Source organism: Mercurialis annua, linkage group LG3 (genome assembly GCF_937616625.2).
Source record: "Mercurialis annua linkage group LG3, ddMerAnnu1.2, whole genome shotgun sequence".
Taxonomy (NCBI): Eukaryota; Viridiplantae; Streptophyta; class Magnoliopsida; order Malpighiales; family Euphorbiaceae; genus Mercurialis; species Mercurialis annua.
In genome coordinates this window covers 11,517,736-11,589,824 of record NC_065572.1, presented here as the reverse complement: position 1 = coordinate 11,589,824, position 72,089 = coordinate 11,517,736, and the positions used below count along the sequence as shown (strand labels likewise).

At 33.8% G+C, this 72,089-nt stretch overlaps 3 protein-coding genes and 1 pseudogene across 3 annotated transcripts; 2 read left to right on the top strand and 2 right to left on the bottom strand.

Annotated features, from left to right (window-relative positions):
• The first annotated feature begins 18,618 nt into the window (after positions 1-18,618).
• LOC126671824 (alpha-dioxygenase PIOX-like) lies at positions 18,619-30,446 on the top strand (annotated as a pseudogene).
• Positions 30,447-41,282: 10,836 nt separating this feature from the next.
• LOC126675217 (uncharacterized) lies at positions 41,283-42,390 on the top strand. The gene has a single exon (XM_050369826.1). It carries the CDS (start codon positions 41,611-41,613, stop codon positions 42,163-42,165), a length of 555 nt encoding a protein of 184 aa, XP_050225783.1. The 5' UTR covers positions 41,283-41,610; the 3' UTR covers positions 42,166-42,390.
• A 1,907-nt stretch (positions 42,391-44,297) lies between these two features.
• LOC126675216 (xyloglucan O-acetyltransferase 4) lies at positions 44,298-47,377 on the bottom strand. Its single transcript, XM_050369825.2, has 3 exons — positions 47,151-47,377; positions 46,766-47,052; positions 44,298-45,212 (listed from the first exon to the last, which is right to left on the bottom strand). Exons 1-3 carry the CDS (start codon positions 47,302-47,304, stop codon positions 44,454-44,456), a joined length of 1,200 nt encoding a protein of 399 aa, XP_050225782.1. The 5' UTR covers positions 47,305-47,377; the 3' UTR covers positions 44,298-44,453.
• A 13,672-nt stretch (positions 47,378-61,049) lies between these two features.
• On the bottom strand, positions 61,050-67,624 carry LOC126674724 (subtilisin-like protease SBT5.3). The gene is made up of 11 exons (XM_050369217.2): positions 67,492-67,624; positions 67,293-67,402; positions 66,717-66,814; positions 66,459-66,623; positions 66,107-66,209; positions 64,320-64,842; positions 63,946-64,043; positions 63,627-63,869; positions 63,305-63,416; positions 62,063-62,276; positions 61,050-61,645 (listed from the first exon to the last, which is right to left on the bottom strand). The coding sequence occupies exons 1-11, from the start codon at positions 67,567-67,569 to the stop codon at positions 61,086-61,088; spliced, it is 2,304 nt and encodes a 767-aa protein (XP_050225174.1). The 5' UTR covers positions 67,570-67,624; the 3' UTR covers positions 61,050-61,085.
• Between the last annotated feature and the right edge of the window lie 4,465 nt (positions 67,625-72,089).

Sequence of the window (72,089 nt, the reverse complement as noted above, 5' to 3'; positions counted from 1 at the left end):
CGTAGATCAAGTGTCAAAAATGAGCAAATAACTCTCCTCTCCAAAGTCGTTTGGCTGATGTGGTCCTTATGGAAAGCGAGGAATGCCCTCATCTTCAGAGACGAGTTTCTAGATCCTACAGATGTGGTGCGTACAGCCTCGAAGGAACAATCTGAGTTTAACAGTGTTAGTACCCTCGGTCTTGGAATTAGAGCTAGAGGAAGGTTGCCAAGGGAGAACAGTGAGGACGACAGATGGACCCCGCCAGACGAGGGGGTCTTCAAGATAAACTTTGATGGTGCTCTACACCTAGGGAGTTTATCGGGTGTGGGAGCGAGTGTGGTTAGGAATAGTGTGGGAAAGATCATCAACTCCATGGCCCAGCGGTACAATCAGGTCTCGTCCCCAGCACTGGTAGAGGCAATGGCCTTACGAGATGCAATTGGTTTGGCAAAGAGACTACAGTTACCAAACGTAATTTTCGAAGGGGATGCGCAAGGAATCATAGACGCTATGCAGCTTGGTACGGGAGTTGATATTAACTGCGACATCATTATACAAGACTGTAAGGCATTGACACAAAATATCGTATCGCATTCCTTTCATTTTGTTAGACGCAATTGTAATTGGGTGGCCCATATGTTGGCCAAGAAAGCCCTTAGAGATCATGGTTTCTGTTGTAATCAACTAGCGCAATTGGTGTGGCTAGACTCGAGACTTTCATAGTCGTTTTTCAATCAATGAAACACTCATTTTCGACAAAAAAAAAAATATTAAACATTTTTTAAATAGACACACTGTCCGTGAGTATTGCGGATCGAACTTCAACCTCATACACATATCATTAGAGTTTGGCCAACTTGATCAAGTCTTCAAATGTTAGAAACTGATTCAATATAGTTTTTTTAAATGAAGATTGTTGAATTGTTAGTAAATAATAATGATAATATATTATTTGTTTCACATAATAAAGAAATAAACGTGCCAAAGAGATGCTTTGCCACTGCTAGAATGACCGTGCTGCCCCTTCATAAAGGTTCAGTAAATCTATGTTAATCACATTCATATTAAAACACATTTATAATTAGATAAGACCAGCAATTATAATGATTATAATTTATTGCTGCCATTGAAGCATCCAACTTCAAAGAATCAAATTGGCAGCAATTGTTTTAATTATAGTGGCAGTAAAAAGTAAAATTAATATAAAAAAAATCACAAACTTTCCACGTTTTCTCATTTTAATCATATAGTTTAAATTGTTTTCATTTTCATGCACGAACTAACACTTTTTCTTAAATTCATGCACGGTGCTGAGGTGGCACTTATTCATTGGTGTAAAATGACCTCAACCGCGGCGAATTATATCAATGGAGCTGTGACAATTCAGCACCGTACATGAATTTGAAAAAAAGTGGTAGTTCGTGTATGAAAATGAGAAAATTTAAATTACGTGATTAAAATGAGAAAACATATAAAATTAGTTAATTTTTATGACATTAACCCTAAAAAATAACATTACCTAAAAATTAAAAAACTTTAACAAATTTAGGTGTAAGAAAATCTGTTAATCCATCAACTCAAAATAAATTATTTAAAATAAAAATTAGTGGTAATTTTCTAATAATAATAAAGTTTAAAAGAAACAATTAAAAATTAAAATAAATAATATATATAAATTAAAATTTAATTAGAATGTTATGGTGATCTATTTAATTATTTAAATATTTTTATTAATTGGTTTAAATTGAATTTAATTTTTTTTAGTTTGAATAACTTACATAAAATTCTTATATTAGACAAATGAGTGTGTTCGTGTGAATGTTCAAATTTAAAATCTATACAAAATTCAGTTTCTGATTATCCAAGAAACATAATACTTTAGCTCAACCCTTTGTTTTATGTAAATTATGAAAAAATCTCATGAAGCGCTGTGTTATTGTGGGCAGCCGAGTACATCAAGTCCACCAGGACAAGGTGTGGAATAAATTAAAATCAATTATTCTCCTGGGCTGCAATTAGAATGAGAAAATTAGGGAAAACACTCTCTTTTTGAAAATAATTGTAAAGATTACCTCACCAAAAAAAAGATATGGAAAATACTTCCCGTTTTTTTTATTTCTGTTTTTACTCTAACGTGGTTTTTTTTAATATAACTACTTTGTTTATTTATGTTTTTACTCCCTCTCTTTTATAACTTATTTCTATACTCTCAGAACAGTTACTTCTTCTTCTTCTTCTTCTTCTTCTTCTTTTTCTTTTTCTTCTTCTTCTTCTCTTTTTCTTCTTCTTCTTCTCTATCTTTTTTTTTGTCGTTCACCAATCCTTCACCGATCTGCCGTCGTTTCGCCGCCAATCCGCCGCTCTTCTATATTAAATTTTAGCAATTTTTTTCTTAACTCGTGGTGATTATTACGAGTTATTTTAATGCTCAGATCTGAAAAAATTGCTCTTTAATTTTTTCTGTTTTAGATCTAAAAAATCTGCATAAATAATAATTTTATGATGAAAAAAATAATTTTCTGCAGAAATAACGATTTTTTTGCAGAAAACACCGTCTGATTATCATATCGTTAACACTATGACGTTATCATATCATTATCATAACACTGCAGGGAAAAACGATTTTTTATTAAGAAAAGTGCTTGATTATCATTTCGGTATCACTAACGTTAGCATATCTATATCATTAACGTTATCATATCAATATCATAATATTATACGGTTATGATAATAATATGATAAGATTATGATAATAGTATGATAAAGTTATGATATAGTTATGGTAAAGTACGTCATGATAATGTTATGATAATATTTTTTGATACTGTTATGATAAAGTATATTGTGATAATGTTATAATAAGTTTATGATAAAAAATTACGATATAGTTATGATAAAAGTACGTCATGATAATATTATGATAATAGTATGATATAGTTATGATAAAAGATAAATATTGTTATGATAACAGTATGATAAATTTGATGATAATAATATGATACCGTTTGATAATAATATGATAAGGTATAATAAAATGTTATAATAAAATACGTTATGATAATGTTATGATAATATACTATTTATGATAAAGTAGGTCATGATAATGTTATGATAATATACTGTTATGATAAAGTGGGTCATTGATAGGAGTAGAATTACTCCTATTTCGGAGGGTCGTTAATATTGGTTTATACGCTTTTAGTGCGAAATTTGATCTTGTTTTGGTACTTAATGGTATGTTTGAGTATTTCAGGTACTTGTGCATAAAACGGTGTATTTCAGGATTGAATAAACCATTTTGGACATAGGAAGCCCTTGGGTAATCTCAGAGCATGTTTGAAAGCAGTTTGGAGGTGAAATGGAAGACTCACGACGTGCATATGGATTCTCACGACGTGCATCAAGAAGGATGAAAAGAAGAGATGACCAGAAGAAATGCACGAGCTGAGCACGATGAGGTGCACGTCGCGAAAAAAATGGCGCACGTCGCGAAAGAGGAGTTGCACGTCGTGCAACAGTGAAGAAGGAAAAGAAAAATTGACAGATTATTTGCACGATCAACGTACGATGAAACGCACGACGTGAGTCCTAGGAAAATTGTGCACGTCGTGCATTATGAAACGCACGTCGCGAAGCCCAGATTCCAGCAATCTGAATTTATTACAAGTTTGCCACTGCGAGCTGTGTTTTAAAGATTGAAATCCAGGGGCATATTAGACACTTCAAAGAGCTACAAATCAGGATTAGACCCTAATTACACATGGGTATAAATAGTCAACAACACATCTTGTAAAGGGTTCGACGAATTTACCGTTTTCTAGACATAAACCCTAGTTTCATAGATTATAGTTTTTATCGCTTTGTTCTTGGAATAATTTCATTATTGATTCGCCGATTATTATTAGTTTACATTCGAGCAAGGTACGATTGATCTTAATTCTATATTCAGTATTGATTTTTATTACAGAATGACTTCTTTAATTATTTCTTTAAGTCTTTTTATTATTATGTCTAGCTAAACCCTTCATTGGGGATTATTAATCTAAATTATGTCTGTTTAATTGAATTGAATTTATGGGTTTTTGTTCTTGATGGGTTTTAATTATTGCGCTTAATGCTTAGCCTAAATTGATCACTTAGTCTATGCCGTTTGTTTTAGTTTTAGCTCGAGAGGGTAAAATTGGAATAGAACAATATAATTAAGAACGCAGGAGTTAATTGTGCGAGAGTGAATTAACGAGTGCGGGTTCATTGAATTTGCTTAACAACCATTAAATTGATTTATACATAGGTTAATCATTGTGCGAGAGTGAATAATTAATCTAGTATTAGTGAGTTTAATGCTTTTGCCTGTAATTGCTTGAGAGAGAATTTTAGGTGCTCTAGATTAGTTCGAACATCATCAGAACAATACAATCCATAACCCAAATCAAGTAAACAGCATAACGAAGATTAATAATCCCTGCCTTTCCCATTATTGTTAAAACACCGTTTGAATTACAGCTTTAGTTATTTTAAATTACAACTGTTAATTTCTATCTTTTAATTACAAAACAAACATTATTTGTCTTTTCGGCTATTCAAATCGAGTCTTTCAACTGGTTGTCTTTAGAACTTTCCTTGTGGGTACGATATCCGGACTTCACAGTCTGTATTACAAGTTGGCATACGTACGCTTGCGTATTTTTACCAACAAGTTTTTGGCGCCGTTGCCGGGGAGAGTTTTTCTTTAACAACTAAGTAGAGATTGCTTGGCTTGTTTAGTCTTTATTTTTCTTGTTTTACGCGTGTGGTTTGTTGATTTTGTTGTTTCAGGTACCCTTCTCTTAGTGTATGCATAATACACGACGCAAGGGACTACCGTTAGAACCGTTTCAACAAGACCTCACTACCTTTGAGCGCAGTGTCAGAAAAGCAACACACTCAACTCAAAGGCACCTCGACATGGAGAACGACAACGATGCCCCTCCTGGATTCAACAATGCGGGTGATAATCGAGTGATCCCGCAGAATCAAAATCAGCAGAATCCGCAGAATGCTCAAGGACAGAACAATGAAGGACCTCGAGTGAAAACACTGATGGAGATATTTCAGCCGAATGTGGGAAACAACACCCATGGCTATTTTGCACATCCTGTGCCGACTACCCATTATGAGATCAAAACGAGTGTCATTCAGCTGTTGAAGGATAACTGCCAGTTCTATGGGCTGCCCAGGGAAGATCCTAACGCACATCTTGCAAACTTCTTGGAAGTATGTAGCACATTCAAGATGAACAACATGACTGACGACGAGGTATGGCTTCGCCTGTTCCCATTTTCTCTGAGGGATAAGGCGAAACAATGGCTTCACGCTCTACCTAGCGCAGGCATTAACACTTGGTCTGATTTGGCGAAAGCGTTCTTGCACAAGTATTTCTCCATGGCAAAGACTGCAAAGCTGACCAGGGATATTATGCTCTATCAGCAACTTGATGGGGAATCGGTTCATGAAGCTTGGGAGCGTTATAAGGAGATGCAGAGGCAAGTTCCGCATCATAACATCACTCGGGAGAATCTGATCCAAACCTTCTATAATGGAGCAACTGAACTGGGGAGAAGCACGATTGACGCAGGCGCAGGAGGGTCTCTGATGAGAAAAACGGCGGATGAAGCATTCGATCTGTTAGATGAGATGGCAGTAAATGGCTGTTTTTGGCCATCTGAAAGAGCGAAGGCACCTGCGCAGAGAGGAGTTATGTCAGTTACTGCTGATTCTGCAATGGAGGCTTTAAAATCGAAGACTGCAGCATTGCAAAATCAAGTGGATTTTCTTACACGGCAGGCTGCAGGAGTTAATATTAACAGTGTAGCTGCCATTCAGAGTAACTGCGAGGTATGTGGGGAGCATGGTCATATGTCGAATGAATGTTCTGTATGGGGTCAGCCTAACAATGAACAAGTTAATTTTGTGGGAGGGCAAAGACAGGGCAATGATCCATACGCTTCCACTTACAACCCAGGATGGAGGAATCACCCGAACTTCTCATGGAAGGATAATGGGGGTAATGCCAACAATCAGGCAGGTCCGAGCTTTCAGGGCGGACAGAGGCCACAACACAATCAGGGCAACTACCAGAATCAAGGGAACTTCCAGAATCAAGGGAATTTCCAACATCAGAACAACCGACCGCAGCATCCTCCTGGCTTCCAACAAAGAGAGCAAGGCGAGTCTCTCCACAGCAAGTTTGATAAATTAATGGAGATGATGATGAAGAAGGATGCCGAGACGCAGCAAACATTTAAAAATCATGCTGCCACAATTCATAACCTTGAGGTGCAGAATCAGCAGATGGCTAAAGCACTGCAAAGCAGAAGTCAGGGGGGTTTACCATCCACTACTGAGGAAAACCCCAGAGAGCATCTCAAGGCTATTGAGTTGAGAAGTGGGAAAGCACTGGATGATCCATATGAAGGACGTGCTACAGTTGGGGCGGAAAAGGAACAGTGTGAGGGTGGTGAGCCTGAAAAGGTAGTTGCTAAACCACCTCCACCACCTCCTTTTGTGCCAAAGGTGCCATTCCCACACAGAGTGAAGAAGCCGCAGGACACTTGGAAGTTTCACAAATTTCTTGAAACTTTCAAGAAGCTACAGATTAACATCAGTCTGGCAGACGCATTGAGAGAGATGCCGCACTATGCAAAGTTTCTCAAGGAGATCATCACCAACAAGCGGAGTTGGGATGCAGAGGGACCAGTACCGATGACAGAAAACTGCAGCTCAATCATATTGAGCAGTCTACCGACCAAGCTTAAGGATCCAGGAAGTTTCACTATCCCTTGTACTATCGGTAACATGCAGTCTGTTAATTGCCTTTGCGATTTAGGTGCTAGTATTAATTTGATGCCCTTATCCCTTTTTCGTAGTATGTTTGGTGATCAACAGGTACAGGCTACGCCGATGATGTTGCAGCTAGCGGATCACTCTCTCAAAAAGCCACATGGGATTGTGGAAGATGTCCTAGTGAAGGTCAACAAATTCATATTCCCTGTGGATTTTGTTGTCCTTGACTACGCAGCGGACAAGGAGTGCCCGATGATATTGGGGCGGCCATTCATGAACACTGGCAGAGCTCTTATCGATGTTCATGATGGAAAGCTGACTCTGAGAATTGGGGATGAGAGAGTTGAGTTTGACATGAGAAAGATCACACGCCATCCCAATTCTGGAGGTGAATGCATGCGGGTAGACATGGTGGATGAGTTAGTGGAAGAACAACTGGCAGAAAACAATGCCATCCTGCAGTCTATACCGAATGAAAGGGAGGAATACTTAGAGGAACCAGACCTCGAACCGCTGTTGAAGAGCAAGCACATCACTCCTCCCTCCTCTGAGAAGCCACCAAAAGTGGAACTCAAGACTTTGCCTGCACACTTACGATATACCTTCTTGGGAGCTGATGGCACTTTGCCTATTATCATCAGCAACAAGCTCACCAAGAAGCAAGAGCAGAGGGTCATTGATGTGGTCAAGGGACGTATCTTGGCTATTGGGTGGCAGATTTCAGATATCAGAGGGATCAGCCCTTCAGTAGTGATGCATCGGATTCATTTGGAGGATGAGTCTAAGGCATCTGCGCAGAGACAGAGACGGCTGAACCCTAACATGAAAGAGGTGGTTCACAAGGAGATTGTGAAGCTACTTGATGCGGGCATCATCTATCCCATTTCTGATAGTTCATGGGTGAGCCCAATTCAGTGTGTGCCGAAGAAAGGCGGGATGACAGTTGTAGAGAATGAGAAAGGGGAACAGATTTCTACTCGCACGGTTACTGGGTGGCGAGTGTGCATTGACTACAGGAAGCTAAATGCCGAAACTAGGAAGGATCACTTCCCGCTTCCTTTCATTGATCAGATGCTAGAACGAGTGGCCGGGCATGCTTTTTACTGTTTTCTGGATGGTTACTCTGGGTACAATCAGATCATTATCTTCCCAGAGGACCAAGAGAAGACTACCTTTACTTGTCCATATGGCACTTTCGCTTACCGCCGCATGCCGTTCGGTCTTTGCAATGCGCCTGCTACGTTTCAGAGGTGCATGACTTCGATCTTTAATGATATGATTGAAGACATCATGGAAGTGTTCATGGACGACTTTTCAGTCTTTGGAGACTCCTTCGAGTGTTGTCTTCGTAATTTAGACCGGGTCCTGCAGAGATGCGAGGAGACAAATCTAGTGCTGAACTGGGAAAAATGCCACTTCATGGTTGAGGAGGGCATTGTTCTGGGGCACAAGATATCCAGAGAGGGTATCGAGGTTGACAGGGCAAAGACAGAGGTGATTGAAAAGCTTCCACCTCCAATCACAGTGAAGGGAGTCCGTGCCTTCCTCGGGCACGCAGGTTTTTATCGCAGGTTCATCAAGGATTTTTCTTCCATAGCGCGTCCTTTGACTACCTTACTTGTCAAGGACGCGCCCTTTTTGTTTACTGATGCCTGTTTAGCTTCTTTTCTCAGGTTAAAGGAAGCACTGGTCACTGCCCCAGTCATCTCTAGTCCGGATTGGGATCTGCCCTTTGAGATCATGTGCGATGCGAGCGATCAGGCGCTGGGAAGCATTCTGGGGCAGAGGAAGGACAAGAAGCTGCATGTCATCTATTATGCGAGTCGCACTTTAACAGGAGCTCAGCTGAACTACACTACCACGGAGAAGGAAATGCTAGCGGTAGTGTTTTCACTGGATAAATTTAGGCAGTATCTACTTGGCTCAAAGGTTATCATTTATACTGATCATGCTGCGCTGCGATACCTTTTTGCCAAGCAAGATGCAAAGCCTAGGTTGATTCGGTGGGTCTTGCTCCTGCAAGAGTTTGATCTGGAGATCAGAGACAAGAAGGGCACGGAGAATGTGGTAGCAGACCACTTGTCGCGGTTAGAGGTTCCCGAGCCAGTGATAGAAGGCGAAGTCATCAACGAAAGGTTTCCTGATGAGGCTCTCATGCTCATTAAGGAGACGATGAATCCATGGTATGCAGACTTCGCCAACTATCTATCAGCTGACATTATGCCTCCTGACATGAGCAGTCACCAGCGCAAGAAGTTCCTCTCTGATGTTAAGCGCTATCTGTGGGATGAGCCATATCTATTTCGAGTGTGTGCAGATGAGATGATCCGGAGATGTGTTGCAGAGGAAGAAATGTTGGCCATTATGACTCAGTGCCATTCTTCAGATTATGGGGGTCACTATGCTTCGGGTAGGACAGCAGCACGAGTACTAGAGAGTGGGTTCTACTGGCCTACACTGCACAGGGATGTGAGAGATTTTGTGCAGCACTGCGACAGATGCCAGCGCACTGGCAATATATCAAGGCGTGATGAGATGCCTCTTTCCTCTATTCAGGAGGTTGAGATTTTTGATGTCTGGGGTATAGACTTCATGGGACCATTTCCTGTGTCGTGTGGGAATTTATACATCTTGGTGTGCGTCGACTATGTGTCGAAATGGGTGGAAGCAGCTGCTTTGCCCACTAATGATGGAAAAGTAGTCCTGAAGTTCCTGAAGAAGTTGATCAATAGATTTGGTGTGCCACGGGCGATCATCAGCGATGGAGGGTCACACTTTTGTAATCAGCAATTTTCCGCCCTGATGAGGAAATACCATGTGTATCACAGAGTGGCGACTCCATATCACCCTCAGACTAGTGGACAGGTTGAAGTGTCCAATAGAGAGTTGAAGCGCATTCTTGAAAAGACAGTGAATAGCTCGCGCAAAGACTGGTCTCAGAAACTGGATGATGCGTTGTGGGCATATCGGACAGCATTCAAAACGCCAACTGGTATGTCACCTTACAGACTGGTCTATGGGAAAGCTTGTCACTTACCTTTGGAGTTAGAGCATCGCGCATATTGGGCCATCAAAGAGTTAAATTTTGACCCTCGACTCTCGAAGCAGAAGCGCCTCCTGCAACTGAATGAACTTGATGAGTTTCGCTTGTCGGCATATGAGAATGCCAAGTTGTACAAGGAAAAGACCAAGAAATGGCACGATGCTCATATAGTGCCTAAGCAGTTTACAGAAGGCAGTCATGTGCTACTGTACAACTCTCGCTTGCGTCTATTCCCTGGAAAGCTTAAATCGAGATGGAGCGGACCTTTCAAGGTGCGACATGTAGCTGAGCATGGCGCAATTGAGCTCGAAAATGCGAGTGGGGAGACTTTCAAAGTCAATGGACAGCGGTGCAAGCCGTATTTAGGTCCTTTGACAGACGAAGGAAGAGAGTGCTATACTCTCGATGCTCCAAACTAAATCAGGTACTATACAGTCAACGCTAGCGACCTAAAACAAGCGATCTTTGGATTAAATTCCAAAGCATTTATGTTTTACTAAAGTTTTATTTTATCTTCTGCATCAGTTAAGTTTAAGCTATTAATTTGATTTTTTTTTTTATTATGATTTGTCTATTTTATTTGAATTTTTTTTTTTTTTTTAGTTTTTATAGTGGTTTAGTTTGTCACTTTTCGTTTGTTTAGTTCAGTATGACCCCGGTATTTGGTTGGTGTTCCTGTGCAGGTACAAAGAGCAAGTTTAGAAATTTCATTGCAGGTGCAGACTGGCGCACGACGTGCAGGACCTGGTGCACGTCGTGCGATGAAGGACGCACGTCGCGAAAATCTGGTTTCGCGACGTGCAGACGGGAAATTCAGATTAAAACCTCTAGCTTCCCTCTTTTCACTCATTTGTTCTAAAATCAAATCCCTACCCAGTTACCCCTCCCTCAATCCGAAAATCACCCAAAAATCACCCTACCCAAATTCACTCTCCATATCACAAAATTTAACATCAATCACTACTTCCTAATCCTACCTCACTATCCCATCTCTCCTTTTCACCATTTTCTGGCCAAAAATTCCACAAGATGACTTTTAGGTCGAAAAATCCAAGTTTTGGGGAGGCTGTCGCTGATTTTCCTGAAGATGCGTCCGTAGAGGTGGCTCCCGAATCTCCACCGCTCCGGAGAGGACGTTCAAGCGCTGCCGCTGCTCACACTAGTGCAGCCGCTGCTCACATCAATGCCGCCACCACCGCCGCTGCCGCTGCTAGGCGTCCTCCACGCGCTCAACCTCGGAGAGACATTTCAGATAGGTACGATGCTCCTTTTCCTATCTATACTACTGCGGAGGGGAAGCGATTTAAGGTGATTGTGAAGCGGAAAGTATTAGGTTGTCGACGTGTAGAGGAGCAAACTATGGAAACTTTGGGCATTATGGAGGAGTTTGATGATCATATGCTACGGTGGGGTTGTTCTGACTTGAGTAGTAGCAGCCATATTGTTTTTGTTGATTTGACTCGTGAGTTCTTCACGACGCTAGCTAGAGGGTCTTCTGTTGAGCCAGAGTATACGTTCAGACTGAGAGGAGTTGAATACAAGATAGATATGGCTTGGGTGCGAACTAGTTTTCAGATGCACAGTGGAGGAATCCGGATACTACCCCCGCATATTGACAAGCACAAAATGTGGCGGCAGTTGTCTGGCGAGCATAAATTTGTGAAAGATTCCAAGGCCAGTCTGATCAAGGATGTGTCAGTTCTGTTGGCGTTTAAATGGTACAAATATAACATCTGTGGAATTGAAGAGGCTAACAAAGTAGGGGTGAAAGATCTGATTTATCTCTGCTCCTTGCTACACCCTGAAGACAGAGATTTGAAAGTTAACATGTCCTACAGAATTTTGGATTTACTTCTGGGCATGCAAGAACAGAAGAAGGCGTCTAGTCCACTGGGGATGGGTCTGATTGTGTCTGCCATTGCAGAAATTCTACATGTCTACACAGACGATGAGCTGAAGGAATTAGAGCAAGTTCCGGTCAAGTATATGGATTTAGACTACCTCAGGAAGTGCAATGTTGTCGACAATGATGATGTTATCATTCCCTTTCAGAGGAGATCTGCATGGGTGAAGAAATATGGATCAGGTCACCAGGATGCACAGGTTGAGCACGGAGAGAACTCCGTGGATCAGCAGGGCGAAGCATCTGAGGCTCAGGAGGAACACCACGAGATTCCTAGTACAGAGCTGCCACCTGGGTTTGATCAGCCAGCTGCTGATTACGGTTGGACTCAGTTGGGTCAGCAGATGCGGGATATGGAGAGGCAGATGGCAGAGCAGAGGACAGACTCACAAGCCATGCAGCGACAGTTGGATCAGATGTGGGCTATGCAGCAGCAAATGTGGGGTTCTCAGCAGTATCACGAGCAGATGATGAGGGGCTATCTGAGAGGCACAGGCACGGGAGAGTATCCTTCTCCGCCACCACCACCACCGGCCGATCAATAGAGTTCTTTTTCCTTTTCACCCTCATTTATGTTTTATTTTCAGTTTTCTTTGTTTTTTTTCAGTTTTCTTTTATTTTGTTGTGATACTTCATTGCATTGGGGACAATGCATGAACTAGTGTGAGGGTGGAGGACAGAAAACTTCCTTAGGATTAGATTTATGTTATGTCTTTATCGCTTTTGTGTGTTTTTGATTTGTAGGATTTGATGTAGCGAACTTCTTTGCAGATGTTTTTAGTTGTTATGTGTTTGACATGTTCGCACTTCATTTAAATTGGGTTGTCCTCATTTTTTTTTTTTTTTTTTTTACTTATGTCCATGTCTTATTTCTTGCCAATGTCAGAAGTGTGAAATTTTAGTGTTTACATTCCCCCTATTTAATGAGTTGGTTAATTATTGTCTTTGTGTGTGAACAACATTGTGAGAATGGCAGTTAAATAACTTTTGCCTAATTAGTCAGCATGAATTAATAGGACTGAGGTGAAATTTTACACTTTGAAAAACATGGTATTTCTTTTGAATATTGTGAAATTTGGCATGAAAATCTTGACACGAGCACTTGTGTAAATTCTGAAATTTTGAGCAATTAAACAGGTTTGTATTTTAAATCACCTTGTGTTTACCCAGTTTTGTGAGATTTTTGAGCCTTATCGAGCATACTTTTTATGTCTCATTTTATTGTGGTGTGAGTCGATACATGTTGATGTTCTAGAACTTGCCTTGCGCCCATAGTAAAATTGCATTGTAGGTTGAATAATTTGAAAGTGATAAATGGCAATTAGGATAACCCATTCTTTAGACCACTTTAAACAGCCTACCCATTTTCCCTTAGTTTAACCAATTTGAGCCTTAGCCGTATTTTTGTTATTTACACACATTTTACACACTTTACCTTTTCTTATCTTCCTCTTTTCTACCTTATTTTGACTTGACAGATTGATGGATATGCAGGAAACTAGTGTGAGGATGTATAACATCCTCAGCTCATGATATTAGATTGATTGTCTCTTGTTTGATATGATTGGTGTTGCCTTTTGAAGTTCAGGAAAAGAGCGAAAAATAAAAGAGAATTTGAAGAAAAGAAAGCAAAAAAAAAAAAAAAAAAAAAAAAAAAGAGAAAAGTTGAGCTTAAAAGATATAAATCTGAAAATAAGAACTCAAGGCATGAAAAGTACAAAAATAAAATAAAATAGAGATTGATATAAAGAAAGAGCTAAAGTTTTATTTACATGGTTTCTAGTTTGTGTTTGTTGATTTGTCAAGTCATTTTTCATCCTGTTATTTACCTTTTCCCACACCCTAACCTAGACCCCATTACAACCCTTTAAAAGTCCATTTTGATTTTTTTTGTTTGACCTAACTTAGCAGTGGAATTGTGGACTACAGGCAAGCTTATGGCAAGATTACATGTATTGATGTGAGAGCTTAATTTTTATACCCTTTACACTTGTGTGCGAGAGACTACCGTGTGAGGAATTACTTGGTGATTTCATTATACATGCTTGTGATTTTGCTCATTTGCTCGAATTTCATGTGTTGTTTTTGGAATTGATTGGATTGCTTTTATGATCAATATGATTTCGAAATCATGTTTTAATAAGTGTAACTGTGTAGTCTCGGTGTTATTGATTCATGATTTGACATTAGGCATTGTTATTTAGTGTTATTCTTTCATTGTTGTTTAGCTCAAAGGTTTAGATTTGATCGATTCATTATTTAGGGGGGGTGAAAGTGCTTTAATTTTCATTATCTAACTTGGTAGTGTGAGATTGGCATGGGACATTATTCTTTATTTGCTTGAGGACAATCAAAATGTTAGTGTGAGGATGTTTGATAGGAGTAGAATTACTCCTATTTCGGAGGGTCGTTAATATTGGTTTATACGCTTTTAGTGCGAAATTTGATCTTGTTTTGGTACTTAATGGTATGTTTGAGTATTTCAGGTACTTGTGCATAAAACGGTGTATTTCAGGATTGAATAAACCATTTTGGACATAGGAAGCCCTTGGGTAATCTCAGAGCATGTTTGAAAGCAGTTTGGAGGTGAAATGGAAGACTCACGACGTGCATATGGATTCTCACGACGTGCATCAAGAAGGATGAAAAGAAGAGATGACCAGAAGAAATGCACGAGCTGAGCACGATGAGGTGCACGTCGCGAAAAAAATGGCGCACGTCGCGAAAGAGGAGTTGCACGTCGTGCAACAGTGAAGAAGGAAAAGAAAAATTGACAGATTATTTGCACGATCAACGTACGATGAAACGCACGACGTGAGTCCTAGGAAAATTGTGCACGTCGTGCATTATGAAACGCACGTCGCGAAGCCCAGATTCCAGCAATCTGAATTTATTACAAGTTTGCCACTGCGAGCTGTGTTTTAAAGATTGAAATCCAGGGGCATATTAGACACTTCAAAGAGCTACAAATCAGGATTAGACCCTAATTACACATGGGTATAAATAGTCAACAACACATCTTGTAAAGGGTTCGACGAATTTACCGTTTTCTAGACATAAACCCTAGTTTCATAGATTATAGTTTTTATCGCTTTGTTCTTGGAATAATTTCATTATTGATTCGCCGATTATTATTAGTTTACATTCGAGCAAGGTACGATTGATCTTAATTCTATATTCAGTATTGATTTTTATTACAGAATGACTTCTTTAATTATTTCTTTAAGTCTTTTTATTATTATGTCTAGCTAAACCCTTCATTGGGGATTATTAATCTAAATTATGTCTGTTTAATTGAATTGAATTTATGGGTTTTTGTTCTTGATGGGTTTTAATTATTGCGCTTAATGCTTAGCCTAAATTGATCACTTAGTCTATGCCGTTTGTTTTAGTTTTAGCTCGAGAGGGTAAAATTGGAATAGAACAATATAATTAAGAACGCAGGAGTTAATTGTGCGAGAGTGAATTAACGAGTGCGGGTTCATTGAATTTGCTTAACAACCATTAAATTGATTTATACATAGGTTAATCATTGTGCGAGAGTGAATAATTAATCTAGTATTAGTGAGTTTAATGCTTTTGCCTGTAATTGCTTGAGAGAGAATTTTAGGTGCTCTAGATTAGTTCGAACATCATCAGAACAATACAATCCATAACCCAAATCAAGTAAACAGCATAACGAAGATTAATAATCCCTGCCTTTCCCATTATTGTTAAAACACCGTTTGAATTACAGCTTTAGTTATTTTAAATTACAACTGTTAATTTCTATCTTTTAATTACAAAACAAACATTATTTGTCTTTTCGGCTATTCAAATCGAGTCTTTCAACTGGTTGTCTTTAGAACTTTCCTTGTGGGTACGATATCCGGACTTCACAGTCTGTATTACAAGTTGGCATACGTACGCTTGCGTATTTTTACCAACAGTCATGATAATGTTATGATAATATAGTGTTATGACAAAGTACGTCATGATAATGTTATGATAGCAGTATGATAATCAAACATTATTTTCCATAACTTTTTTTATTTTCTGCAGTATGATAACAACGTGATAATGTAGTGATAATGATATGATAATCTGACACTGTTTTTCCACAGAAAATCGTTTTTTTGCAGAAAATTATTTTTTCAGATGAAAATCGTTTTTTTCTACAGATTTTTAGATCTGAAAACTGAAAAATTGTAAGATCGATATTTTTTAGGTCTGTAAGTTAAAATAAACCATAAAAATTACAGAATCGATAATTTAAGCCTCAAATAACAGTGGAACGACGGCGAAGGCGATGGCGGAGCGATGATGGAGCGATGTCGGAGGTGATGGCGGAGACGATAGCGGAGGCGATGGCGGAGAAATAATGAAGAAGGAGAGAATAAAAATGGAGAAAAGAGAACCAGAGAGAAAGAGAGAAACAGAGAGAGAGAGAGAGAGGAGAGAGGAGAGAGGCTGTCAGTTATATGAGAGTAAAATTCTGAATATTTTTACACGGAGAGTATAAAAATAATTAGACAAAAATCATGAGGTATTTTTAATATCTTTTCCACACTGAGGTAATATTTTCTATTATTTTCTTATTTTAGGTAAACACCTAATAAGCCCAATTAGAATGCTTGAATGAGGAATAGTCCAAACTTTTTTTTTTTTTGAATAATGAAAATTTCATTAATAGGGAAATAAAAATACAACTTGATTAAATATTGAACAAATCAATACATTCAAGAAGTACAATAATAGAACATCAGTAAAATAACAGAAAATCATATCTAATTTCTTCAATCGCATTGACGGAACTCTTTGAATATGCAACTCGGCGATTCGCCCGCTCCACTCGAAGGTTATTTTAAACCAGAAATCGACTCTTTGGTCTTTGAATGAGTCCGATTGAGAGAATATTAGAAATAAGATTTCTACTGATAGCACTTCAGATCTACGCTTCATAGATAATTCCATCAAGGAAATAGCAGAACCCATAAAGGGTAGGAGGCAGAACTCCACAAAGGAAGACAAAACATCCATAAAGGAAGAAATAAAAAATACCAACAGATCTCAGATCTGTGATTATTAACGCAAAATAAACTAAATACGAGATTTGAACAGAAAAATGAGAAGGTAGGGAGGTAATTTTGAACCAAAAAATGGCCAAAATCACCTCCCTCTTGTTGCGGCTAGGGTTTCTGAAAAGAAAAGGAGAGTTTAGAGAGATGAGAAAGAAAAATGAGTTTTTTTGAAATATTAGAGTTTGAATAGTCCAAACTTAAAATGACCTTGGAGGACTCTCCCCACTGTTTCATCATTCTCCTTTACTGTTTGAATAATTGATTTTTTTGGATACCCAAACTATCGTTTTATTTTATTGTGGTGACCAAACTTTGACTTGTTTTAATTTGGTTACTAAACTTTAATCTAATTTCAACAGAGGTCTTCCGGCCGAAACGATGACATGACAACTGGATTTTTCCACTTGGCAATCATTATTTGCTCGTATTTTTCTAAAAACTTGTAATTTATACATAATTTAAAATCAACGGAGAATGTTTCGGCCAAATTATGCATCCATGTCAAGGTTTTAGGCAAAAAAGAAGCCGTCTGCCGCATATGCATTATTTGCCAGAAATTTTTCGTCGAAATAAAATTAAAATTTAGTAACCAAATTGAAAATTAATTAGAATTTGGCTACCACCAGAATCAATTGCTCGTTAATTTACGAAAACAATATATGATTACGACCTTACATATAAAATAAGATGTTTATGCTACAAATAAAAACACCTTAACCACAAATCGGCTTTTTTTGAAAAACAAAACTTCCGCTTAGAATTCAATTTTTCTTATGGCTATTGGCTCATGATAGAATTTCTTCGTACTCGGCTTTGGTTCGGAGGGGCATTATTCTTTAAAAAAAAGAGTGATTGTTTATTATGTATGCAAGAAGAGACGGCTGTTCATATCTTTCTTCATTCCCATTTTGTTTGGCGTGTTTGGTCTCATCTATTATACTTGAACAATCACATATGGGTTTTGCTTAATTATATTGATCACTTCTTCTTTTATTGGTCTAACCTGTCAAAGAAAAGATACAGGGTTCTTTGAAATTTGATTTGATTCTTCACTATTTGGGCTATTTGGAAAGAGAAAACAGACGAGTTTTCAAGTTCAAGACGACTAAGATTGATAATCTTATTTTTAGTAGCGTTACTCAGGCGGTTTTGTTTTACAAATCGTTTCATCCGGTTTTTTCTTTTTCTATCTTAGATGTTTTCAGCTGTTTGGATGTATTTTTTATCCATATTTAATTGTATTAGTCTCTTTCTACTATTGTGGTTGAGTTAATTAATGTAAATGTTTTTTATAAAAAAAAAATTAGAAATTACATAACTGTATTTGAACTATATCAAATTTTTTAATTCATCAAAACCTCCACTGTGCAGGTCAAATCATCGCAAAAAATTGTTAAACCAATAAAAATCTGAAACAAACAAGATTAAACTATCAATTTTTTTAAAATGAAATAAAAACCACCAGATTAACTCATATATCTCAATATTCGGTTTTGGTTCGATGAAAAGAATCGGTTTCGGCAGGTTTCTGAACACCTCTAGGTGTATCATGTATGTCCTATTTATTATTATTTCAAGGACCATTCTTGGCAGGCTGCCATTTTTTTATTCTAATTTTCTTTAATTTTTTGTTTTGGAACTTTGTAGCTATGCAGCCCAATTTCATTAATCTATATGCAATTAATTTTGTTTTTTCTAATATGGTCGTCACATCTCAGGCCACATGTTCCATGAAATAAAATATATATATCTTATAGTTTTTCTTGAATTACTTTATCTATAAATACCTAAAGAGTTTATAAAGGAGTCTCATCATCAAGACTCTTAAAAAATAACAAAAATGTCATTGATAATATCCTCTTTGCAATCTCTCATAAGTTCGCAATTCAAGCTCTTCATTCATGAAGATTTTCATGAAATTGTTGATAGGATGACCATCATAGACAAATTTATTTTCCTTGTAATTAAATTTACAAGTTTTCATTTTATTTTATGTACATGGTTATTTCAATTTTTCTCATAATCTTATTTTTCATTTTCATGCAGATTGTGCACTCTATTGATAAGCTGGGGATATGGCATAAGTTACCGGTGTTTTTAGGCTTGATTTATCTCTCCCTACGCCGCCATCTTCATCAAGAATATAACCTAGTCAATGTCGGTACAATATCTATCGGAGTTCGGTCCAATCCGTTTGATTATCCTTACAGGAGAGACGATAGAAAATATAACGATCCTTTCAATGAAGTTGCGATGGAACCTTTTTTGGCCGGAATATGGCCCCTTTTGATCAGAAAGAGAAGGTTTAATTATATTTTCCGTTAAATGTTATATGAAACCTAATTGGAATACATCTTTTTTAAATGTTAGTAAAATAATAGTAGTGAATAGTACTTTAGGTAGTGATTATTTGCAATAATAATACATAATGTTTTCTTTTGATAATAGAATGAGAGTTATAGTTTTAATTTTTTAGAATTAAATATAATATAAATACCATTAAGCTAATTACATGTTTAAATTTGTGATTAATATATATAGTTGAAGAGGCCAGATCCTATGGTGGTAGCTACAAAACTACTAGCAAGGAGGAACTTCATAGACACAGATAAGCAATTCAACATAATTGCAGCTTCTTGGATTCAGTTTATGATTCATGATTGGATCGATCACATGGAGGACGAAGACCAGGTTTGTGGATATATTCATTACCATAATTTTAAAATTAATTAAATAAAATTAATCCTATTTTAATATTTTATATTTAATAAATAAAGATAAAATATATATTTTAAAACTTATAGTCCACTTATATTAACAATAAATGTACTGAGTTTGGAGTAAATAATCTTGTTATTAGGTCTAATAATGATCCAAAAAAATTAAATATTCGTTGCTTTTACTAATAATAACTAAAATTTTAATTTTATTGATTGTAATCTAGTAAAATAATTTGTTTCAACTGTACACAAATTTTTCTTGTAATTTTTTTGAGATTAAATTATGGGTTTGATAACTGAATCAGTAAAATACACACAAGACAGTCATTCACTAACTCTAATTCTTATGGCCAGTTTTAATCTCGTAAATTATAAATTGATTATTATGATTAAAATTTATATAAATTAATTGATATATATTGCGGTCTGAATTCAAATTTAAAATTTCATAGATATTTACAGACAATATCAATATTAATTAAAATATTAGATAGGATGGAAAGTATCTTAGAAATAAAAACACGATAATGTTGCATAAGAACAATTTTGTTTAAGAATAGCCTATTTTCAGCTTCTTAAACTATACATGTTTTGTTCATCCGGTTCTTAAATTATTTTTTATTCTTATCTAATCCTTCAAATTAGCGAAAAATCATTTTTGAGTCCTTCATTGACAAAAACGACGCCGTTTAGGATAACAAATTGCATTTTCAAAAATAACGAAACAACGTCGTTTTTATCGTTTAAGGACTTGAAAATGATTTTTCGCTAAATTGAAGGACCAGATAAAAAAAAAATTAAGGACCGGATGAATAAAATAGGTATAATTTAGGAACTAAAAATGATTTATTCCTTTTTTTTTAAGAGCCATAAGAATGATTTACTAATTACTTTTATATGTTTTTTTTTTTGTAATAATTCAAAATGCAAATAGATCATTGAGCTGAAAGCACCAGCAGAAGTAGAAAGCCAGTGTCCCCTTAAATCATTCAAATTCTACAAGACAAAGGAAGTTCCCACTGGCTTTTACAAGATTAAGACTGGCCATAAGAACATTCGCACTCCTTGGTGGTAAGAACTTTTTTAATCTTTCTTCTTTTTATGAGTTGTCGCTTGAAAATTAACATAAAGAATTCTTTTTATAATAAATTATAAATGAATAGAAATTTTTTTATAAGGTTAATTTTAGATAAAAAAAGATATGTAGTATTAAACATAGTTCATATATAAATATATTAGAAGCTCTAGAAAGATATATAATTAAGATTATAGGGAGTAAGTAATTAATATAAAGCATAATTAATGTGTATATATGTATGAATTGTGAAGGGATGGAAGCGTAATTTATGGAAGCAACGCAGAATGGGTGAATAAAGTAAGAACATTCAAAGATGGGAAGCTGAAAATATCAGACGATGGGCTTCTTTTGCATGACGAAAATGGCGTTGCTATATCTGGAGATGTTCACAATAGTTGGGCTGGCGTCTCGATTTTGCAGGCTCTCTTTATTACGGAGCATAACGCTGTCTGTGATGCCCTCAAGGTATTCATTTCGCTATATAAACATGAAGTAGCGTAAGTAACGATAGATATATCATTCTGTCGATTAAAATATTAATGCTAGCAAACAGCTTCTAAAACCTATTGATTCGAATGAATAATATGAGTTAGACATCTAAATAATCGTTGATTCAACTGAATATCAAAATTGGAGATAAATATTTCATTTTATTTTATTTTACTAAATACGTTCTAATGTCTAATTAAATATTGTAATTTTGTAATATTTCAGAGGGAATATCCAGATCTAGTTGATGACGACTTATACAGACATGCAAGATTAGTGACTGCTGCTGTTATTGCAAAGATTCATACCATTGATTGGACTGTAGAACTTTTGAAGACTGATACTTTATTAGCAGGAATGCGTGCCAATTGGTAATTTAACCTCTTTATATTCAGCAATTAAATGGAGTCACCGAGTTACTCGAAATTCATTCGCAAAATACTCGAAAATGATAGGGTGCTAATCAAGTCGAATTTGAAGTTGAGCTACTTGAGTCAACTATAGGTCAAGCTCGATCGAATAATAAGATATTTGATTTGATAAGCTCATAAACTTAATCGGGTTTTAATTAATTTCCTTTTTTTATATTCTACAATTCGATATATATGATACTTTAATTTTATACATAAATTTAATTCTGAATTTTTATATAAATAATCGAATTAACGAGAATCAAGTATAAGTTTTAAATATTCTATCGATTTTGAATTTTAGGTTGAACTCTCAAAATAAAACAAATTGAGTCGAGTTTTAAATTTTAAATATGAGTGTTAAGTTAACGTCGAATTTGGTAATATTTCATTTGGGGATTGGAATTCCCTCAAGTTCATTTTCAACTTGAGGAAGTCATGTTCACGATCTACACCGTCCATTACAAAATGAATGATGTAGATCAAAAAAGCACAATTTTAATCAAATTAATCTACACCGTCCATTTTGTAATGAACGGTGTAGATCATGAACATGACCCCCTCAAATTCAAATGAACTTGAGGGAATTCCAATCCTTCATTTGGAGTTGGTTGGATTATAGGTTGATGATATATTAGGATTTGAACTTCTCAATTTGTGCATTATACATTTCATAATTGGGAAAAAAATTTATAGACCTGACCAATTAAATATTAGTAAATGAGAAATGGGAGAAATAGGATACTAAACTTTGTACATCACTAATCTTTTCTTAAATTACAAAAAAATCACTAAACAAATTTTTTTTACAAAATCACTGAATTATATATTTTGTTACAAAAATGTTTTCGTTGTTACAAAAAGATCACTAAGTTTTTTGTGAATTACAAAAAAGTCATTGAGTTATATCTTTTATTATAAAAAGGTCATGATAGGAGTAGAAATACTCCTATATTTTATGTGTTTTATATGTCATATATGTGCATTTGACGTTTGGTTTTGAGCTTCTTTGTACTCATTTTTGTGTTTGAGCATTTCAGGAATAATTGGGAGTTTGTCATGATATTCAAGCTAATTGGAAGCCATTTGGATCATAATTGAAGGTTAAAGGAAAGTTGTTCGAAGATCCGATGAAAATAGGCGCCGAGAGCACAAGTTTCTACTTGTGAAATTGACCCCTCTTCATTGATTGACGATTTTGGATTACTTAGAGACTTCAATTGACTTTGTGTTCTTGATAAGAAACAAAGTAGACCTCCTAAGCTTTCCATAGAATCAAGAATCGACTCATTCCGACATTTCTACACCGAGTTATGACCTTTTGAAGTTGACAGTGTGCAGCAGAGTGGAAGTGTGCGAACGCACACTAAAGTGCAAAGCAGTGTGCGAGCGAAACAGCCTTTCCAGTGAGTTTTGAAGCAAAATTTGGGCTAAGTACATGAGTGTGCGATCGCACACTCTAGTGTGCGAACGCACACCCCTAGAAGCTCAAAAAAGTGTGCGAACGCACACTCAAGTGTGCGAACGCACACCCGACGATTTTTGGGTTAAAAAAGGTCGTTTTGACCTTGCCACATCACCCGAATTCACTTAAACTTGAGGGCAACTTCGAAAATACACATGGGTACGAGTCAAAACCCTTCTTTGAGCTGAAAGACGTATAAATACCGCACTAAACAACAAATCAAAGGGTTCGCTTAGTTCGCTTAATTCGCCACATTAGACATTAGTTTTACATTAGTTTAGTTTAGCTTTCGATTACCGTTCATCGTTTTAGCTTGTATTCTGGATTTTCTTCATCATTGTTTTGGGATTATTGTCGATTAAGGTACGATAACTATTAAGAGATTAATTATTATTGTTTCTTATTCAGCCATGAATTCTTATTACATTATTGTTGAATTCTCTATGAATATGTGTAGCTAAACCTTCATTAGGGATTATTAATGGGATTTATGTCTGTTTAAACGAATTGGATTTGTGGATTGTTGTTATTACTATGTTTTAATTATTGTTCTTCACGCTTGGATTTATTTGGCCAATTTATTCATTGTCCGGTGTTTTGGTTTTAGCTCGAGAGAGTAAAACTGGAATAGACCAACATAATTAAGAACGTAGGAGTTAATTGCGCGAGAGTGAATTGACGAGTACGTGTTCTTAGGGTTTACTTCATAAACATTAATTGATTAGTAATTTAGGTTAATAATTGTGCGAGAGTGAGTAATTAGCCTGTTACTAGTTTGTTATCTGTTTTTGCCTGCAATTGCTCGAGAGAGAATTTTAGGTGCTCACGATTAGCCTGAACCTTAGTAGAACAACCAAATCCATATTCCAATCTGATTAAACAACACAATGAAAGTTAATAATCCATGTTCTTCCCATCATTGTTAAAAACCTTATTTTCATTATAGCTTTAGTTAATTTTATCCATAATTGTTATTTTACTTTATTTAGTTCTTATAACTCAATCAAAATATCTTTTCGGCTATACAAATTGAGTTTCCTAACTGGTTGTCTTTAGAAGCTTTCTCTGTGGGTACGATATCCGGACTTCACAGTCTGTATTACAAGTTGGCATACGTACGCTTGCGTATTTTTACCAACAAGTTTTTGGCGCCGTTGCCGGGGAAAGCGTATCTTTAACAACTAAGTTGGGATAGCTCGGCTTGATTTAGTTTTTTTTATTTTCTTGTTTTACGCCGTGGGTATTTGTCAATTTATATTCAGGTACCTTTTCCATGGTGTACTTTTTTTAAAGAAGCGTAATGGATTGGAATCATAATTGCGTGGTTTGTGGGAGTTTCTATCACACCGAGGCTGAATGTCCAATACTTTATCCAAATTCAAATGAACATGTCAACTTTGTGGGTGGTCAATGTCAATCTAGTGATCCCTATTCCAACACGTACAATCTGGGGTGGGACAACCATCAAAATTATTGTTGGAACAACAATTGGGGGAACTTCCATACATATCAAGACCAATGTAACTCTAATTTCAACTCTGGCGATGAACTGGAGTATTCATATGAGACTGAACAACACCAGAGAGCTCTAGAAGAGTCACTTTCTCGCAAGATGGATATGCTCCTTGATATGATGGAAAAGAGTGATGATGAGTTCCAAAAGATGTCCAAGATTCAGTCTGAATCTATTCACAATATTGAGGTACAATGTACTCAAATTGCTAGTGCTTTACAAGTTGAAAACCAAAACGGGTTACTAGTAACAATGGAAGCTACTCCAAAAGAACAAGCCATGGACATGGAGTTGGATTTGGAAAGCGACAAGGCATTAGTGGAATGCCATTCCACAAAGGTGTCTGCAGAGGGTGAGAAAGGACAGTGTGAGGGTAGTAATCTTGAAACTTCAGTTCCTGACCCACTTACTTTTTCCATGAGCTTCAATGATGAAAGTAGGGAGGAATTTGGTATTACAGTACTCTATGAGGAAATCGACAAAACCTTTGATTACAAGGATCCATTCTTAGAAGGGTTTGATTCCAAGTATGATGGAAATAATATCAAATATATAAATATCCTTAACACTCCTCCTGTCCTTTATTATAGAGACAATGCATACTCTGTATCACCTGAGTTTTACTTGAAGGAGCCAACAAAGGAAAAGAGGGAGAAGATGCTACCAAGACGGCTTCCTCATGTTAGGTTGTATTTTTAACAACCTTACGCGAAGAGTCTAGCTTTGGACTCTAACTAAAGCGCGCTTGGGAGGCAATCCCAAGGGTATCTTTCCTTTCACCCTTTACACTTTTATGTTTCATTTATGCTTTATTTTTTCTATTTCATTGCATTGGGGACAATGCATGAACTAGTGTGAGGGTGGGGAAAACATTATGTTTTATGTTTTTAGTTTAGTTTTTGTTTTTGGTTTTTGTTTTTTGTTCATGTTTGGTATGTAGGATGATTTGTGGCGAACCTCTTTATAGATATTTTTGTATGTCTTTTGCTTAGTTTGTTCATGCCTTGCTTGTTTGGTTTGTCCTCTATATCATGCCTATGCCGTATTTCTTGCCAATGTCAGAATTTTGAAATTTTAGTGTTTATGTCCCCCCTATTTAATGAGTTAGTTAAATTGTGTTTTTGTGATTGAACAACATGTTTAGAATGATAGTCAAATAACTGTGTCTTTTAGCCGACATGATCTAATAGGACTGAGGTGAAAATTTGTACTTCACAAATGCATAATTTATGTTGAAAGTCATTTTTAGGGCATATGAACTTGACAAGAACATTGTTGAAAAAAACTGAATTTCTGAGCTTTTGAACAAGATGTATAGCAAATCGTAGAGTATTACTCCAATTTGTGAGAGGTTTTGAGCCATATCGAGCATATTATTTTTATGTCTCATTTGTTGTGGTGTGAGTCAATGCATGTTAATTCTCTAGAATTTGCCATGTGTCCGTAGTAAAATTGCATGATTAGTTAAATAAATTGAAAATGATAAATGGCATATAGGAATACCCATTTCTTTAGACCATTTAAAATAGCCTACCCGATTTCCCCTAGATAACCCAAGTTGAGCCTTAGCCTTATTTTTGTTACACCTACGTTTACACATTTACCTATTCTCATTTACCTCTTTCTACCCTTTGACTTGATAAATTGAATAAGTATTAAAGGAACTAGTGTGAGGATGGTAAACATCCTAAGCTCGTGTTGTTTAACGATTATCTCTTGTGCTATATGATTAGTATGCCTTGTGAAGTTCAAAAAAAAAAAGTAAGAAAAAGAAGAAAAAAAAAACGAATAAAAAGTAGAAAAATCGAGCTTAAAAGAAAGAAAGAAAAAGAAATATAATTGTGAACTTAAGGCATGAAAAGTAAAGAAAAAGAGATTAAAAGTTTGTTCGAGCTTGAAACTTTAAATGTTTGTTCCTTGTGATATTTGTTAAGTTTGTCAAGTCATATTACCCATATTTGCTTACCCGTATCATACCTTAACCCAAACCCCATTACAACCCATTGAAAAGTCCATTTTGATTCTTTTTATTTGATTTAATTAGTAGTGGAATTGTGGACTACTGGCAAACCTATGGTCGAATTGCATGTTTTGGCATGAGAGTTTCAGTGATTACCCTTAAACACTTGTGTGTGCGAGAGTACCTTGTGAGATATATACTTCTTATTTGCTATAAATGTTGTTTTTCCGCTCAGAATATGATTTTCATCTTTGTTTTGAGATTGTTTAAACTGCCTTAGAGATTGAATTGATTTATAAGTTATGTAGGAGTGAGAACACTTGAGTAGTCTCGGTGTTATTGGTTCATGTGTGAGCATTTGACATTGTTATTAGTTGTTTTTCTCTCTATGTTGTTCTTCTCTAAGCATGATTTGATTGATTCATTACTTGGGGGGGGGGGTGAAAGTGCTTTAATTTCTTATGTTCTGACATGGGTGTGTGATTGACATTTGGGCATTGTTCTTTATTTGCTTGAGGACAAGCAAAAGGTAAGTGTGAGGATTTTGATAGGAGTAGAAATACTCCTATATTTTATGTGTTTTATATGTCATATATGTGCATTTGACGTTTGGTTTTGAGCTTCTTTGTACTCATTTTTGTGTTTGAGCATTTCAGGAATAATTGGGAGTTTGTCATGATATTCAAGCTAATTGGAAGCCATTTGGATCATAATTGAAGGTTAAAGGAAAGTTGTTCGAAGATCCGATGAAAATAGGCGCCGAGAGCACAAGTTTCTACTTGTGAAATTGACCCCTCTTCATTGATTGACGATTTTGGATTACTTAGAGACTTCAATTGACTTTGTGTTCTTGATAAGAAACAAAGTAGACCTCCTAAGCTTTCCATAGAATCAAGAATCGACTCATTCCGACATTTCTACACCGAGTTATGACCTTTTGAAGTTGACAGTGTGCAGCAGAGTGGAAGTGTGCGAACGCACACTAAAGTGCAAAGCAGTGTGCGAGCGAAACAGCCTTTCCAGTGAGTTTTGAAGCAAAATTTTGGCTAAGTACATGAGTGTGCGATCGCACACTCTAGTGTGCGAACGCACACCCCTAGAAGCTCAAAAAAGTGTGCGAACGCACACTCAAGTGTGCGAACGCACACCCGACGATTTTTGGGTTAAAAAAGGTCGTTTTGACCTTGCCACATCACCCGAATTCACTTAAACTTGAGGGCAACTTCGAAAATACACATGGGTACGAGTCAAAACCCTTCTTTGAGCTGAAAGACGTATAAATACCGCACTAAACAACAAATCAAAGGGTTCGCTTAGTTCGCTTAATTCGCCACATTAGACATTAGTTTTACATTAGTTTAGTTTAGCTTTCGATTACCGTTCATCGTTTTAGCTTGTATTCTGGATTTTCTTCATCATTGTTTTGGGATTATTGTCGATTAAGGTACGATAACTATTAAGAGATTAATTATTATTGTTTCTTATTCAGCCATGAATTCTTATTACATTATTGTTGAATTCTCTATGAATATGTGTAGCTAAACCTTCATTAGGGATTATTAATGGGATTTATGTCTGTTTAAACGAATTGGATTTGTGGATTGTTGTTATTACTATGTTTTAATTATTGTTCTTCACGCTTGGATTTATTTGGCCAATTTATTCATTGTCCGGTGTTTTGGTTTTAGCTCGAGAGAGTAAAACTGGAATAGACCAACATAATTAAGAACGTAGGAGTTAATTGCGCGAGAGTGAATTGACGAGTACGTGTTCTTAGGGTTTACTTCATAAACATTAATTGATTAGTAATTTAGGTTAATAATTGTGCGAGAGTGAGTAATTAGCCTGTTACTAGTTTGTTATCTGTTTTTGCCTGCAATTGCTCGAGAGAGAATTTTAGGTGCTCACGATTAGCCTGAACCTTAGTAGAACAACCAAATCCATATTCCAATCTGATTAAACAACACAATGAAAGTTAATAATCCATGTTCTTCCCATCATTGTTAAAAACCTTATTTTCATTATAGCTTTAGTTAATTTTATCCATAATTGTTATTTTACTTTATTTAGTTCTTATAACTCAATCAAAATATCTTTTCGGCTATACAAATTGAGTTTCCTAACTGGTTGTCTTTAGAAGCTTTCTCTGTGGGTACGATATCCGGACTTCACAGTCTGTATTACAAGTTGGCATACGTACGCTTGCGTATTTTTACCAACAGGTCACTAAACTATGTTTTTTTTTTATAATTTTGGCTTGCCACGTAAGCACAAATATTGCGTTTTTGCGTGAAAACGGTCCGTTTTTGAAACGTGTACTTTTTTGTAATAAAAAGTATAGTTCAATGACCATTTTATAAGGAAAGTTGGTTTAGTGACCTTTCTGTAATTTAAGAAAAGTTTGGTAACCTACATAGTTTAATATCCGGAGAAATATGTTATTGGTGTTATGTTATCTATGCATTTCTTAGGGACTGGTCTAGGTAAAAATTTATCTTCTTACTCGATCATATATTTATTATCAATTTCGGAAACGACGATACAAATTGATAATTTTTGGATTTTAAATATGATTTTCAGGTATGGACTATTAGGAAAGAAATTTAAGGACAAATATGGGCACTTGGGAAACCTTATATTGAGCGGTATTGTGGGTCTAAACAAACCCAACAATCACGGTGTTCCGTATTCTCTAACCGAAGAATTTACGAGTGTTTACAGAATGCATGCACTTCTACCTGATACTCTTGCCCTGAGAGATGTTTCAGCGGAGCCTGGTATCAATAAATCTCCACCGTTGGTTGAAGAGTAAGGCTACATATCACCACTAATACTTCAACTAGATGATGTTTATTCATAATCCTAACAATTCTTAATAATTAATTTGCAGAGTTCCTATGGAAAGACTGATAGGACTAGAAGGAGAGGAGACTCTATCAAAAATTGGATTCTCTGCACAAATGGTGTCAATGGGTCATCAAGCTTGTGGAGCCTTAGAGCTGTGGAACTATCCTATATGGTTTAGAAATATTATCCCACATAATCTTGATGGCACTGAAAGATCTGAACCTATCGACCTTGCAGCTCTTGAAGGTTATATATACTATAGATTCTTTTATCTATTTTTATTCGTTTCTTCAATATAATCCACTCAAAACGTAAGTTAATTAGGTACGAAAGTTAATTTGAACCGATTGAATTCGGAATGTTATAGAATCAAACTATTAAATTTTTATTTTATGATGTATTTATCAATTTTATCATAGCGTGTGTGTGTGTGTATATATATATATATTTATGTTTTAATTAAATTTCATGCATAACCCAATCAATAAATTCGGTTTGAAATTATTAAAAAGAATTCGTCTTTGTTTGATTTTTTTATTTTAAACAAAATTCAATAACTTGATACAAATCAAACCAAAAAATTGACAAACCCGATTGATTTAGTTTGTTGTTGATTAACGCAGTTTATAGGGACAGGGAGAGAAATATTGCACGGTACAATGATTTCAGGAGGTCGCTATTGCTGATCCCAATTTCCAAATGGGAAGATCTTACGGATGATCAAGGAGCTATCAAAGAACTGAGTGAGGTATATAATAATGATATTGAAGAACTTGATCTTCTAGTGGGTCTCATGGCAGAGAAGAAGATCCCTGGTTTTGCTATTAGTGAAACTGCATTCGTCATATTCCTTCTCATGGCGACAAGGTAATATTTTATCCGAAAAGCTTTTTAGTTTTTAGTTTCTAGTTGGTTTATAATTTTAAAAAATTTTGATTATGTGAAATCTGGCTCATTATATTTGATTATTTGTGCAGGAGGTTAGAAGCAGACAAGTTTTTCACAAGCCATTTCAACGAAGAGACGTACACAAAGAAGGGACTAGAGTGGGTGAATACTACAGAGAGTCTAAAAGATGTGCTTGATCGTCATTACCCGGAAATGACAACGAAATAGATGAATTCGGAAAGTGCTTTTTCTGTTTGGGACTCATCTTCTTCTAAGCCTAACCCAATCCCTCTCTTTCTTCGTGTTCCGAAGTGACCGAACACGATCCTCTAAGAACTTAATTTTGTAATTTTTATCAAATAATAATGTCGGTTGTGTTAATTAATTTGTTTGTTGTTAACACAACTATATATGTATTTCTTCTCGTTTTGATCAAGGTTCAAAGCTTCCTTCAGCAACAAGTACCGGCTGCTAAAAGCGTTTACCACAACTAATGTTAGATGAACCGAGTCAACATCACACACACAAGATGCATAAGATAAGCTAAGCTAATAATGTAGCTTGATGTGCGTAGGAAGTTATTTATTTGGTTTTGCATTGTAATCCGTTTTCAGTTCTAAATTCAATAAAACTTTGTTTTTGTTATGGTAATAGAGAATTAATCTGTTTCTTTTTAGCAGTTATTATTTTTCTGGGGAATCAATCACTCTTTTTCTTAGCAAATAAACACTTTATCTTTTTTTAAATGGAAAATGTCGTGCATGAACCTGGTGAATGTCTATCTAGTCCCTATTTCTTACATTTAGTGAGATTCCTTCACAATATTAATGTCACGACCCATTTTTATGAATCGCGATCGGCATTAGAGTATGGGTATGGTTGACCGAAACTCGTAGAAAACCTTGCGGAAAACATATTTTAATCTCTTAAAACATTGTACCTGCATAAAATCAAATGCTCGGGTGCAACCGAGACTCCAACCTAGTCTAGCAGTTTATATATACAACATATTAATAATAAATGCTCGATCAACTCCGAATCTCTAACATGACATAAATATTAAGTAACCAAAATTAATATAATAATACCAATCAACAAATAATCTAATTGAATTAACCCGACAACAAAGTAAGACTTCTAATTACTACTGCGGTATAAGAATAAAATCAGTTCGACAGTTTTAATAAAAATAAGGTAAAACCCATTCTAAGACCCCTCTACTTTTCCATTTTGACTCAGTAAGCTCCTACCCCAAAGTTCGTCACTGATGGGTCCCTTTACTTCCATATTGACATGTTCAGGCCCTTACGTGGATGGAAAATGGGAAGTGTAATTCACTCGCCAAATTTAGTGACGGATTAGCGACGGATATCCGTCGCTAATGTTTTCTTGGTGTATTTTGCGACATTTTATTAAATGGTCGCTATATCCGTCGCAAATGTGGCTGATTAGCGACAGATTTAGCGTCCGTCGCAAAAATCCGTCGCTAATCAGCTGTATTCTAGTAGTGGAAAACCGAGTTGTTCTTGATGCTTTCAGTAATAATTTTTCTGGGTCATTGCCAGCTTAAAATGGAGTTTGTGGCTTAAATGGTAGAGACAAATGCCCAACTGAGTTATGAAGAAGGTGATGGAAAAATGATAATTTTTCCATCATAGTTATTGCACTTTACCATTTTTCATTAAATTATAATTTTGTATAAAATAGATCCTTAAATTATGATGCCACGTGAGCATCAATAAATAGGAAAAAACGTCACGTCATTTTTTTTGTTAATTAATGAAGAGTGAATTACACTTACCATTTTCCATCTACGTAAGGGTCTGAACATGTCAATAATGAAAGTAAAGGGACCCATCAGTGACGAACTTCGAGGTAGGGATTTACTGAGTCAAAATGGTAAAGTAGAGGGGGCTTAGGATGAATTTTGCCTAAAAATAAAGTAAAACTTCCGAGGAAATAAAGAATCGGAGACCAGGTGACTCGCTAAAATCATAACCCTGGGAAAAAATTGGGAAAACAACGAGATCAGATATACTGAGATGAGTTCATACAACTATTTTTTATTAAGTGAAAATCTTTAAAAACCTTCAAACATTTGTAAAGAAATTTATCATTATGGATAAGTATTGAAACCCTAAACCAAAAATATTCTAAATTCAGCTGTCCTGTCGGTGAGACGTATCTCCATAACCGATTTCCGACAGTCACTCAAATAAAAACGTGAGTCCCAGGAGACGTATCTTCCACCGGCGCCCTCACTAGGTAAGACGTATCTCTAACCTACCTCAAATACTATATGATCATATACCAGTGCGCACGCAGTCTCGATGATGCTCATCGAGTAGCCCGTTCCGATTAAGATCCATAATGGCGAAAACAGTTCGGAAGCTGTTTATACAATATATATATATATATGCAAAAATACAATTTATTTAATAAAGTGGTAGATAGCGATATAAACTCACTGCTTGCTAATCCACGTGAAAACTCCTGGCAAGCAACCTAAACTCGGTTCGCCTCAAAAGCATGAACGGTCGACGAGTCTGAACAAATACAAATAATTATTAAACGGACTCTAACTCTAGAGAGTACTAGACACCACATAGGACTAGCTGATTTAATACTATATGATCAATAATGCCTTATTATGTGCGTGAGCGTTTCAGGAACGACATAATAATTATGGAGTGATTTGAGCGTAAGAGATTATGTGTCACGACCCAAAATATTGAGCCGCAACCGGCGCTAGGGAACGGGAGTGGTAGCTCCGGAACCCGTAGCAAGCCTTAAATCACTATTAATTTTTCAAAGATAATAAACAATTAACATAAAGCAACAAAAGCAAGTATACATAACATGTATACACAAACATTTACACTAAATGTTCAAAAACCTCGCGGGCTCTAGTTACCGTACCTTGTACGAACTGGCCTCGCGGTACTGTATCCATCAGTTAGTGTATCCAACATATCACCGGCATCTGGTGCCGTGCACAACATATAAAACACGTAGCCTACAAAAACCTATAAACAGGACAACAAGGATATGTAATAATAAAAATACACTGTTGTCTAGGCTACGACTCTGTCAACGCGGGACTACTACTGCAGCATTCACAGAAGTCAGAACTATACATATACAGCTGACTTCTGGACTTCAAAATTGGCCTCTAGCTAAGTCCACACACTAAGCACCTGGAAACAGCAAAGGTGAGGGGTCAGTATTTGGGAAAATACTGAGTGAGTTGATATTTACTAACGGTATTAATATAAAAACATAGCATCATATTTCAAGAAAACAATAATATGAAACATATAAACATGTATTTGATCCGTACGAAACTAATATCCTAGCATGCGACACATCTCTCGAATAATCATATATCATTTCACCCAATCGTAAATATCAATAGCGAGTCCAACTCGCCGGTGGCCCAGCCACTTGATACGGGGACTCCAGACTACACCGTAGCCGAGTACTCACTCGTATCAAAAACCCAATCGTAAATTTCATATTCATCAACAGCTCCCAGCTGTGTCAAGTCATTTCTCAAATGCAAACATACTAGACTGACTCGATACTGGTGATCACACAGCCTATTGACACCCAATAGGTAGCTAGTTTCTTTGGATCGCATACTAGTTCTCATATATAGAAATTAAATAAACATATAATATTTCAGTCAATTATATATAATGCGATGCGTGAAAACAGTATATATATATCAAATAGTTTTAATACATGAAAGTAAAAGTACAACTCACTGAGACTGCAATCCAATCAATAATGTGGTCGATGAAATGATATGCCCTCGCTATCCCATGTCTACTGACCTCTCTGCTCTGACACGTCTGATAAATCGTTAATAGTTAGACGTGATTCATGCATTCTTATACGTATAATACTTTTAAGTTTTGGGATTTAATTTCATTTTATACTTATTTACGTATTCGATATCTCTAGTCGTAGAGATAACTTAGCGAATACCATATATCATAATTGAGAATCGCTTAATGTCCTTGACGTTTTCCATTATTGTTATTTATCTACAACGTCGAGCTAATCTCGAGATTAATGACTTTCCAAGTCCGAAATTCGTCCTTTAGCGTCAATTTACTCTAAACGTCAAACTCCTAGGTCAATTACAGTTGCATACGCATGGGGGTGAGTCAGGGTGCACGGGCGTGCCCTTCGGTAAGTACACGATCGTGCGACCAAGTGCACGTTCGTGCACCTCAGGGGTACACGTTCGTGTACCATGAAGAGTGCACGTTCGTGCACTTCAGGTACACGTTCGTGTACCTTACCAGGTGCACGTTCGTGTACTTCTAGTACACGTTCGTGCACTCGTGGTACACGGTCGTGCACCACGTGCACAGCCTCGGAAATCAAGTTTTCCGGGGTTTCGCCACAACCCCGACGTGCTTCGCACACCCACACTCAATACCCATATCTCGGTTTCTTCAAAAACGCCATAATAACTTCAAAAACGTCAAATTCAACCCAAAATCATAATCTCATGAAAACAGCCCAATATAATCGAATTTATCACCAATTCTCGAGATATTTACCTTAAAATGAAGCTTGAAATCAATGGAGCTCTCGATTCTGAAGAGATTGCCGCGAAAATCATGCGATTCGGACGTCGTGCGGAGAAACGGCGGCGAAACGTAATCGATCGGCGTTATTTCCCTCACTCTCTCGATTCTTCTCTGATTCATATCTCTTCTTCTTATATTTCTTGGCAAAAATGCCACTTTGGTCCTTGTTCTTTTTGTTTCTTATCATTTATCCTTTAAACTTGTCTTTTATTCAATTTAATCCATAACTAAGTCAATAACTTCTTAAATTATTACCTTTACGTATTATTTATATCCGATAAATAATACAAAGTTCAATATTAATACTTTTCCGTCAAAATCCAAAATTTCCATTTTCGACACAAAGTGGCTAAATTACCACTTTGGTCCCTGTACTTTATTTTGGACTTTTCTTGACATTTTTCTTTTTAATTCCAATTCTAACTTTAGAATTGAAATATAACCTTAATTTTCTCATAGTTAGTTTCTCACAACCGACCTACTTGAAACTTATTTATCTTAATTTTATCAAAATCTTTCCGATTTCGCCACTCTGGCGAATCTAAACTGGACACGTGGTCCAATTAGATAATTAAATATTTTGGGGTATTACATTATGGTATCGTGGGTTTGCCTAAGTTTCGAAGCTTAGAAAGGAAGAAAAGCAAGGTTTGAAGAAACAAAGCAGGTATCGTTCGAGAACTTTTGAGAAAAGTAGGCAGGGAATTCTAGAGCTATTTATCTCATTTGAGACATACATGAAGCCAATTGAGACAAGAAGAAATTTGCAAAGGTCTCGAACGAGATATTCACTCACCTGAGAAAGAGCTGATTTCATTCGAAGACTTAGCCCTGTCCCGATTCCTTTTAGTTCTAATTAGACTTGTATTAGGAATTTAATTCATTCCTTTTTTAAAAACCTTTATAAAAGGCATTATGTTTTATTAGTTTTGAGGTATCACTTAGTTTAGACATATAATTTTAGCTTAGCATTAGTTTATTTCTAGCACTTTTATTTTAGTGTTCTTAAGACAAGATTGAAGAGTTTTTTATTAATCAAAATTTATTGTACATAATTGACAATTTCGGGTATTTACCTTTAATTATGTTTAATTCTTCTTTTTATCTCTTTGTTATTGTTTTTATTAGTATGAGTAACTAAATCCCTCATTCGAAGGTTGGTATGGAATTATAGTTGTGTAATTAATTGGATATGGATTAACTTGTGTTTATTATCGTGTTTTGATTATTGCTCTTAATGCTTGGATTAAATTGATCACTAGTTCATGATTAGAGTTTAATTAACTAATTGAGAAATTGTTAATTGAATAGACATAGCTAATTGAAAGGGCTTTTTATACCATATATGGTTAATAGTGGCCCATTTATTTTTATACGTTTGTCCAAATTTTTACATTTCATACGATTTTTTTTCTTACAAATTAGCCTAGATTTTTCATATTTTTTTCTTTTTTATGTTTTCCTTATTTTCGTCTCAAAATTGGCAGTTTCTTCTCTCTTTTCCATCATTTCAAACGCTTTACTCCATGATCTGCTTCCTTCATCTCCTTACTCCATTTCGTGCTCTGTCGGTCATCTCCATTACTTCATTTTATGCGTTGTTCGTTGTTAAATACCTATAAGTGTTTTGCTTTCTAAAAAAAGTTATGCCTTTTGTTTTTATAGGTATATGCATTTGTTATTTAATAATTAAAATTTGATTTTATTTATAATTTTGTGCTAATTGTAGTTGTTTTAACTTGATTTAGGTTTGTTTATGTTTTAGGTTTGTATTTTAATTTTAATTTTTGTAGTTAAATTGATTTTGTAGGTAAATTGATTTAGGTTTGTTTTTGATATTAGTATGTTTATTTCAAATTCTTTATTGAAATATTTATGTTTTATTTGTAATTTGTTTTGTAATGATTTGTGCGTTGGATTTGTATTCTCAGCCTTTTATTTATTCTTTGTTGTAGTGAGTAATAAATTTGTTGGCCATATAATGAAAAGAAGGCAGTCATCGGTTGATACACATTTTGAAATGTCGAAACTTGATAATGCTGGCGAAGAAGCCATTCCTCGAAAAATTGATGATGTATCCGCTGTTGAAACGACTCAAGTAGCGGAGCTGTCTCAAATAATGTAATTGCTGAAAATAGTCAAGAGGATGCGTCACATCAAAATTCTTGTGGTGAAAAAAATGATTATGTTGTGCAGCCTAGTGTATATGAAAATGCTAAGGAAGTATTGGATATTGTTCAAAAATCAGCTAAACCAACGCTGACAAAATTGATGATTATTCAAAGTCGGCTAAAAAGTGATGGATCTGATGTCGGTAAAAACCTTAAAGAATCAGAAGTTGTTGTAACTGAAGTACAACAAACTATTCAAAATATGGTGAAGCCGGCTGTTCGATCTTTCAAGCGTTCAAAGGTGACTAGAGCTTCTTCCATTGTTGTTGAAATAGCCAAATTAAAGGCATCGTACACTGCCAAAAAAAACCAGCCAAGCATGTTTCTTTCGAAACAAATAAGGAAGATAGTCGTGTCAAATAAGACACTTCTTCGATGAAATAAGCAAAAAAGAAGTTTACTAGTATTGTGAAAAGCAAAATGTTCTTTGAATCAACAGATAATGATAGTGGTGTTGATAAAACTGTCAAGGTATTAACCTATTTTATATTTTATTTTATATTGATTTTATTATTGTTATTGTTTGTTTTTTTGTGTGGTTGAATTTAGTTTTTTTTTGTTATTAAATTGTGTCCTTCTAAATCTTCTAAGAAATTACAGGTCAACCTCAAAAATTAACCTCTGAAGTCAACCTCTAGAGTCAACTTCTGAAATTAACCACTAGAGTCGACCTCTAGAGTCAACTTCTAAAATTAACCACTGGAGTCAATCTCTGGAGTTAACTTCTGAAATTAACCTCTAGAGTCAACCTCTAGAGTCAACTTCTGAAATTAACCTCTAGAGTCAACCTCTAGAGTCAATGAATCGCTGTAGCTTTTTCTATCTTTTAAGAAGAACATGGGGTTTATGGCCTTTTGTCAATATTTTTAATTTTGGTGCTAACAAACACTAATACGTGTTAATTCTCTAAGAACGCAAGATCCGCACGGATTCGGCGCTGGATTCCGCATCCACTTCGCCAGCAAACAAGCCAAGGACTTAGACCAGTAATTATGAGGACACTCTATATTTATTCCTTTGATTTTACAATTAGATTGTATGCCATAGATATCATAATTGCTGTGATTCTGTGATTTAGGGTGCATGTTAGCTTATTTATTAAATTTAGCCATAAAATTGCCATATTAGCTAAATTCGATGTTTTTAATAAATTTTCATGAATTCGATGAAAAAGCATGTTAATCACTATGATTAGTTGTTTTTTTCGTTCAAACCTAGAAAATAATTGATTAGATGCTTTAGGATGCATGATTGTAAGTGTTTTTAAGTATTTTTTTGCCATGACAAAACACTCTGTAAATGCCATATATGAATTTCTTGTTCAATTTTAAGCGATTTTGACTACTTTTGCATGAGAAACGGAGTTGAAATGAGTGAGAATGTAGCCAAACAAAACGACCTCTGAACCTACTGCCGCCGCCACTGAAACTGACGGCGGCCGTGGAATAAAGTGGCGGAACCGCCACAATAACCTGTCGGCTCTTGCAACTTAAATTGGCGTCATGTTCTTCATCGTCAGCTTTCCAGATTTGCTTCCAGATCCTCCAAACTATGATCAGAACTTCAAAACGTGTTTCCGAACTCATCCAGACTCCGAATCAGACCCAGTTTGAACCCAGACATAGATAATTTAGTGTAGAATAATATTATGTATTGTAACGGGCTATACCCAATACAAAACGGACCCAGAAGTTCAAATATGTAACATAGTGAATAAACCAGGCCCACGAGCCCGAGGCCCAGCAAACCAACAACTTCCAGAGCCGATTCCGAGCTAATCCGAACTCGAAATCGACTCCGGATTAAACCAGTAGAACCGGATCGATAAGCCGCACAACTCTTGTGATCTGACCGAGAACCCGTTCCAACCAGACCAATGGTCAAAACCCGCGCGCGTGCTAGGCACTCAAAGTTAACGAGGTTGAAAAGTATCCCTAACCTTATATGTATACCAAACTGCCCCTGAGCATGCCTGCGATGTTTACCGCTTTCCAAAAGCTTATTAAATTAACTGGTTAAAGAATTAATCACATAAATTAGCCTATTAATGCAAGTCCAGCCCATCACATAGACATCTTAAGACTAACACGAAAAAGTAGTAATGGTTGTATAGGTTTTTGAAGACTCACCTAGTAAAATCAATCAACCACATTTATACATCAGGTTTAGGCTTTGTGCATGTAAAATATTCAGACCAGTCAGACTTATGCTATTTTCTAGAAACATCTAAGGTTAGATGTATGATTACGAGTACTTGCTACTTGCCTCAAATGCCAGTCCAGATCGAGTCATATGCGGGTCAAACCTGTTTACTGCTTTCATCCCTGTTTATTTACAGTTTTTATATCCCGAGAACTGCATATACTGTTGAGATAAGATAAAAACGAATATGTCCAATAAATAAAGCCAGTAACAGATAAGCCAAGAATAAGAGTCTTTGGGAGGTCCACGAAGACTGGTATTTGGTCTAATGCACTATAGTCTTACCGGAGGCGAGTAAGGCTATCTAGTCGGTTAAAAAGCATTTCCTAGTTGAATTAGGTGGGGACTCCATTTTTTCAAACCATTTCCAGATCAAGAAGTCAGGCATAAGCTTTGCGCGAGCGCCCCCTGAACCCTGCTCCGCTCACACTTTATATATTTTTTATAAGCCAACAACAATAGAGAATCAACATATGTTTTGTGGATAAAGGGGCAAATATGCCCCTATAATATATGGCGAGGAGCAGGTAAGTCTTTAATGTATTTTCAATCTCAATTAACAACTTAAGATTTTAAAGTTAGAGCATAAAAGCCCATGCTGTTAACAGAGTTAATATTTAACACAATTCCGTTAAATTTATCCTACGTGTGCTGTCAAATGTGTTAGTCAATATAGAAAATAATTGTGACATGGCTATTATTTTCATAATAACAAATAAATAAATGAATAAATAAAAATCCTAAAATTTCTCATTCCTCCGTTCTCCATGTCTAGTTTTCTCACCAATCTATCACCACCACAACAATTTCATCTATCTCACCCGTTCTATACTGTTGAATGGCCACCACTACCATTGATGAGCTATCTACCAGTCTTCATCTAGGTGGTGTTCTCACAGGACATGTCTACATATGTGCTTACCGATCTTCGCTGCTGTTTCAGCAAAAAATCATCGTCCATCGACGCTCCGTCTCCGGTGGTGGTCGTAGGTCAAAAATGGGATGCTAGCTATATTTCACGGAGGAAATAAGTCAGTTTTAATTGTTTAAATCCCATAAAAACTGGATTTTACTTTTAATTTTTTTTTGTTAAGGATTTGTTAAAAGAAATGTGAAAAAATGGTTTTTCCTTTTGTCTGAATCAAGTTCGATCTGCCTTTTAAGGCTTATGGTGAAGGGAATTTAGGTACTCAATAACCTATTTTGAAATCATATTACAGTAAGTTAATTATATAGGTATTGGCCTCTTGAACCTATTTTTTTTTATAGGAGTCGTTAACTTGCACTTGCTGCCATCTTAAGCCAATACCTGTATAATTAAATTATTGTAAACTGATTTCATAATAAGTTATTGAGTACCCAAATTCCCTTTACCATAAGCCTTAAGAGAAAAATCGAACCAAGTTCGATCGGACAAAGCAACACCCAAATTTTTTCACTTCTTTAAAATAAATCCCGAACAAGAAAAATTAACAATAAAATCCAGTTTTGATGTGATTTAAACAATTAAAACTGACTTATTTCTTCCGTGAAATATAGCTAGCATCCATTTTTGACTCGCGGCCACCACCAGAGACGAAGCATCGATGGATGATGATTTTTGGCTGAAGCAGCGACGAAGATCAGTAAGCCCATATGTGGACATGTTCTATGAGAACAACACCTATATGAAGACTGGTAGATAACTCATCGGTGGTAGTGGTGGCCAATCCATTCAGCCATATAGAATTGGTGAGATAAATGAAATTGTTGTGGTGGTGATAGATTGGTGAGAAAAAGAGACATGGAAAATGGAGGAATGGAAAATTTTAGGATCTTTATTTATTCATTTGTTTGTTCTTTATTATGAAAATAATAGCCATGTCGCAATTTTTTTCTATGTTGACTAACACATTTGACTGTACACGTAGGATAAATTTAACGGAATTGTGTTAAATATTAACTCTATCAACAGCATGGGCTTATATGCCCCAACTTTAAAATCTTAAGCGGTTAATTGAGATCGAAAATACATTAAAGACTTATTTGTTCTTCGTCGTATATTATAGAAGCATATTTGCTCCTTTTACCTTAAAACATTAAGGTCATCTTTGCACCTTTTCCCTATACAAACTTTCCTTTTTATATTTCTTGCTTTATTCCCTTTGTCCATCTCTCTCAAAATGAACCCGTAAACGACCCAACCCACCGCTTCATTTTCACATGCTCTTCTCTCTTCCCCACTCTCATATCTCTCTCGCTTTTTCCAATTGTATTTCACATTTTCTCAACTTCTTCTTACCTTAACAATTTTCAATCTCAATTCATTTCTATTAATTTCGACTCCGAATTTCTAGGGTTTCCTGTTTCCCCATTTCTGGGTAACTTCAATTTTTCACATCCTCCCACTTTATAGCCTCTAATCTCATCTGGGTATTTATTTTTCTTATACTTATCAACTGGGTATCATACAAATGTCACAACAAGGCTTTGCAATTGAGCTTTATTTCGATCCAGCACTAGAAAATCAAGTCTTGAAAGCATGGAATGTTCTAGCCAGACGCCAAATCAGTACCCAACTCATTGAAATCGAGTCTAGACCTCACATAACTCTCTATTCAACCCAATTTGTTGAGCCCACAAAGCTTGAATCAATCGTCAAATCTTTTGCTTTAAAGCAAGAACCCTTGCCTTTATCTTTATCTGCAGTTGGGGGCCTTCCAAATGACAAAAATGTCCTCTTTTTAGCACCTACACCTTCACTCTCACTTCTTCAGTTTCAATCTCAGTTATGTGATGCATTGAAAAAGGAAGGAATTGAGATTAGTGAAGACTACAGACCTGATTCATGGATTCCTTACTGTGCTGTTGCTGAGGATGTTCCAAAAGCAAGAATTGGTGAGGCATTTTGTGTTTTGAGAGATTTAAAGCTGCCTGTTACTGGGTATGCTATGGATATTGGATTGGTCGAGTTTTCGCCGGTTCGTGAATTATTTTCGTTCGTACTTGGTAATTCTGTAGAAGGATGAGTTTTTATTTTGGTGGTCTGGTTATAATGTGTTTACTTTGGAAATTTTAGATGTTATAAGTTGAAATAATGTGTTTCGTTTTTACGTGTTTTATTGTAGGTTTTAATATGATTGGTGCTAGTGTAGAGCATGTTAGAGAAATTTTATTTGTGTTTATTGTCATTAGTTGCAAATGATGAATCTATTTTTTGTTTTGGGCCCCTTATAAATATAAATTTTGTCGAATGTTTATGTTGTTTTTTGCTTGTAGAACTTATTTATCAGGCATTTTGTCCCCAATTTCTCAGGATTCAATATATTTTCTTACTGTGCGTCCCATTGTACAAATACCCTAATCCAACTTTCTTGCTTCGATGCTGCATACTGATATTAATGTGCATGTGTGTGCCATTTGCATTCAGAGTTCTATTTATTAATGCAGCATATGATACCTACCTTCCATATCATGATAATCGTTCAGTTTGTAACTCGTTGATGAATCAATCTTGACCTACGTAAATGTTTGTTTTAGCTTTGAAATTTGTGTTCTAGTAAATGTACTCTGATTTTTCTGTGGGTAATCTCTCAATGCTAGTTAGTCTGAGAGTTTTGGTTGGAAAGCTTTTGACTTTATTTATTCTATATGATCAAGAATCTTTAGGGGCTTAGGGTGTTTTCGTTTACCCTCTTTTCCATTAATTTTTGACAGTGGATTAGTTTGCTATCCCCTTCCTTAATATAAGCAGCCTATATGCCTAGAGGCTGCTCCGTGCTAGGAATTTTGTGTGTTTTTTAATATAATTTTTAGAGTATTTTTCGCTGAAAGGAAATGTAACTGTAATATTTAAATGAACTCTGGAACGGTTTGCACGACATGCATTGTACAGCGTCTGCAAAATTGAAAGTCAGTATGCTTGTTTGCTTGATATTTCCTATTCCATGTATAAAATGATCAATGTTTAATCAAGCTATCTATAATGTCATTGTACATCTCCTTAACCATATATTCTCTATCTTGCTCTATCTTTAATTGTTTTCTCTTGCATCATATATGCATCTTTCCTGAAACTGATATATTCTTGATGCTATTGCAATTGAGGAAGCTTGAATTGGCAGTGTGTCTGATTTTAAGATCTTGCTATTATAAGTTCGAATCTGCAAAATCCTAATTTGTTAACAGCCTGCTGGTGTCATTTAAATTGTGGAAATGTAGTTTGGTTGTGGGTCTTATTTTTAAGATTGAGCATTGTCATTTTAGATTTGGAAATCCCAACAACCAAATCAAACTGAATCGGCTCTTCATCAGAGTCACGTTACTTTTCTTTTCATTAAATTGAATTGTGAGAGCACTTTTTACCTGTTAGTCATGTTTGTTACTACTTTCATCGAGATAGCATCTGAATTGTCGAGTTAGGAGCATGTAGGAGGAGGAGTCTCCGTTTATTGTATTTGTTGAGAGATAGTATGTCCACTTTTCATTTTGCTGTCCCTGCTATCCAGATTACGTGAATTACAGTCTATTTAGTTGCCTGTTAGAGGTAAGACTTGGAGATTGTTATTTTGCGTACAATCGGTTTTGTTGTTTTGTTTAAAAATGCTTTTTAATAGTAGAAATGATGGTGATCGTCAGGTCATTTTGGGTTTGCACATATCAGTAGTTTGAAGAGGGGCATATGGAGGACTCATTAGACTAGATTACTTTTTCTTTGTTGCAGTTGAAATGTCAAATTCTGTCCTATTGTCGCTTGCGAATCTTATTCAACAATTTGACTGGTATTGCTGTGGAGTAAAATTCTTGTCTCGACCGGGCGATTTCTCTCACAAAAATTCCGTTTTCCCCAAATTTCTTGTCTAAACCGGGTCTATGTGAACTCAGGCTCAGGTCGAACTTGAAGGAAAACTCAAGTGTCAAAGCTTGGTCGAAAACAGGGTCCGTTAAGGTGGGTATTTGGCCTGACCAATTCTACTCACCGGAGAATGATCCACCATAAATCTGTCCAGGTAAAAGATTTCCATTGGGTGGAGTCAGGAGTGGTTCATAGAGTTTATGGCGTCATACTTATGCACATCTTAGTGTCGTATCTATATGCATCGGTGACTCAGATATCAGCAACCTTCAACGTTCTATATACTTTAAAAATAGGTCTGCACGCATTGCAATAATTTACTACCATTTCTTTTCAGATGCTTAAACTTTACAGATGAAATAGTTGTTATTTCCAAATGCCAAAAACAATTAGACATTATTAGTATGTGTAAGTACTATACTCGTCTAACTAACATACCCTATTTGTTGTTCGATACATGAGTCATTGGAGTGTTCGGAGAACACCGAGCAACAAGTCATTCCATACATCAATCGGACCTGGTAAGCACCAATGTACACAGTCGTTATAACCCTTCATCCACTTGTTTCCCCAGAAAGCTCCAGGGTGCCCATCGGGCCTCATAAGCATAGTCCTTGTAATATCCAATACCTTGAATCTCTTCCCTTGTCGTCCCCTCCTGTTTGCTTTTTCGATCTCCTCTACCTGCAAGTTCCTTAGTTCCCATTCACGAGAAGTGAAGTCGATCTTCTCCTTGCGGAAAGGTGCTGTCCTATTACAACTCCCTCCAGTATCCCAAGATCCGTTCTCAAAGTGCGATGGTGAAAATGTCCTTAACAATGTCACCATACCCTTGCATTTCCTACACTGGTTAATGTGACTCAATGCAGCTCGAAATGCCATAGTAACTGCAAAATTAATTCCTCGGTCAGTTATATTCGGCTCGTTGCAGTAGACACATCCTACTACATTCGAACCTATGTGCAAGTGTATCGGTCTAAAGAACCAATGTCCATTGGAGATGATTATGTAATCTAAGGTATGGAGGTCCCTTCCCCAGTTATTGTCAATTCTGTCTAGATGCAAGTCGTAAATGCCCGATGAAGAACCATTGATCATTCTCTCTTCGCCTGCTACAAAAAATTTCGTCCAAATAATCTTAAGGGTGAAATCATAAGCAGGAAAATGCCAAATTCTATTTCTGTCTTCATTGTCCTTATATGCATCCACAGGGATATCCTCCTGCAAGTTTACATTAAATTTGCAGAATTCAGTCAAGAGTTTGTTTCATATTAAATCAGTTTCAACTTCAAAACTGACATGATAATCTAAGTCAAAGTTGATGTGATGACCTACATCATTCTAATTCAAACTTAAACACAAATTAGACACTATCTAACAACATAAAACTTGAGAAATTCTTAGATAATTTTATTCGTCATGTGAAATTCAATTGATTTTATTTATAGGTGATGTGATGACATATTTTATTTGTGATTTTTGTAATTTCACTCGATAATTTACTAACTCGTTCAAAAATTACCAATTCACTAATTTACTAGTCGGTCCATTTCCAAAAATTATGAGCAACTACCACATTGAACTTCACCATAATTTGACAGTTCGAATAATTTTGCCATTATTATTATTTTTCTTGAAATAGTAAAATTGCACAAGATAAATGCCACATAATTCAACTCCTTTTTAAACCTCCACAGCTAATAACATACTACATAAAAAACAATTAATCTAATAAAACTTTGCTAATTTCAGAATCTACCATCTTACAAAGTCAGTAAGAATATAGAATATGGTTGCATGCACCTCAAGCAAGGTAAAATTCCATGTGATTATAGTTGGAAATATCACAAAAAGCAATGACAGGCAATTTACATAAAACTTACCATATAGAGAAGGTAGACTGTATAACTGCATTCAATTCAATTCTATTATTTTCCTAGAATTGGACCCATTTCCAGATTTTTATTACCATGACAAGAAACTAATATGCCAAAAAGGTTAAAGTGACCACACAAAATAGTAAATTCTTTTATGTGTATCCCAATTCTGCAAAATTCTTAGGTAGTTACAGTCCACCACGTCATCATTCATGGACTAAGCTAATCGCATTATGACATGTTATGATGGCAATATTATAAGAATGCTATCATTTCAATGACGTGTTATAATGTGATTGGTTTAGTACACGAATGACGTTTCTAATGAATGTGTATGTTTTCGGCTGAGTTTTTTTTTTGGCTTAATAGATAGTTTGACCCCTGAACTTGTACCCTTTTACCCATCTAACCTCTAAACTTAACGTCTCACCTATCGAACATCTGAACTTGTTAAATAATCCGATTTAACCCCTAAACTTGATAAATACGTAAATATTGAACCCCTCCGTGCCACTTGTCACTTGAAACATTCTAGAAGAAATTGTGTACGGAGGGGTTCAATGTTTACGTTTTTATCAAGTTCAGGGGTCAAATCGGATTATTTAACAAGTTCAGAGGTTCGATAGGAGAGACGTTATGTTTAGGGGTTTGATGGGTAAAAGGGTACAAGTTCAGGGGTCAAACTATGTATTCAGCCGTTTTTTTTTATCAGAGATTACCAAAGCAGAAATGGAAATGCCGAAACAAAAACAGGCAATAAATATTTTTTACTATAAACATAAAGTTTTCTTGATTCAGAAGTATTTTCGAAAACTTAAACGTCAAAATATAATACTCGAAAAGTTTTCGTGCAATATAGACGAACGAGAATGTTATGAAAAGTGCAGTAATGATAACCTGTGACAAGAGGCAAAGAAGTGATTCCATATGATTCCTAGCAACCGAGTCACCAACAAATGCCATAGTTTTGCCTCTAACAATTTCCAAAAAAGCTTTTGAATCAAATCTTGGAAGATCACATTTATTTGGTTTCCATCTCCAATTAAGAAAATCTCTATCTTTTCTTCCATGTCTCAAACAATTCTTCGAATTCGGAATCGTTACGCAGCTTGAATTTGTGTATTGACTCCCTTTAAGGTCTGGTATCCACTGGCCTTTAAACAAATCACAATCCTCTAACTCCTCTACAAAATTAAACAAAAATTAAATTTTAACACACTAAAAAAAACAAAATAGTTCAAAACTTGAAAGAACATTAAAAAGAAATAGTAAGTAATAGTACCCTTCTGTGAATTGATCAATCTGGGGAGCTTTTGATGATCATGAACATGTTTATGAGGAATGAATTTAAAAGGGTTTGGAGAATAGAGAATGAACAAGCTAAAAATGGTGGTTAAAACCAAAAAAAATAATAAAAAAGGAGCTAGTCTCCCCATAGTGAGTGCACTTATATTTTTTTTTAGTTTTAGGAAGAAGATGATAGAATTTATTTTTCTAAGTGTAGTCAAAAAAAGACAAAAGAAAAGAGAGAATTATATAGTAATTGTTGATTTGGTTAAAAGTTTGATTGCCATAAAAAAAGGGTTTAAAGAAAGGTAATTGAGATTTTGTAACAATTATCATTAAACAAAGATAGTTGAAGGAGAATTAATGTTTGTAAGTTGTGATTCTAGGGCTTAAAAAACAATAAAATTTGGCAACTTTTTAGTCATTGCGTATCTACACGTATCATTTTTGTTGAATGATTCATGTGTTTAACTACAAATATTTTTAATTTTGAATAAATAACATTTTTAACTTTAGATAGACTTTTTAATAAAAGTAAAAGATTTGTATATAGAAAAATGTAATTCATTTTTGGATTTTTTTTTTGACAATGGAAAATATTATTTTTAAAATCCTTACTTTTGAGTCCTTTACAATAGCAACCGGGGCTGTAACGAACGAGTAGTTCAACGTTCGACTCGATAAGATTTTTTTTATTACTGTGTCCAATTTTAATTTTTGATATTTGCATTTTTTATTGATTACGACTAAATTTTAAAAATATTGTTTAACTTATATATAAAAAGAGTTATTATGAAAGTTTGGTCACTTAATAAACACACAAATATTTAAATTTAAATTTTGAATATAATTATAATTGAACAAAATTATAAAATTTTAAAGGTTTAATCGTAATTAATAAAATAAACCTAAATATTTGAATTTAAAAAGTAATTTTCCATAACTTTATTTATTATAAATTATGTAAACCTGCATTTTTTTGTAAATATTATTAATTCAATTTTAATATAATATAATTGAACGAGTAATATTATATTATATTTGACAAAAAAATATTATATTATATTAAAATATTTAATATTTCATTTAATTCATAATACTAGTCACTTTAGAGTAATATCTAAATAATATCTACAAAATCTAATATAACTTGAAAGTGCATCAGATTTTTTTTTACAATTGTATTTTTTTTCTTGCTCCAATCTCGTTACGTCGTGTTTTTTTTTTAAAATATAACTTTAAACGGAAACCGTTTATAGTCACTTTTTTAAAGGATTTTAAATAGTTTCAAAATGTTCATATAGTTTCTACACACACAATTTGTGATCACTTTTTTTAAAAAAAATTATTAAAATTATTTTAATGATTTTATTTAGTTTTAAAAATAAAATTAAATAAAGTTTTTTTTTATAAATCTTATAAGATGTTTTCTACACATTTCTATAATTTAATTAAGTTTTTTTAAAATATTGGTAAAATAAATTTTAACATTTCAATTTTATATCGATTTAATTTATTTTTCAAAAATTTACTAAACAAATCACAACCTTTCATTTTTTTCATTTTGTAGCTCGTACTGTTTTTCGGTAACTTTTTTGCATATGTGGCCGTCATATTAGCTTCACGTATTGACATACTAAATTCAAACACTTTAAAAACGTTACAAATATATTTTTAACTTTTTACGTTTTTATACTATGTAGCCTAAAAAAAGATAAGATTGCCAGAAAATAGATCTAGACTACAAAATATAAAAATGAAAAAAGTTAAAATTTATTATTATGACATTTCGAACAATAGAATGACTACACAGTTGAAATATTGGAATTTAGTTCTTCCAATTTATTTTCTTATTATTCAATTCAATGCAACATATATAGACGTTTGGGTTGATGAAATGTGGAACAAAATGAAGGGGTGTTTAGTGATTTTGCATGTGATTCTATGGGGCCTTCATTTAATTAACCGCACTTCAAGGCGTAATTGCATGAACAGTGGACAAATGTACCTTTGATGGAGTAACTGAGTCTCATACTTGTCATATTCACCTCACCTTAGTTAAACTTTTTTTGGCATATTATTTGACTTACGAACATTATAAAAATTAATTTTAATGTTCTAACATCAGATACTTCAAGAGTTAATTGTACCACAAGGCCCAAATACATGTCTTTTAGTAAAATATTTAATCGGTATAAAACATATTGGCTTAATTATAAAAAAAAACTCCACCTTTTAACTTTTTTTTCAAATGCATTCTGACGTTATAATTTTATCAGCTGTATTTTAATTCGCATTTTTGGTTTATAATTCCACCCTCAAATATTAAATTGATCTCTTCTTTATTCTGAAAAAGTTAAAATAAATCATTCATTTTTAACTTTTTGTATGGAAAATAGTTCAAACGAGTATTTTATAAGAATTTTTATGAATTTGTCCCGAGTGAAAAAGAATTCAATTTGATTTTGAGGATAAAATTGAAATTTAAAAATGTGAACTAATGTGCAACTGACAAAATTGTACGTCAGGATTGAAAAAAAATTAAAAAGTGGAGTTTTTGGTGATTAAGCCAAATATATTTATTGTCATGCTAGCTGACAACTCAATTTTCAACTAAATCCACTAAATTTTCATAAATATGAGCGAACTGAAATCTGATAGCCTTTCCACTCCAGGCCATTTTCAGTGTGCAATTTGGATGTTGATACTGATATTTGCTCTTAAATCTAAAAAACATTTCAGCCACATGCAAAGTATCAATTTATCCAAAATTAAAATTCAATCAATAAGATCAAAAACTATTAAAGATCCACACTTAAAACATCATTAGGATCAATATAAAATGAATCAAGGAATCGGAATGATATTCCAGAGCATCCAAATTAGATATTACTTAATTGCCTAATATTAAAAAAAAGCTTAATCACAATAAAATGCCAAACGTTTACGCGAGGGGTCAGTTATAGCCAAACGTTTAAAAATCGGCACATATAGCCATTTTTGACTATTTCTGATTCTTTTATAGCCATTGGTGAATCTAACCGAATTTTCAGCCATGTCATCGCCTAGTCATCAAAACGGCGTCGTTTTAATTCATAAGTGTCATATTTGAACCCAAATCAAACTTGGTTCGATTAAAACAATTAAATCCTATACTAACCAAATCAAATCTGGATTTTCTCCATTATCTGGGTCTTCTCCTTCAATGGAGAAAACCCAGATTTGAGTTTTGGGTCTTCTCCATTGAAGGAGAAGACGATCTGTGGTTCTTCCCCTTCAATGGAGGAATCCAGATTTGGGTCTTCTCCATTGAAGGAGAAGATCCAGATCGGTCTTCTCCTTCAATGGAGAAGACCCAGATATGGGTCTTCTCCATCTGGGTCTTCTCCATTGAAGGAGAAGACCGAGCTGGGATATGGGTCTTCTCCATTGAAGGAGAAGACCAGCTATGGGTCTTCTCCATTGAAGGAGAAGACCGAGATGGGTCTCCTTTAATGGGGAAGACCCAATTTCTGGGTTTCACCATTGAAGGAGAAGACCCACAGCTGGGTCTTCTCCTTCAATGGAGAAGACCAAATCTGCTAGTCTTCTCCATTGAAGGAGAAGACCAGTGCAAGTCTTCTCCTTTAATGGAGAAGACACAGATTTGTCTTCTCCATTGAAGGAGAAGACAATTTTTTTTAAATAATTTTATTTTTAAAAAATTAACTATTTTTTAATAATTTAATTTTAATTTAATTATTATGTGGTTTGATTTTTTTTTTTGAATCGAGTTTGGTTTGGTTTAAATGTGCCACATATGATTTTAGTTTAATGTTGGTGATGACATGGCTGCCTTGTTGTCAATAAAATCCGGTTCGATTTACTAATAGCTATAAAAAAAGCAGAGATAGTCAAAAATGGCTATATGTGCCGATTTTTAAACGTTTGGCTATAACTGACCTCTCACGAATACGTTTGGCATTTTTTTGTGATTAAGCCTAAAAAAACAATCATCTTTAGTCTCTTTCTAATTTTATTCCGACATTATAAAATCGTCTATTACACCCAAATTCACACATTTGAATTTCAATTGTATCCTTAGTTTCAATTTTGGATGATTTTATTATTCAATAATCTTTTGAAAATGCTAAATCTTAATGTATAATTAAATATCTTTTTTCACTAAAAAAATCAAATAAATCTCTCATCTTTAAAATCTAATTTAAAATTTTAATTAATTCAACAGTAAATATGCAATTTTATTCAATTTAATTTAATTAAATAAATTTATTAAATATATAATTAATTTTACTAAAAAAAATTAAAAACCATATACCAGTCTCGATATTAAAACCTCCTCCGACGCACCGCCGTCTTACTCTGATCCACCGCCTCCGTACTCTGACCCCACATATGAGGTTTGTTGTCTCTTAGTGAATACTATACTCATTTGAAGGCTCTATTGGATGAGCTTACTAGTTTGAGTTCCATTTCATGTTTGCATTTGTATTCCAAAATGCTCATGTAATGCTTCTGAATTAATTCAAATGAATAACTCATAGAATAAAGTGATTAAGTTTTTTAAGGGCTCGAATGATCAATTTTCTAGTGTAAGACAACAAATCATAATAGTGAAACCTTTGCATGCAATGAATAAAGTTGTTTCCATGGTTTTACATGAAAGACAGTTTAATGCTACTACAATGCCTTCAAATGCACCTGATTCTAATATTTTGACGATTAAAGATCGTGGATCAAGTTCTTATGATCCAGATGCAACCAATTACAATTCTAGCTATGAGTTTAGTGTGTGTTATGTTAGAGGAAGAGGAAACAATGGTTGTAATAGAGGAAATTACAAAAGGTTTGGCAATTTTCCTATACAAGGATCAAAACCTAAAGTTTGCACATATTGTGGTTTGACTGGTCATACTGTGAACATTTGTTACATTAAACATGGTTATCCACCAGGTTTTCAAAGTTATCTGCAAAAACAGAAAGTTGCTAATACCTTTGCTCATCAAGTTGCGTATGTAGGATCCATTACTGATTACTCTCAAAGTTGTGATATCTTTGATGCAGGTAGTGTGAGTCAAAGAGGATATATACACCAAGGATCTCAATCATATTCTGATGCTTTTGGCACTGCTTTTCCTTTCACAAATGAACAATTTTAGAGGGTCATAACTCTAATTCAGAATGTTAATGATCTTTCAGCTACTACAAATACTTTACATGTAAATTCTCTGTCTGCTAATTTCCCAGTAATACCAAATGAACAAGGTACAATTCATAATGTATTCTTTAGTTTATGTTCATATAGAGACACATGGATATTAGATACTAGTGTCACAGATCACAAAGTATGTAGCTTATTATTTTTTTAAAGATTCAAGAGTAGTTAAGAATGTTCATGTCAAACTTCCTATAAGTCAGCTTGTTCTAGTAACTCATATAGGAATTATCCTGTTATCTCCTCATCTATTATTGCATAATGTTCTTCATGTGCCATAATTCTCGTTCAATTTGACCTCAACAAGTAAACTAACAAATGCTAAAACTTCTGGTTTGATTCTATATCATGACTCTTTTTTATTCAAGATCTGACTACCTGGATAGTGATTGGTTTAGCTGAAAAATATGGAGGATTATACATTTTGAAATATCATGCCTATATGTTTGTGATTGTAATAGTGTTGTTCATAATGAGAATACAAAAGAACAACTAGATATATGATCTTTCACCTAGTAAACTAAGATTAATATAATAAATTGATTCTTCTATTCAAGTTCTAAGATTGTTGTTTGGGATACTTGTCATTATGCAAAACAAAAAAGGTTCTTTTCCTCTGTGTGTTTCTAGCAATAAATTTGTCTTTGATTTACTTTATGTTAATATTTATGGCCCTTTTAAGACCGATAATGTCTATGGTTGTATGTATTTATTGACTTTGGTGGATGATTTTTCTAAATCCACATGGTTATTTTGATGAAATACAAATCTAAAGCTAGGACTCATTTGCAGAATTTTGTTCTTAATGTGCATAATGGTCTTGAATTTATATATGTTCCATGAATTTTATAACAAACATGATATGTCGCACCAAACTAGCTGTGTCTACACATCATATGAAAATGGAGTAGTAGAACGTAAGCACCAACATATATTGAATGTTGCCAGGGTTTTGAGATTTCAATCATCTTTGCCTATTAGATTTTGGGGGCATTGTGTTCTTCATGCTATATAGTTGATTAACAGGGTTCCTTCTCCTATTATTGGTGAAAAAACTCCTTTTCATGTTCTCTATGATAAGCTAGCAACTTATAATCATCAAAAGGTGTTTGGTTGTTTGTCTTTATCAAAATTTGATAAGAGAGCTATAAAGTGTGTTTTTATGGGATTTCCACCTAATATCAAAAATATATTCTATATGACATTGTTGCACATAAATTACTCATATCAAGAGATTTGTTTTCTTTGAGATATTATTTCTTTATTTTGGAATATTTGAATATGTTTCAGAACAATCAAGAACAACTAGTTGTAATCTTGAGTTTGATTTCCTTTGCAAGTAACTTCCAATATTGCCATACCATCATCACCTCTTCTTGCAGATACTTTTTCTGCAATTTATCCTTCTCCATGGACCAGACTTCCCCTTTATTCACCAACCTCCATACTTTTATTTCATGAAAATGAATTTCTTATTCTTATAAGATCTCAAAGATCTTCTATTCTTCCTTCTCATTTTCAAGATTATCATTTAACTTTACCTATTAAAAAACCTCAAATCCTCATTCTCTATCCTCTGTTCTTTTTTTACTCTAAATTACCTCAAGCTTAAAAACACTTTTCCCTTTCCATTTCTTTTCTTAATGAACTGAAAGCTTATAATGAAGCCATTAAACTTCCATGTAGGCAAGAAGCCATGAATGCTGAAATTCAAACTCTTACAGTTAATAAAACTTGGCAGATTATTAATTTGCCCGCTATTAAATAAGCTATTGGTTGAAAGTGGATTTATAAAATCAAGTATAAGGAAGATGGTAATCTTGAGAGTTATAAGACAAGATGGATGGCTAAAGGTTACAATCAACAAGAATGTCTAGATTTCATGGAGACCTTTTTTTCATGTGACTAAAATGACAAAAGTTAGAACTTAAGTCACAATTGGCATTTGCACCAACTTGATATTAATAATGTTTTTCTTCATAGAGATTTACAAAAAGAAGTTTATATGCAGCTACCTCCTGGATTTCAATCTACAAAATCTGGCTCTAAAGCTTGCAAACTTTTGAAATCTCTTTACGGTTTAAAGCAAACGAGCGTGCAGTGGAATGCTAAGTTTAATAGTGCAATTCTTGATCAAGTTTTTAAAATTTCTCAAGTTGATCCATCTTTACTTATCAAGCAATGTACATATTATTTTATAGCATTATTGATATAGGTTGATGATGTGATTGTGGTAAGTACATCTCTTTCTGCTATTATGATATTAAGAAGTTCCTGCACTAGTCCTTTAGCATCAAGGATCTTGGTAATCTTCAATACTTCTTAGAGTTTGAGGTAGTAAGATCTATATTTGGTATTAATCTCAATCAGGAAAAATATGCTTTGGATTTATTGATTGATACATCTATTATTGATTGTAAATCAACACCTATACCAATGCTTACTTCTCACAAGCTCAGAAAAACTTAAGATACTGTTCTTTCAGATAATAACTTGTATAGAAAAATGGCGGGCAAGGTACTTTATTTGTGCATAACTACATACTTGGCCTTTGCTGTTCAATAACTTTCTCTATTTTTAGACTGTCCTAATATAGATCACACGTAAGTTGTTCATAAGAGTGTTAAAATATGTGAAGGGTGCTTCTGGAAGAGGTTTGTTTTTTCATACTTCTTAAAGATTTGTCAGACTGAACATGGGCTTCTTGTATTGACACTGAGAAGTCAGTTTTTGGTTATTGTATATTTCTGGGTCAATATTTGATATCTTGGAAATCAAAGAAGCTGACAACTATATCTAGATCCAATTTAAAGGCAGAATATATAGCTTTGGTTTCTCTTATATATATATATATATATATATATATATATATATATATATATATATATATATATATATATATATATATATATATATATATATATATATATATATATATGTGAGATTCAATGGCTTAAGTATTTGTAGACAAATTTACACCAGCCCTTAATCCTTAAGTTATCAAACACAAGTCCATTGAATAGTTTTTTTGCCATTTAGCTTGCATATAATTCATTATTCTATGAAAGGTTCAAGTATATTGAGATTGATTGTCATGTTATATGTGAGATATTGGTTTCTTGTTTGATTCATTTGCTCATATTTCCATTGATAATTAATTTGCACAAGTCTTACAAAGCCTCTCTTGTTGGGGTTTCTAGGTTCAAAATGCAACGGAATTTCAAAAATTTATCAAAAATCAAAAACAAAATCCATGTAATTCAAAGACATAGACTAATTGCATAATTAAAACTTACTCGAATGTCGAATCCAAATAGCAATGTACGAAGGAAGGAGGTGGTTCACTTTAGTGATACCTTGCTTCAGATTAGAAACGCCTCTAAAAGAATGAGTTCTCTACAAGTATTCACACGGACAGACCTTTGCCAAAACGAGTGCTTGTGTGCTAGCACTATTACTTCATAAAAAAATTACAATTTATTTAATAATTATGTCTTGTGTTTATTTCAAAAAAAAAAATATCTGAAACCCTAACTTTAAGAGTGTATTTATAGGAAAATAACATATTTAGGGTTTACTCAAAAAACATGTTTTGCAATCAAAAACACTATATTTTTTATAACTCTTTTGAGTTTATATTTATCAAAAACTCCTTTTTGATAATTACACACACACACACACACACACACACACATATATATATATATATATATACTAGTGTCGCTTTACGTGTTTCACACGTGGCTCGTAGTGTGACTCGTCAAAATATTATTTTTTACTCAAAACATAAATAGACACTCGATATATTTAACAGTAGTACCTGTATATACATGTTAATCTTAAGTGTCGCTTTACGTGTTTCACACGTGGCTCGTAGTGTGACTCGTCAAAATATTATTTTTTACTCAAAACATAAATAGACACTCGATATATTTAACAGTAGTACCTGTATATACATGTTAATCTTAAATTTCTAATAATACATGACTATATTACTTTTAGAATTAGAAGTTGTAATATTAATTTAATTATGATTGGCATGACATTAAATCAATAATACTATAGTACAATACTATAGTCTACGGCAATGTCTATTTGTTGGTTTACAGTTTGGTCATTTTATGACTCTTTTAGTTAAGAAAAATTGTATACATGGAAAAAAAGATTTGAAATCAATAGGATTCTATGTTATCAATTAACACTATAATTAGATGTTTTGCTCAACTTAAACTTCTTATTTAAAATCGATGTCATTAATTTCTACTCTTAAATTATTTAGACAATGACCATAAAACCTCTATTAATTTATGAATTAGAAAGGGCTATTAGGTAAAAGTGTCTGTCCCCCCCATCCGTGCTTTTATATATATATATTAATTATTAATATTATCATACAAATAATATCTTAAGGATAACACTTATTTTTGAATTCAAAATTCAATAATAATAATAAGGCTTAATTACTTAAAAAAAACTCCCACCTTTAATCTTTATTTCGTTTATATCCTGACCTAGAAAAACTGTCATATATACCCTTGACGTTGTCATTATATTTCGCCTCTACCCCAAATTTCAAAAAAAAAGATGATTTATTAAAAACAGCTAAATTTAAGGGTTATTTTATACTTTTTTCTATTAAAAATGTACAAACTAATACTTCATCTTTAAAAACGTTTAAATAAGTCCTAAAACTAATTTTTTTTAATTTAAATAAAATAAATAAATAAAATAAAATAGTACTGTCATCCTTATAATAACAAATCATTAGTTTTCTGATTCCAAATAGACTGAAAATGATAACTGTTTATCAATTCATTTAACATGACCATGAATTTTTTTTCAGTCTATCTTTTCAAGGGGCCCATAAATATCTTACTCAAATAATTGAGGGACAAATTCCTTCTCAGTCACTCACATTTGTAACATATTTACTTATCCAACGACAGTCTATTCCATTATCATATTAAAGATGATGAAACTGTATTTTTTTAAGTAAAATTTTGGAGACGAGAAATCATAAACGCACCCGAGCATCTCAACTAGCTTGACACCCTCTTAGCGTATGAATCATTTTCCTCTCTACCAATCAATAAATAGAAAAATTAAAATACAAAATTCGGATACAATCACTTAAGTGATAAACTGAAAAGAATAAAAGATCTGCTTAACACATGCAGCAAGAGTAAAGCTATCTAAACAAAATATCAAAAAGAACCAAAGGAACAAGCAGAATATTCCCATCTTCATTTTGCAAAGGATTTCCATAAAAGCAGCAGACCCATAGATTAACCATAGGATTAAAAGAAGAGCTGAATAATTCCTCCACAGGCAAAGAACTATAATATCAACAAATTCTGAATCTTTCTTTTTTCGAGTAATCTGCATAAAAAGATTTCTTGCAAAAATCTGGCAAAGAATTCCACCAAGTGACGCCACTGATTGAAACACCATGACGAGCCAAGTCATCGGCTACCGCGTTCCCCTCCCTGAAAATATGAGAAACATGAAAATTAATCTTGAAAATGTATTTTAAACAAGCTATCCATTTTAATCTTAGCCTCCATGGAATTTGCATATCTCTTCTCTTGAATAAGTTCACCACATAAGAAGAATCACATTCAAGCCATACGAACTTGAAATCCATTTCTTCCGCCTTTAAAATAGCATGAATAGCAGTTTCAATTTCTGCCATAAAAGCAAAAGAGCAGCCCAAATGCATTGTGAAACATCCTTGACATAACCCTCTAGTATTTCTAAAAATACCACCACCTCCTGACGGTCCCGGAGAACCCATAGCTGAGCCGTCAGTATTGATCTTAACCCAACCAGGCGGAGGGAAATGCCATAAAACCGATAAAACTCTAGGATGATAAAACTGTATCAAAATGTGAAATTATATACAAAATATATGGTGATTTCAAGGTCAAAGGATTGGTTTAATATTACTATAATAAGAGATATTTATGACAATGATCTATATAGTATTCTCATGATGGGTCATCCAGTGCTTCATTTCTTAAATGACACCTATGATTTGACTTAATACTCGTGTACATGATTAGTAAAACATAATCATCAGTCAACATCATACTAGTCTTAATGTACTATTAAGACTACGGATAGTTTAATATAATTCTTTATTAATATTAACGATTTTACTATCAAGTCACATACTTGATCACTTTAAGAAAAATTAACAATTCAAGGATTAATCATAATATATAATAATAATAAAAGTGCCAACTAATAAATAACAAAACATAAAATTAAAACATGGCCAAATATGAGTGAGCTAGTGCATCCCACCAACACCTCTTCCATATGCTCTCTTCACTTCTGCCATTACCAAGCTCATCTTTAAAATATATATGATCCAGCTTGAATGTATTTTCTACCAGCTTGACATGGCATTTTGTTATGCTTTCTATTGTTTATGCAGAACACTTTGTGTGTGATTTGCTAGCTTTAAATGGACCTCTAGTTCATACTATATAAGCTAACACGTCTTTTTCTTTCATTGTAATTTTCACATAAAAAAATCAACGAATTATTTAGTTTATCATTCTTTGATATTTTCTGAAGATGCCTCTCAAAATGATGCCATGCCACTTTGTTGTCGCCAATTAAAATGTCGTCGCGCCACTTTGCAGCGGCATCGCGCCACTATATCGCGAAAACCTAAAAAAATAGTAATTCTTTTCTAGTCCCAATTCGGTTCCACATTGTATATACATATTTGTGTGTATGTATATTGTATGTTTTGGAGGTGGTTTGTGACATTAGAAATCATTGTAATTATTTGTAATTACATACAATTTCAAACTAGAAGCTAGAAAATCAACCGGTTTAAAAATATTCCTAGCTTTAGTTACATGTACCAAAGTGTTGTAATGGCTATGTTGTTTCAATACTATGAACACATGAGAATGGATGTCAAATCTAGATTAACATGGTTTGAACCCACACTTTACATTGTCAACTCATTCGAAATTAATAACCATCTAATTTAATTTTATACTAATATAAAAAACCATAAAATTGTCATGAAAATAGAAGCAGATGTATATTTAATCATTTAAGATGATAATACAAAAAAGTCATTTATACATCTAGTTTATACTTTTTGAATGTAAACAGAATAAATTTTAGATTACTTCATTATGTGTTGAAAATTGACTTAAGTGGCAATTTTCCCTTTTAACTTGTAACCAACTGAAATAAATACATAAATTAAGTTTCTGGGCAATTAGTCACGAAGTTGTTGATTATGGGCAATTAACCCCCATTTTGACAATTTGACCCTTAATTTGTAAGTTATTTGTTTCTCAAATTGACAATTTGCCCCCTCAACTTATAAATTAATTTGCCCAAATATTGGAATTAATTGTCTATGATTATCAAACTCGTTACTAATTTGCCCATAAAATTAATGTATATGTTAATTGCCCATTGCTTACAAGTTGAGGGGCAAATTGCCACTTAATTCGTTGAAAATTCTAAAATACATGCTTACTTTAGGATAACATGTTCGATCATTCAATAAGAGTCAAAATATGCCAATCGCATGTTTTCAATTATTTTTAGTTATTTCTAATTATATTTCATTTTATTCCAGTTTTTATTGATTAGGGATTTAAATATGTTTTTGTTTGTATAGCATGATGCATACATTGATAATTAATAAAATTTAATTATACCAAATTTTTATGAGTTGAAGTATGTTGAATATTAAGTGTGATGGAAATCCCACATTGGAAAGATATGAGTAGAATGTGGAATATATAAGTGGGATGGACTACCTAACCCATTACCTTAGGGTTTTGGGTTTAATGTGGTGTCCGGCCCACGGTTATATGCTTCACATTCTGGGCCTCATGAATGTATTCTCCCATACATTGCGCTCAACTTGGACCAACAATTGGTATCAAAGCCCGGTTCGGCTGGGTGGAACTTGGTGACTCCGGGTAGCCATCCCGAAAGGGTTGGAGTCTAGTTCCGAGGTAAGTTGAGCGATCTAATGTGGAAGGGTATCACACTTAAGGGGGAGATTGTTGAATATTAAGTGTGATGGAAATCCCACATTGGAAAGATATGAGTAGAATGTGGAATATATAAGTGGGATGGACTACCTAACCCATTACTTTAGGGTTTTGGGTTTAATGTGGTGTCCGGCCCACGGTTATATGCTTCACATTCTGGGTCTCATGAATGTATTCTCCCATACATTGCGCTCAACTTGGACCAACAAAGTATATCTCGAACCTAACATTTTTTGGCAGGAATGGAAGATTTTTAACGTTTGTAAGAGAATTTGATCCTATAATTGTAACAGAATATCATCCAATGCAATTACCATTGACTCGATTTGATAGTTATACATGAATCAATTTGATTTTGTTTAGTTATGAAAAAATTATTTTTTTTTCAAAATCAGATTGGCTGATTTTATATCCTGCTGGTTTAAGAATTAAATAAAAGAAATTCATACTTTATACTAATGAAAATGGGCGTTTGATGAAAATTTTGTGAAGTTTTCCTATTTTAATGTAAATTTGTGATGGAGTTGAATGTAAACAAATTAGCTACTCAATCTTATATATGTCACATCCTATTAGTCCTTCAACTTATAAAAAGAAAATGCATTTGATGAGAGGAGGAAACATCTAATTTCTCACAACATTAAGAACAAAATATATTTTATTATTTGCATATAATTTAAGTCTCAACATTACTTGCCTTTTTCACAACAATTGGACTCTTTACATAATGCTGCCCATCAGTCCAAGTAAGGCTTCCAAAAACATACTCATCTTCAGCTCTATTGCCTCGTTTACCTTGTATTATAACCTTAAACATTTTTTCTTCATTTAACTTGTCAAATTTCAGGGTTTCTGGTTCAACCTTAACCAAAATTCCCTTAGGTTGTTTCACTTTAACCTTATACGAGCTCGGATTTCCGACATTCTTCAAGGTTCGAGACAATGTCACTTTGCCTGAGAGACTCGGGATATTAATCGATGGATAGTTCAAATTCGAAGGACTAGTTTTCCTCGATGGACAACGGGTTGAACGTTTGACGAACAATGATCGCAATTTGGTCGAGTTATAGCCGATGGAACAGAGAAAGTTTGAATAATCAGAGCTAGTAAGGTCATAGACTAAGCCGGGGTTCGCTGCACGGTTTGGCCAAACGTGCCCTGAACCGTAGTTGAAGGGATCCGCAGCAACAAGAGATGCATTGGCAATCGGCTGTCGAACATTACTTCTAGTTCTAGCTGAAATCAATTTCGTAAATATGAGTACATAACCTTAGGTAAAATGAACTAATATATCTAAAATAAATTTGATTAATACTCTTAAATAAAAATATTTGCTAGTTTGGTTCAATAATTTTGTGGTTCATGTCAATTATAAACACACAACAATTAAAAAAATTAACTAATAAAAATAAAACATATTTTCGTTTTTCAAATTATTTTTATGGTAAATTAGTCCATACTTAGAAGAAAAAAATGTATCATTTTTTTTAAAGAATCATCTACAAATTATATAGACTAATTATCATAAATATATATAACTAAAAACTAATTATTATATTTTTATCAATTAGGCTCTTCGTATCTTTTATTTATCGCTATTTAAGTATCAAACGCTACTTACTGCGGAGAATTTGATGAGAAGAGAGAACTAACCGGTTGTCATGATAGCGGATTTGATTGCAGCGGGGCTCCAGCGAGGGTGCAGAGCTTTGAGAAGGGCAGCAATGCCAGAAATATGAGGGCAAGACATTGAAGTTCCGGATATAATGTTGAAGGGAACATGGAATTCGTGCGTAAACAATGGGAATGAACTTTTTGCTTCTGTGTACGCAGCAAGAATTGATACCCCAGGTGCAGTTATGTCAGGCTGCAGCCCATGTTCCATTTTAGAGATGCCAAATTAGCATTTTATTCTTTTTACAAATTTAATTTCTAATTCTAGGCATTCTTTAATCAAATTTATGAAAAAAGAATATCTAATCAAAAGACATAATTTAGTTTTTTGATTATATTTTTTTAGAATTATAATTTTGAAATGTTCGTATTCGAGTCTCATTCCCCTTTCCCTAATTATAAAAATAACACACTCAATGGTACCAAACTAGTAGGATAATTTGCACCAACTGTTAATGTACTATCCTTTATCTTTCAAAACTGTCCTTAAACTTTAACTTGTATTTCAATTGTCCCTAAATTTTTATTTACCGTGCTGTGAATCTTTTTAACTCCTTTAGTTTTTTTACGATGTTTCACCACTTGATATATTATTTTGTGACACATCAACTAGGTGCAATATTATAGAACTCATTAAAATTTCAAAAGTTTTATTGAATCCATAGAAAATCTTCCAACGACGTTAATTTTTTTAGTTTTTAATGGATTCAATTGAAGTATATTTTATGAGTTTAATAAGATTTAAAATGGCAGACATGTCATTATGAACTATCAATTCAGATGACACATCATTAAAAATTATTGGAATTAAACAAAACTCACAACAGAGAACAAAATAATTAAATAAAATTTCAGGGACAATTGAGTTACAGATTAAAATTTATGGAAGGTTTGTGAAAAAAGAAGATAGTCCGGGAATGAATAGTGAAAATTACACAAATTATTATCACAAATTTCAATTTGGTACACAAAAAATTAATTCCTACACAAAAATATTTAAAAAATCATTACTTTAAGTTAGAATACTCTAAATTTTTTATATGCAAAATAAGTTAGATATATCAATCAATAACATCAGATAGCAACTATTCAATCTCTTGTATGAATAAAAGTTTTGATGTCAAATTAATATGTACGATAAATAGTTGGTAGCAATCAGACTTAAATCTAATTACAAAATTAAAGACTTATAAAATTCAAAATAGGAATTAGAAAATGTACCTTGAGGATCTGTGGAGTGATAAAATTAGGGCCAGGACTTGAAAACTCCGCCATGATGGGAGCTGTCACTGTTCCCAAAATGGTGGAACCACTAATATAAGCTTTTGGTGACCTGAAAAATCATCAAATTATTCAAAATTATAGTAACTTAGTACATTAACTAATTAATTAATTAATTAATCAGCCATGAACTATAGCTCAAACGGTATAAATATTAGGCAGTAAATTGTTAAGTGGTGAGTTCAAATTCTCGCATAAGCACTTTCCGATCTCGAATTATCAAAAGAAGAAAAACTAATTAATTAATCCGATTAGAGCTTACTTAGTGTTGTGTATATAACTTAAAATAGACAGTCCATCTTGTGCAGAAACCATAGAAGTTGCTACAAAATATGCCTCAGCCCTGACTTCGCTTCCTAAACCATGCATACCGACGATCATCCCCACTCCGCCGGCCTTCGCAATCCAATAGCTTTTTTGAACATCCGAATGACTATCGCGAACGCAGTATACGATTTTTCCTTTCACTTTCTTCGGGTTCAGGCTTCCTAAATGACAAAATTTCCTGCAAAATATTGTGAATTTAGCATGCAGTTACAAGATTTGTACTGTGAAATAATTAAGCAAGGCCGGTGTCTTACGCATTCTCGCCGGAGATGTTGGCAGCTTTTGCTTGAACTGAGTAGACTAATGGGTAATACTTGCCAATTGGTAATGTATTGGTTTTGAAGCTTTTGCCCTGTTAAGTGATACAATAATATTAGCTAGTAATTTACAAAAACGAAAAATATAATCAAAATTAATGATTTTAAGTGTCATCCAAACAGACTAGTTCAATTCGGTTTCATTTGAAACGAATGTGCAATAACCTTATTGCAAACTCGTTTATTTTGTGTATTTCAAAAGTTATTGTTCTTAATTGATTAAAATAGTAAAATATGATTTAATCGATCTTGACGCAAAATTTTACAAACCGGAATGACCTTTTGCACAATTGAAAATGAAAAAAGACTACCTTGAAATGAATCTTGTTACCAAGGACGACAGTAGAAGGAAAATCACGATCAATAGAGCTAGCTGCAACAGTCAAAATCCAAGGAGCAAGATTCGATACAGTCTCCGGAGTCGGTCCTTCATTTCCACCAGCACAAACTACAAGAATTCCATTCTCAACAGCATGATACGATCCAATTGCAACCGGATCGCTATGGTATTCCTGCGGAGAACCGCCCAGTGAAACAGACAAAATATCCACACCATCACTTATAGCAGCTTCAAAGGCCGCAAGTATGTCCGCGTCATGACAACCCCGCCAGCAAACTTTGTATGAAGCCACTCGTGCCTTTGGTGCACCGCCTTTCGCTGTTCCGTAGCTCGAACCTAAGAAATTTGCACCTCTTACGAACCCTCCACCGGCTGTGGAGAGCGTGTGCGTTCCGTGGCCATTGTCATCTCTTGCAGTTTGGAATGATGAGTCGAGTTTGTGGCCGATTGCTGCTTCGTAGCCTTTGTTGAAGTATCTTGCTCCTATCAACTTCCTGTAATTTCAAAGTTATATTACATATTTATTATAATTTACCGTTTCTATCTCTTTTATTTGAAAATTAAACGAAATAATACTATAGTTTTATTTCTGTTAATAATTTTTAACTTCTACCAATTATTATTTTTATGTCAGTTAATGAAGTTAAACAATTAATCAAACTAACACCAAAAATTAATCAGGGGATTAAAATGCTAACAAAAATAAATGTAGATGACCATATTATTTGATTTTCAAACAAAAAATAAGGAAATTATAAATTACGACATGAGGTGTGTTAGAATAATTCATCTTTTTAATTTCTATTAGTAAAATTATAGTGCTTCTGAATTACAACAATTCCACATAGTCGAGTTCTCATATCATTCAAATGGGTTAATAGTCTTACGAGTACAAAATTTTTATTCTATGTTTCAATTTGGTATTTAAATTTTAATTCGTACCAAAATTTAAGTTTCTATTTTAGAGCAAATTACTGTGAGACCTCTAATATTTGATATAATTCACACTTTAATCCCTCATGTTTAAAAATTAAACGATATGGCCCCTCGCTTTTGTTTTCTTCAACAGTTTATAAGTTCCTCCGTCCATTTTTTAGTCAACAAAGTTAAAAGACTTAGAAGTAAATTAATTTTTCAAATACGAGGGATGAAGTACTAATGAGCTTTAGCTCAAATGGTATAAGCGCTAAGTAAAAAAATGCTAGGTTGTGGTTCGATTCCTCCCAGGCTCCCACAAGCGCTCCCCCTCCCAAATTATAAAACAAAAATATGAGGGATGAAGTCGTCGATAAAAACAAAAGTGAGGGACCAAATTGTTGAGGAAAAAAAATAGGGGAATCATATAATTTCATTAATTTCAACTAACACAAAAAAATGTATCAAAAGATTAAATCATTACAAACAAAAGTGAAATGCCATATCGTTTGATTTTTAAATAATAAAACTAAATTGTGAATTATGTCAAATATGAAAAATATTAGAGTAATTTTCTCTTTACTTTAAGTAAATTACTTCAACCATTAGATATCATAATTTAGTCAATGTAACATCATATTTTAAAAATTTATCGATATGTAAAATGCCGCATGATCAAATGAGTACTTAATATGGTGGCAACCAACATCAACTAATGTGACAATATATTTTAATAACATGATTAAAGTGAAATTTTTGATACTATTTTAATAAGAATTAAAGGTCTTATTAAATTAAACTATAGGATAAATATTTAGTGCACTAAAAAGGTGAAAAAGAAACCTGTTGCATCTAACTCCATCGTTTGTTTGACACCGTCCTTTCCATCTTGATGGAATACTTCCCATTCCATTATCATTGAAGCTTTCCGATTCCGGCCAAACTCCTACGTACCATTAATATTAACTAGAAAATTCATATATATCTTTTTTTGTATTATACTATGAGGTGCCTCAAACAAGTCTCAATTATAAAACGGTGTCTTTAAACGAGTCTTAATTATGTAATTTTATATTTTGGATATATGCCAAATGCAAAATATTCAAAGTATGTATAAATAAAATTCGATAACAGAAATTTCAAAAAAAAAAGAATTAAATAAAAGAAAATAATTATCGATAATTTAATTAATTACCGGTATCAAGAGTTGCAATAATAATATCTTGACCAAATTTTGCCTTTGCCCAAAGAGAATTAGCAGGAATTTCTCCATTCTTTTCCAGTCCAAGATATTCCCATGACTTGGTTGTCTGCAATTTCTTTACTCCATTTTTCAAAACTGATACCACTTTAGGATGCTCTACAATTTTCACAAATTAAACCATTAATAATTTACAATAAAACTACCCAAATTAATACAAAGTATAATATATAAATTAATTTTTTCTTGTACTTGAGAGTAGAGCTACTTCTTCATCTTCAAGTATTGCAGCAAAACCATTGAAGTAACGTGTGTAGGAGTAAAATATAGCTTCTTTTGCCTTCTCCTTGCTGTTTATCAATATATTTATATCATAATTATCTCAAACGTATGGGTAATTAAATTTGAGAGTACTCAAACTATTTCTTTTTTTATTTTGAGGACCAAACTTTAATTCGTTAATTTCACTTAATAAACTTTAATTTTCTTAAATGAGATTTTCTTCTGGTCATAGTCAAAATGCATACGTGGCAGCAGGATTTTAAGATGTGACAATTAGATATTGCTAGTTTTAATTTAAAAATTTATCAAATATGCATAATTCATTTTGAAGGTCAAATGCATACAGCGCAAGTTTTTAAGTAAAAACAAATAAAACGTGACTGCAATATATGCATTTTTTTATTGAAAAATCTCTCTTTGAAATAAAATTAAAATTTCGTCACGAAATTGCAAAAACACGACAGTTTGAATACCCTCCGACTCAATTATCCAGAAAACTAATGTTAATTTTAAAGCATATGTAAAATAAAGAATAATAAATCAGACCTTGTCATGCAAGAAGCCAAGATTTGATGGTGAGAATCAGTAATTCCATCAATTTCCAAAGCTGAAGGTTCTGATAAATGTGAGTGTCTCTCTAGATGCACCACATACGACTGTTACACATATGAATATATCACAGATCATACTCTAACATTTAAATAAATATATAATTTATTGGATTAATGAAGCAAAAGAAGATTGCCTTTTTCACAGCCAAAATTGGACTCTGCAAAATAAAGAAGAAACAGAAAAATAATTGAAGAAAAATAGTGATCCCCATGCTTCCCCAAGTAGTTAGAAGGAAGAAACCTGTCCAGATCAATGTTTTTGGAAGACTACTTAACTCCTATCCTTTATATAAAACCATCATTTTAAAAAGTAAAACAGTACAAAAAAATCCTCGATTTTTATTCAAAAGTGCAGATCAACTCTTTTACTTTTTTGGACACAATTAAACCCTCGTGCTTTTAAAATTAAACAATTCAATCCTCGGTATTTTAAAATCGAACAAATAAACCCCTTTAACTTAATTTTTACACACTTACCCTCTCAAATTTTCGGTAAATATTTTAAACATTTGAATTATTTTTGAACATTGTCCTGTATGATTATGAGACACAAGTCAGACATTAACAAGTGTTTCTAATGGTATTGGACGAAAGAGGATATTTGTTATATTTGAAAACAAAAAAGGTTTAATTGTACTAAAAAAAAAAGACTGATCTGTATTTTTGTGATTATTTATACATTATACTTTAAAAAATAAAACTGTACGCTCGTATATATAGAAACTTGGCGAACGATATTGGTGACCGGTTTAATATTAACATTATTTTAAGAATTTGGCTAAATTACTTAAAAACCACTCACCTTAAACTTTTTTTTCGTTTATAACCCTGATCTAGGAAAAAATTCATTTATATTCTGACGTATGTATTTATGTTTCAACTCTACCCGGGGCACTAAATTAACCTCTTTTCATTAAGAAAAAAGTTTAAAATAGTTCTTCATTTTTAAACTAAGCTAATTAGAATTTAATTATAAATGAATTTTTCTCTAAATGAAGGACTATTTTAAATTTTTTTCTAAATGAAAAGAGGTTAATTTAGTGTCTCGGGGTAGAGGTGAAATATAAACACATACGTCAGGGTATAAATGAATTTTTTTTAGTTCAGGGTATAAACGAAAAAAAAGTTTAAGGTGGTAGTTTTTAAGCTTAAGAATTTTGTATTGAATCTTTTTCTTCATAGTGGTGGATAAAAAATTATCCCCTTTTCTTTTTAAAAGAGAAAAGTGCAAGCGCACATTAACTACTCACAAAGTAAAATTATTCTTTCAATATATTAATATAATTAAGTGTATAAAGTTAAATTAAAAAAAATAAGAAATTGATCATAAATTAATAAGCACATGCTTAATTAACGAATCAATGGCTGCTGCAAAATTTCTAAATTTCTCGTGCTCAATTTCACATGAAGTCCACCAACACTACGGGCTCAGGATATTTTATAAAATGGATAAAATTATTATAGTTATTTTAACTTTATTTGGTCTAGAATACTTTATAAAATAAATAAAACAAATTTCAAAATAGATATATAGAATTTTTTTGTTAAAGTTATATTGATAAAATTCAGTGACGAAACTAGACTAGAATTTTAAATAAGATACAATTTAATTTAAAAACGAGTTTATTATTTATTTTCGTGAGATTTCGTCCGAAATATTAGTTACTCATAAATGTTTAAAAAAATACTATTTTTCCCTCATATTTGACTTTTTTTATAGGAAAAATAATGTTTTATACTAAAATTCATGAGTGTAATGATAAATAACTCAAAAAAATTAAATATAATAAATATATACTGTAAAATATAATTATTAATATTTTGAGGTAGAATATTTTAATATTATTATCTATTTTTTATGTTTTTTTTAAAATAAATTGTTCATATATTTTTTTGAAGTAGGGTCCAGGCAGTGACGGAGATAGAGGAAGGTATGGGAGTGTCATAACTCCCTCTAAAATTTTAAAATTGTTAAAATTAGCACCAATTTTTTTTATTTTTTTACAATTTAATCCCTCCTAATTTTTAAAATTGCTTATTTTATATATTACATATTACAATTTGGCCCTTTCTATGTTTAAATCCTGGCTCCGTCACTTTCAGACACTGAATGGACCTATCCTCTCTCTATCTCTGATTAAATTATTTAAAAATTAAAAATTTATTAAAATAAAAATTGTGATTATATTCTTTATAGAGACGTGAACATGATTTGACAGAGTGATTCTTTTATAGAAAAAGAAAAGAGAATATGTCAAAGCACATGGTGAATAATATCGACTTTTCCAGCCTATCTACATTCTCTATTTCTTTATTTACTATTAGGTCAAACCTGTGTAAAGATTTCTGTACTTTATATTTTTTTTTCATAGGTCTTATACTTTATTTTTGTATTATTTAATCTCTTTACTTACCTATTTTTTATTTTCAGATCATTTTTGAGTTTTTTCCAGTTTTTTTGTGTGACTGGAAAAAAAAAGATTGTAAATAGAGGGACTGAAAGAAAAAAAGATTGTAAGTAGAGGGACTGGAGGAAAAAATAATTGTAAGTATAGAGACTGGAAAAAACTCAAAAAAAGACCTGAAAATCAAAAATTTGTAAGTAGAAGGACTAGATAATACAAAAATGAAGTATAAGAACCTACGGGAAAAAAATGTAAAATACAGGGACTTCTACGTGGGTTAAGCCTTTACTATTATGCACTTATTTTGATGAATAACATATATATTAAAAAGCCATAAGAAGTAACAGAACCTGAATTCTAAATTTTCACATAAAAAGTGGCACACAAAAAGTGACAATATTTAGAGAACAGACAGAAACAATCACGGATCCGAGTAAAAAATACAATGAGAATTCCTATAAAAATACAATGTCGAATAGCAAAAATCCTATTACATAACTTAAAAAGAAGGTCAAATTCATTTTGATATTTCTAAATTAAAAAATTTTGATTTATCAGGTTCCTTATCTTCTATTTGGCTTTCTTAGGTCCTTAAACTTTCATTTGTTGGTTCATTCCACTTAAGGATCACTTAAGATCCCAATGAACCAACAAGTAAAAGTTTAAGGATTTAATATACCAAATTAGATCCATTTAAGGATCCAATTAATCAAAAAATGAAAGTTTAAGAACCTGAGAAAGTCAAATAAAAGATGAGGGACCTGATAAACTAAAATCATATAGTTTAAAGACCCCAAAATAGGTTTAGCCTAAAAAGAAAAGTCGCCTTCATGAAATAGTTGAAAATCACAGACTTCTTGTTCGCTTCCATTCTCAAAAAAAACTCTGCCATTCCTGCACTTCCATATTTTTCACATCATAATAAACCATAAAAAATTTCATAACTTGGAACACGAACCTTTACGATCGATGTTGTGCCACTGAATTATAAAATCTATAAAAGAGTTAGGAAAAATCCAAGCCAAATCAAGCTTCTGAAGAGTACTGCAATAAATGCCTCTAGCAAAGATGCAGTGAATAAAAATGTGATTTTTTGTTTCCACAATCACACAAAGAGCATAAAGAATTATCCATAGTGACAATAGACCGACTAACCAAGAAATCAAGAGAAGAAATCCTATTATGCACTTTTTATAGTTGTCATTTGCCATTAATTATAAGATTAAAAAGGTCATTTGTCATTCTTTATTTATTATTATACGCTTTTTATCTATATTCTCTATTTCCTCATGTACAGGGACAAGTGGCTCCTAAGGGAATCAACTCTCAGAATTATGAGTCCACCTATTCTGGGATTAAATGTAGAGTTTCTGAACTTATAGCAGGTGATAGGAGATGGAATCTATAGATCCTTAATGTGGCTTTTAAAAAGGAAGATGGTGACTACATTGCAAGTGTCCCTGTGGCTAAGTCTGATCAAGAGGATGCTATGAGGTGGCATTATGACAAAGAGGAAACTACAATGTCAAGAGTGACTATTGGAGTTGTTGTTGATATGCAGGTGAAGGCTTCTAACTCAAACCCCGAAGGCACTACTAGACGGTGAAAATTACTTTGGAAATAAAAATTTCCTTCAAAAATCAAATCTTTTATCTGGAAACTTTACGATGAATGGTTGCCTGTAAAAACTAGACTTATAAGTAGAGGGATGATAATTGATTGTTGTTGCATGATTTGCAAGTCTAGTCCTGAAACCTGATACATGCAGTTTGGTTTTATAGAATGGCAGAAGAGATCTGGAAGTTGTGGCCTGTTGTTGTAAAAAATTGTCCAAATGCTTATTGGAACTCTAAAGATTTTTTGGTACATGCTTACTTTTCTATGAACAAACATGATTTTAAAATTTTCATGATTATTATATGGTTGATTGGAGTAATAGGAAATATGCTTTGTTTGGTAGACTCGTTAAGATGGCTAGTCAAGTTCTTGATGGGCTCTAAACTATGCTAAGGAGTTTATGAGAAAAGATTTAAAAAGGATTCAAAAGCTCAAGACTGAGAGTGTCCAAAAGGATGATGCGAGATGGGTACCTTTAGGGAAAGACTCTTTCATTGTGAATGTGGATGCTGATTATGATAAGGAGCAATGAGTCTTTAGTACATGAGAGATTATTAAAAATTGGAGAAAAGAGGTTGTTGTTGCTGGCAATAGGAAGTATGCAGGAAAGGTGAATGTGCAGATAGGGGAAGCTGTAATAATTCGTGATGGTTTATCCTTGGTTTCAGAAGCTAATCTAACTTCTTTTAGTGTTAGATCATATGCAAAGG

Excerpts from the sequence above, each read along its gene's own strand:
- LOC126674724 (XM_050369217.2), bottom strand. The coding sequence starts at position 67,569 with ATGGGGATCACTATTTTTCTTCAATTATTTTTCTGTTTCTTCTTTATT. Across the intron at positions 66,815-67,292 it reads TTGGCTTCTTGCATGACAAG|CAAGGAGAAGGCAAAAGAAG; the intron begins GTCTGATTTATT and ends ATTGATAAACAG. Across the intron at positions 63,870-63,945 it reads AACATCTCCGGCGAGAATGC|GAAATTTTGTCATTTAGGAA; the intron begins GTAAGACACCGG and ends AATATTTTGCAG.
- LOC126675216 (XM_050369825.2), bottom strand. The coding sequence starts at position 47,304 with ATGGGGAGACTAGCTCCTTTTTTATTATTTTTTTTGGTTTTAACCACC. Across the intron at positions 47,053-47,150 it reads ATTGATCAATTCACAGAAGG|AGGAGTTAGAGGATTGTGAT; the intron begins GTACTATTACTT and ends TTAATTTTGTAG. Across the intron at positions 45,213-46,765 it reads TTCTTTGCCTCTTGTCACAG|GAGGATATCCCTGTGGATGC; the intron begins GTTATCATTACT and ends GTAAACTTGCAG.
- LOC126675217 (XM_050369826.1), top strand. The coding sequence starts at position 41,611 with ATGTCACAACAAGGCTTTGCAATTGAGCTTTATTTCGATCCAGCACTA.